The sequence below is a fragment of the Humulus lupulus genome, chromosome 7, assembly GCF_963169125.1.
Source record: "Humulus lupulus chromosome 7, drHumLupu1.1, whole genome shotgun sequence".
Classification (NCBI taxonomy): Eukaryota; Viridiplantae; Streptophyta; class Magnoliopsida; order Rosales; family Cannabaceae; genus Humulus; species Humulus lupulus.
In genome coordinates, this window is record NC_084799.1 from 31,493,694 (window position 1) to 31,565,782 (window position 72,089).

General features: G+C 40.3%; 2 protein-coding genes and 1 non-coding gene across 4 annotated transcripts in view; 1 reads left to right on the forward strand and 2 right to left on the reverse strand.

Moving 5' to 3' along the window:
* Nucleotides 1-8,433: 8,433 nt before the first annotated feature.
* Nucleotides 8,434-8,540, reverse strand: LOC133793357 (small nucleolar RNA R71). Its single transcript, XR_009874803.1, has one exon. It is a non-coding gene; the product is annotated as a small nucleolar RNA R71 (small nucleolar RNA).
* A 14,464-nt stretch (nt 8,541-23,004) lies between these two features.
* LOC133791093 (RHOMBOID-like protein 1) lies at nt 23,005-29,004 on the reverse strand. Of its 2 annotated transcripts, XM_062228986.1 has the most exons (7): nt 28,361-29,004; nt 27,381-27,544; nt 26,812-26,975; nt 26,463-26,719; nt 25,997-26,123; nt 25,445-25,618; nt 23,005-23,827 (listed from the first exon to the last, which is right to left on the reverse strand). In XM_062228986.1, the coding sequence occupies exons 1-6, from the start codon at nt 28,699-28,701 to the stop codon at nt 25,490-25,492; spliced, it is 1,182 nt and encodes a 393-aa protein (XP_062084970.1). In that variant the 5' UTR covers nt 28,702-29,004; the 3' UTR covers nt 23,005-23,827; nt 25,445-25,489. The 2 variants fall into 2 exon arrangements, with proteins under 2 accessions (XP_062084970.1, XP_062084969.1); XM_062228985.1 differs by lacking the exon at nt 23,005-23,827 and having other exon boundaries at nt 25,334-25,618; nt 28,361-29,003.
* Nucleotides 29,005-64,593: 35,589 nt separating this feature from the next.
* Nucleotides 64,594-72,089, forward strand: part of LOC133791559 (uncharacterized) — a 7,672-nt gene continuing 176 nt past the window's right edge. Inside the window, exons 1-3 of the mRNA XM_062229481.1 lie at nt 64,594-64,859; nt 70,640-70,811; nt 71,039-72,089. The exon at nt 71,039-72,089 is cut by the window's right edge and continues 176 nt beyond it. Of these exons, the coding sequence (XP_062085465.1) occupies nt 64,594-64,859; nt 70,640-70,811; nt 71,039-72,089 (1,489 nt within the window). The remainder of the gene's footprint in view (nt 64,860-70,639; nt 70,812-71,038) is intronic.

A 72,089-nucleotide genomic window follows, 5' to 3' on the forward strand; every position in this document is an offset into this window, starting at 1 on the left:
TTCAGGTATGCAGAGGACAGAGGCCAAGCCCGCCTCTGATCTGCAACTTCTGATTCTGGCTCCTCTACCCGGGCCTAAACGCTCTGTTTTACTTTACCCAAAATAGCAAAATGTTTTGGCCGAATATTTTGAGCCCAACAATATATAAAATTTCATCTTTTAATTATAAATGATATGCGAATGTATATAATAATATGTTATATGCTATATTTTAATTAGATAATAATTTATCAAATTAGGTATTTTATATTATTATATAAAATTTAGATATATAATAATTAATAAAATTATGTATATTATATAATCGGAATTTAAAATATACAGAAACACGTCCAAAAATAATTATAAACAAAAATTGTTTTCTCTGCAATTATTTTAAATGAACCGCGAGGAAAGATATTATTTCTTCGTGGTTTAATTTAATACAATTTCAGAAAAAATGATTTTTTCTGTGGTTTTTTTAACACTCTTCTCCGCGATTGAATATATTGCAGTTCTCAGTATTTCCAAAAACTGCAGAGAAAAACTCTTTTTTGTATTAGTGAGAAAAAAGAAGAGATACAAAAGATTCTCTATTCGTTTGTAATTCGGAGCTTTATGTATGCTCAAATATATGTATATGCGCTCATCTGGATTTAGCATTCATAGTATGAATCTGGGTAATGATTTGAATGGTTCTGGAATTGATAAATATTGAATGGGTTATGAGGTATTTATTCCAATAATAGAAATCTTTGAAATTGAAGCACATAGAAATTAATTTTCTTGCTATTAAAGAGAGATATTTAGAGTATGATTGTGTAATGTTTAAGATCGCATTACATGTAATGTAAGATGTTTTGTTCTTATATGTTTGTATACGAGATGGACTAGATTGCAACTAAAGAATGTTTTAAGATAGATAGTAATAATTTTACGCTCGTGACTTAGACTAAGTGGATGTCATATGTAGCCAAATATAAGTGGAAGTAATAATTAGAAAATAAAGATTTCTTATTATGGACTCTTACATCAACTTGAACAATTATAATACAACTTATCACTTTAGTAGAACAGATTAAAAATGATTTACTATTTGGACATGAGAAACATTAGCTAGGCATGAACTTTACAATGTGCGGTTATCCACAATAAACCAATTAAGTTAAGTAGACATTAGGTATAATAATCTCCAAAGCTAATCATTTACTCTCTTACTCATTGCCTCCAACTTATTACATTTTTTTTATATATAAAAAAAAACTATATTATGTTAATAACAGTAATAATAGAGAGAAGTGAGCACATATATATATATATATGGAGCATTACTTTTTTCCCTACTATATGGACTTTTTTTTTTCGTTATTTGGAAAAATTATACCGTAATCTTTTTATATGACAGTGTACATGATAGTTATAATAGATATCTCACCAATTTTCGAGAAATTATAAATAATTTACAGTGCCGAAATCAGAGTTCAAATAGTCTGTTATCCATAGGTATAAAAAAATCAGGCACGCGTGCAATTGACTGTTTGAACTCGGATTTCAGCACCGTAAATTATTGAGAATTTCTTCAAAATTAGCGAGATGCCTGTTATAACTATAATGTATGCCATCATGCAAAAATTAGGGAGGAGCAAAAGTGATACCTCTACCTAAGAAAAATCATATATATAGGGGAATTCTATAGTGGGGGCACTACTTTTGTCCCTACCGGTAAGGTCGTCTCTGTTTTTGGCATGTGGAGAAATTATAACTAATTTTTTTTATATGACGGTGTACATTGTAGTTATAACAGACATCCCACCAGTTTTCGAAAAGTTTACAATGTTGAAAACATAGTTCAAATAGTCAACTGCACGCGTGCTTGTTTTTTTATATCCGCATGTAACTCACTATTTTGATTTTTTTTTTCGACACTGTAAATTATTCAGAATTTTCTGAAAATTGGTGGAATGCCTACTATAACTACAAAATATAACATCATATAAAAAAATTGGGTTAGACACCCCCATTATAGAATTTCCCTATATATATTAAGAAAAATGCTAAAGATCATTTTAGAATGTCCAATACCTTATATTGCTATTAGTGTAATGTTAAGTCTCACATATTTGACAAGTGGTGGACACCCTAAAGTAGGGGTGCTCATGATCCAAATACAAAAAATTAGATATCCAACTACAATTGGATTTGAAAAGTTGGATGTTAATTGGATTTGATCAGTTATGGGATGACACTCTGAAATTCCAATTAGGAACCGATCTAATCCAACATTTATTAAAATATTTATATAATTATATATATCATATTAAATATAAATATATTTAATTATAAAAGTTTATATTGGTTGTAATATAGTATATCTTATTATGTAAATACATAATATTAATGACTTAATGTAATAATTTTAAAGTCTTAATATAATATTATTAGTAAATATCGCTTGTCTTTTGATTTTTTTATATACTTTTTTATTTGTTAATCTTTTTAATATTAAAATTAAAGTTAAGATATACAAAAAATTAATTAAAAAAACTGACTAAATCCAATTATAATTAATTTGGATTTTGAAGTCAAATTATTTTGGATTAGATATTCATTTTCAACATCCAACATTTAATTTGATTAAATTAGTTAGAAGTAAGAAAATTGGATTGGATCATAAGAAGACATCTACCTAAAGTATATTTTAGCAATATTCATATATGAGTAGCGCATGGGGAAGTGGGGTGAAAGGAAGATAACGTGGAACAATGAAATCGGTCCATGTAGTGCATACCATTTGAAATGTGGCGCGCGGGTAAAGTTTTGATGGATGAGGGACCAACCTCATGAGCGGTTTCATCATTCAGTCTGATTAGGGCGTGCGCCTTATTGGTAACCATGTGACATTCCGACCATTAATCATTCCCTCTTTTATAGCCTATACATACATACTTACATATATTATGTACCCTATACTTGACCATCTATATATTAGTCAAAATTCAATGAATGGCAAACCCATAATGGGGACCTTGTGTCTGGACTTTTCCTGTTGTCCTCATTTTTTTATTTTATCAGAAAAAATAAGAGAGATTACCAATTCAACCCACTCAATTAAATTTTTTTTTATAAAAGTAAAACATAATCTCCTTTAAAACACATTAATATATTTAATTTTAATTTATAATCAATTTAATCCAAAATTAGAATATATAAAAATTATATTTGTTTCTTGTTTTTTCCATTGATGTATTTATAATATTTTATAAATAGTTTATAAAATTGATTAATAAAATTTATGATTAATTAGATATAATTTATACTTAATGGGACAACTATAAGGTAATTTAGGACATGATATAATGTTATTGGTATAATTTAATAGTGAAAACCACTTTATTTTGTGGAACCTGATATATAATTATACTGTGATATAGAATGTTGGACATGCTAATTAAGTGCTCTTTAGCCTTACTCTTTTTTTAATCACAGATTTTGTTGTATTTAAAAATAAGATCTTTATGAAGTAGTGTGTGCTTAATATTTGTGCTTCACGAGTACTTTCGCTATTTATATATGTATATGTATATATATATAATTAATGTGGACTATTATGTATTTCTTTAATTCAGCGTTTATATTTTTTTAGACTTTGTATTTTGTCATATTATTTGTTTGGATCCTGTATTTTGACAAATTATTTTTTGGACTCTATATTTTGTAAAATAGTTAAAATAGAACCATAAACTCAATTTTGATGAAGAAAAAAGTGAATATAACAACACAGTTTTTAAGCATAATGATTTTATTTTTGTTATGAATTGTTAGTTTGGTAAATTATTTGTGATTTTAGTTGAGAAAACATTGACCAAAATCAAGTTTAGGGTTCTATTTTAACCATTTTACAAAACACAGAGTCCAAAAAATAATTTATCAAAACACAGGATCTAAACAGGTAATGAGACAAAACACTGAATCTATGATATACTTTCTTTATTATTGGACTCTATAATTATTGTAGAAATATGTTGATTAAAATAACCTACGTACTAGCTTATATTGATTATATAAATGTGTATTTATATATGTTATTTATAAAAGTAGAACTAGCCAAGTGTGAATTGATTGGTTGTATTTAATTTGAGTACTTCCTTTTGTACTTACTTCGTCCTTTGGATTCTCTTACTCTCTCTAATAAGCTCTAAAACTGGTTGAAGCCTCGCTAAACCCTAGAACACATAATATACTAACAAATTATTTTCTCTATATAGATTTGTCTTCCAATAATTACTGGGGTATCTATACATTATGATATTGCTACTACAAGTTCGCAACGAAACGACAACAATGTCACTTTTTATATATAGCCGCCCTGTGCTATCTTATTCAAAATTTTGTAAGATAATTTCTAATAATTTAAATTACCACATCATAATAATAATTATCAGTATTATTAAATTTAGTAATTTTTTTTAACAAAAGTCAATAAGTAGTCTAAAGAATGCACTTAAATCATTGAGTAATTCGTTTATATAACAAAAGTGAGTAAGTAATTTTAAATGTTGCACTTAAGCCACTAAATTATTTTTTTACAATAATAGTCACATTTTACACTAATTTAGTGTATCAAAAACCAATAACCAATCCGTAAGATTTAATAAAAAGTGACTAACAACCATACTAAATTAATGTAAAATGCAACCTTCATAATAACTAAAAGACACATTTTTAATTACTTTCTAACTTTGGTGATTAAAATATTATTTACTAAATTACTTACGTACAACCTTTAAATTATTTACTTACTTTTGCTGCAAATATTCATCAAACTTATAAATCCTTAATTTTTTTTGTGTATACTATATATACCAAGTAAATTAACATAATTAATGTATGTTTGTTGTAGGGTTATAAATTACCTCAATCTAAATTTAATATATTAAAATAAAACTTTTTGTACTCATGTTCAGTAGAAATATGGACATTGAATATATATAGTACTGTGCAACAAAAAGATGAAGAAATAATAACTATATATAATAATGAGTAACATAACTAACAATGTGTTAAAGACTGATCGGGACAGGTATACTCTAATCAATAAATGTTAATGAGGCTTGGTATTACATTCCTAACACAATAAATGTTGGAAGTCAACTTCAAATGGCTGATAGATAAACATGTATATGTACCAAAAGATTTTGAACTCCTCACCTAGAAAAAGTTAAATTATTCTATTATAATTAATAATCCACAGCACTTTTGTTTGCTAATCCTTTTTTGTTAAATGTTATATGCATATATATATATACCATGCACATGACCAACTAAGTTTTTTCTACCACGTACGAAATTATAAAAACTAACCAAAACATGACCAATTGATCGACTAAATTTTTTCTATAAGATAATTATGTGAACTATATTACTTTAGGTGATCTTGGTCTTATTATTAATGCATTATAAAACCAACGTGGCAACATGTGACGGTTTATTAGGTATAGGCATTATGTATGGTTGTTGCCATTTTTGCTGACTTCTATAATAATCATAATTATTCAATTGATTTTGTTGATTTCCTCTTTTAAATTTCAACAACTACATTATATGTATGTAGTACGTCCTTGAGATTTAATTTAGTGAAGGACGAAATGTGGCGGTGTGAAGAGGGAAATGACTAACCTATTAACTAAAGAGATAGAGACAATTCCCTTGCCAATTTGCCCACTAATTTAGGCTTGATTGGAGTAATAAACACATACCCTGAACGTAAAATTTAGCTCAAATCTCATCAATGACTTTGGATATGAGTCCCACCACTCAATTGATTATGATATATGCAATTGAGCCACCTTTGACCTTCACATTGTCTCTTAATGAATAACTAATGAAAAGGGCAGTCTTAGTTTCATATTGCCATGAATATATAGAATATATATACAATAAACTTATTCATTAATCCATTGTATTTGTATTGTTCTTATTCAAAGAATTTGCATGTGAGAGGACATGAATAGTGAAAATACTTATATCTGAAATGTATTTGTAGTAATAATTGGATGATGTATTTAATGTGTTGAAACGGATAAGAGAAAGAACACTATTGGTGGTATTGGGGATTGAAGTTTGAGGGTATCCAATCACATGCTGTGCATGTGCCACATATGCAAAGGCTGCATGTGGGTGAGAAGGAAGATAAGCATATATATATATATATATATATATATATCAATATATAGTCATGTGGGTTGGACGAAAGCTTGGCTGAAGGGACAAGTCAATATCACCAAAATAAATAATTCCTTGTGCATTCATTTCCAATCCTTATCTATCACTCTTCTCTTCCATGTGATGATCTCTATAAAATCAGACTCAATTTGTCAAGTTTTGAGGGCACTATCCAATTTGGATATTGCGACAATCTAAGATGAAGAAAGAAAAAGAATTTAGAAACAATATGTCTAGAAGGATAGATAGATAGTTCATTATCTTTCTTTTATATATGTAAGCTTTTAATATGAGAATTGAGATTTCATATAATTTAATTGGTCCACTCGAGTGGTATTGCACTAGACTCAATGATAAGCGTACAAAATGTACGTTTATTTATAACATTTTCAGATTGATTTGGTTGTTTTTCTCAAGAGAAAGTTTCTATTTAACCTGTTTGGTGAACTTGTGCAGTTTCTCGTTATAATTCTGATTTGTTCGAGAATTTGGTTAACTGTTTGATTTAGTAGCCGAAAATTGGCTAATCTTTGGAAATATGGTATAGGCGATATATCGCCTGTCTTGGGCGATATATCGGCATAAGAAGGAATTCCAAATTTTGGCTTTGCAGAAACGACATCAGAAACTCGCGTTTTTATCGAGAAAATTCACCAGGCGATATATCGCCTCATATATGCGATATATCGGCACGAGGGTATTTTTGGAAAGTATTATGGAAATTCGTAGGTTTTTGGGATTTTGGTAAGAAGAATAAAAAGAAGATAGGGAGGTACAGAGGAAGGAAGCATTCTGACGGCAAAGGAAAAGAAACAGAGAAGAATCCGCATTTATTTCGTTTGTGTTTATTTTTATGTTTTTGAATTTTAGATTGAATGATGAAGTTTAATATTATGAACTAAATTCTTATTTAGAGTATTTTAATGTAGTCACTGGATATTCTATTCGTCTTTAATGCAATTTCTATGAATCTTTGAATTTATGGTTATCTATTGTTCTTATGTTTAATGCTTGTAATTGATTGGTCATCTGTTGCATGATTATTGGTTTTAATTCAATATCTGAAAAGTGAGAATTGGAATAGCTTTAGACAATAGACATAGATTTCAATTTAGAACGAAAGTATCAAATTGGTTTGTGTAGCAATTAGGTTTTTGTTCTTAATGCGGTTTATGTGTAGAATTTATCACAGACATGTAGAAAATTCGCAGGTAAACTGAATATTTTATATCTTGAGAGAGAATAGAATTGTCATTAGTAAACTTGCTATAACCATAGATCACAGAAATATATTAGTTGTATTATTGATTGAATAGAATTGAAGGTTGATGAAATTAGAATACTCTAATCTTTCGCTCATATTAAATTTCGTTAATTAAATTGTGCTTTCTTAGTTTATTGATCATTGTTAATTGTCATTAAAATTTCATTAGTCAAATAGAAATAAAAGTTTGCTATTGGTAATTATTAGATCAATTCCCTGACGGAACGATAATCTATTTCCACTACTATTACTTGTTTATTCGATTGCGTATACTTGCGCAGTGGTAAAAATTCGCAACAAGTTTTTGGCGCCGTTGCCGGGGAGTTGATATTCTATTAATATCAAAATAGTTAATTTTTATTCTAATTTGGCTGTTTTTATTATTTGAACTAATCCAAATTTTCGCATTCTGTTTTAATAGGTGAATCTTTTGTATGCGACGTGAAGGATCTGCAAATCTTGTGCCTGTTAATCCTGAAATCGAAAGATCCTGCAGACAAAACAGAAGGAAAAAGAGGTTGGAAGCATCAATGGCTGCCAACCAAAGAGACGGGGTTAACAACAATGATGGTCAGAATCATATCGCTCAGGACCAAAATGTGCGAGCATTAAGAGATTATGTGCTCCCTGCTGTCACAGGAGTGCACTCGTGCATTAGGCCGCCGACTATTACTGCCAATAACTTTGAGATTAAGCCGGCGATGATACAAATGGTCCAGACTTCTGTTCAGTTTGGTGGTCTCCCCAATGAGGATCCTAACTTGCACATAGTGAATTTTCTTGAGCTATGTGCAACGTTTAAGTTTAATGGGGTGAGCGATGATGCAATAAGGCTGAGATTGTTCCCTTTTTCACTAAGGGACAGGGAAAAAAGTTGGCTTATTTCTCTACAGGCCAACTCAATCAACACATGGGAGGAACTAGCTCAGAAGTTTCTCTCAAAGTTCTTTCCTCCTGCAAAAGCTGCGAAGTTGAGGGGAGAAATCAATAACTTCTATCAGAATGAGGGAGAGTCATTGTACGATGCATGGGAAAGATTCAAAGACCTGCTCAGAAAATGCCCTCATCACGGTATAGAGAAGTGGATGTTAGTCCACAATTTTTACAATGGGCTTTGCGGTACTACTCGCACTATAATAGATGCAGCAGCAGGTGGTGCTTTCATGAGTAAAGGGGCTGATGAGGCATATGAATTGTTAGAGGAGATGGCTATGAACAACTATCAGTGGCCTGCCGAACGAGACACTTCACAGAGAAAAGTAGCCGGGGTACATGAATTAGATGCTATAACTGCTTTAACTGCTCAGGTTGCTTCATTGACAAAGCAGTTGCAACAAAACAAGATCTCAGCTCAAGCCCAGGCTATACAGATGCAATCAGGGTGTGAAATATGTGGAGGGCCTCATTTATATGAACAGTGTACAGCGGCCAACATGTGTGGTAATATGCCAGTTAATCAGGCTCAGGTACAGGCAGTTGGTAATTTTCAGAGGCCTTATCAGAATTCGTTCTCCAATACTTATAATCCTGGGTGGAGAAATCACCCAAATTTCTCATGGAGAAACAATCAGGGCCAACAGTCACAGTTTCAAGGGCCATACCAGCAGCACATGCCGCAACAGCCTATGAATCAAGCCTCATCGTCACACCAGCCTAGACCGCAAGATCCACCAGAAAAGCCTAATGAACTGCAAGCAGCCTTGCTGACCCTCACTAATACTCAGACTCAATTCATGACTGAGACCAGATCCTCTATTCGAAACCTTGAGACACAAGTGGGTCAGTTAGCCAACTTGCTTAATAACAGACCGCAAGGGAATTTGCCTAGTAATACCGTGGTAAATCCTAAAGAGAACTGTCAAGCAATTTCGTTGAGGAATGGTAAGCAAGTGGAGCAGCCCAGTGTACAAAAGTCAGTGGTTCGGAATGAAGAGTTGGGTGAGAAATCAGATAATAAAGCGAATGGGGTTACTGAAGACCACCAGGGTTCAAACAAGTGTCCTCCCGTTGTTGATAGTCAGCCAGTTCAAGTTCCATACCCTCAGAGGCTTAGGAAAACTACACTTGATAAACAGTTTTCTAAGTTTTTAGAGGTATTCAAAAAGCTGCACATCAATATTCCCTTTGCTGAGGCATTAGAGCAGATGCCTAGTTTTGTCAAATTTATGAAAGAGATTCTGTCAAAGAAAAGAAAGATGGAGGAGTATGAGACGGTGGCGCTCACTGAGGAGTGCAGTGCGATATTGCAGAGGAAGTTGCCCCAAAAGTTGAGAGATCCGGGGAGCTTTACTATACCGTGTACAATTGGGAAGTTTGAATGTAAGCATGCTTTGTGTGATTTGGGGGCGAGTATAAATCTGATGCCTTTGTCTGTATTCAGAAGACTTGGTTTGGGGGAGGCAAGACCGACAACCGTCACTCTACAGTTAGCAGATCGATCAGTGAAACACCCTAGAGGAATCATAGAGGATGTTCTTGTGAAGGTGGATAAGTTCATTTTTCCGGCAGATTTCATAGTTCTGGATATGGAGGAGGATATGGATGTACCAATCATTCTGGGCAGGCCATTTTTAGCTACAAGGCAGGCTTTGATTGATGTTCAAAAAGGTGAATTGACACTGCGAGTTCAGGGCGAAGAAGTGGTATTCAACGTGTTTAAAGCCTTAAAGTTTGCAAATGTCAATGACAACTGTTTCAGAGTTGACCTGGTAGAGAAAGCGGTGGCTGAAATTAATCTTACAGAGGATTCACTTCAGAAGAGCTTGACAATTGGGGATATAGATGCTGAGTCAGACAGTGAGGTCCAAGAGTGTGTACAGTGGTTGAATTCTAAAGGGCCAATTTATAATCGAAAATATGAAGATTTGGGCCAAGGACCTGAGAGACCATTACCATCAGTTCAGAGACCTCCAGAGTTGGAATTGAAATCATTGCCAGCACATCTTCGATATGCTTTCCTGGGTGAGAAGGAGACTTTACCAGTTATTGTGTCTTCTTCTCTTTCTAATGAGGAGATGGAAAAATTATTAAGGGTGTTGAGAACCCATAAGTTGGCAATTGGATGGACGTTGGCAGATATTCAGGGGATAAGTCCATCCACAGTTATGCACAAGATCCTGATGGAAGATGACAGTAAGCCCTCTATTGAAGCACAACGTCGATTGAATCCAGCAATGAAAGAGGTGGTAAGGAAGGAGATCTTGAAGTGGTTAGATGCTGGGGTGATCTATCCTATTTCAGACAGTAGTTGGGTGAGTCCAGTTCAGGTAGTCCCTAAGAAAGGAGGGATTACAGTGGTGAAAAACGACAATAACGAACTTATCCCGACACGTACCGTAACTGGTTGGAGGATTTGTATAGATTATCGTAAATTGAATAAAGCAACCAGAAAAGATCACTTTCCACTGCCGTTCCTTGATCAGATGTTAGATAGATTGGCTGGACATCAGTATTACTGCTTTCTGGATGGCTATTCAGGGTACCATCAAATAGCCATTGCGCCTGAGGATCAAGAAAAGACGACCTTCACCTGCCCATATGGTACTTTTGCATTCCGTCGTATGCCGTTTGGTCTGTGCAATGCCCCTGCCACTTTTCAACGGTGTATGATGGCTATTTTTTCTGATATGGTGGAACAGAGTATTGAGATCTTTATGGATGATTTCTCTGTGATGGGGTCTTCTTTTGACAATTGTTTGATGAATTTGGAGGCTGTGCTGAGAAGATGTGAAGAGGCGAATCTAGTCTTGAATTGGGAAAAATGCCATTTCATGGTAAATGAAGGCATAGTACTTGGGCATAAGGTGTCTAAGAATGGTATTGAGGTTGATAGGGCTAAGATTGCTACTATTGAGAATTTGCCGCCTCCAGTTTCAGTTAAGGGAGTGAGAAGTTTCCTTGGTCATGCTGGGTTTTACAGAAGATTTATAAAGGACTTCTCCAGGATTTCTAAGCCACTCTCGGCATTGTTGATGAATGGGGTGCCATTTGAGTTTGATGAGAAGTGTCTTGAAGCTTTCAGGATACTAAAGCAGAAGTTGGTGTCGGCACCTATAGTAATTTCACCGGATTGGGACCAGCCCTTTGAGTTAATGTGCGACGCAAGTGATTTTGCAGTGGGTGCGGTTCTGGGGCAGCGTGTTGACAAAGTATTTCGGACTATTTATTATGCCAGCAGAACACTAAATGGCGCTCAGTTGAATTATGCCACCACTGAGAAGGAGCTTCTTGCCATTGTCTATGCATTCGACAAATTCAGGCCGTATTTGATGGGGAACAAAGTTATTGTGTATACTGATCATTCCGCAATTAGGCATCTTATTGCTAAGAAAGATGCTAAACCCAGACTTATTCGTTGGGTGCTTCTTTTACAAGAGTTTGATATGGAGGTTCGGGATAAGAAGGGTACAGAGAATTTGGTGGCGGATCACTTATCAAGACTCGAGTTGGGGGATAAGTCGGAACTTGCTGCAGGAGAGATTAATGAGAGTTTCCCAGATGAGCAATTATTTGCAGTGGAGGATGAGTTGGTGCCATGGTTTGCGGATTATGTGAATTATTTGGCAGCCAACGTAGTGCCACCGGAATTTGTTGGGCAGAGACTGAAAAAGTTTTATCATGATGTGAAGAACTACTACTGGGATGATCCTTTCTTATTTAAACAAGGTCCGGATTTGATTATCAGAAGATGTGTACCGGAAGGAGAAATGAAGGACATCTTGTTTCATTGCCATGCATCGCCGACTGGTGGACACTTTGGGGGAGCAAGGACTGCTGCAAAGGTCCTTGAATGTGGATTCTATTGGCCTACTCTGTATAAAGACAGCTATGACTATGTGAAACGGTGTGATCGTTGTCAAAGGGTAGGTAATATCTCAAGACGTCATGAAATGCCTCTCACTAATATATTGGAGGTTGAATTATTCGATGTTTGGGGTATTGACTTTATGGGACCCTATCCACCGTCATTCGGTAATTTGTATATTTTATTGGCGGTGGATTATGTAAGTAAGTGGGTTGAAGCAGTTGCTACTTCAACTAATGATGCTCAGGTGGTAGTCAAGTTCTTGAAAAAGAATATCTTCTCTCGTTTTGGCACACCTCGAGCGATTATAAGTGATGAAGGGACTCATTTCGCCAATAAGATTTTTGATTCCTTAATGGAGAAATATGGAATTAAGCACAAGATGGCATTGGGATATCATCCGCAGTCAAATGGGCAAGCGGAAGTGTCAAATAGGGAGATTAAGCTGATTTTAGAGAAGACGGTGCAAGTTAATAGAAAGGATTGGTCGAATAAGCTTGATGATGCGTTATGGGCTTATCGGACAGCTTTTAAAACGCCAATTGGTACTTCTCCCTACCGTCTTGTATATGGTAAAGCTTGTCACTTGCCATTTGAATTGGAGCATAGGGCACAGTGGGCGTTAAAGAAGTTGAATTTCAATCCGGCCGCTTCGAAAGCATTAAGGCTAGCTCAACTGAATGAGTTAGATGAATTGCGTCATGATTCCTACGAGAATGCAAGAATCTACAAAGAGAAGACAAAGAAATGGCATGACAATAATATTGTCAATCAGACTTTTCAAGTGGGCGATAAGGTGCTACTATTCAATTCTCGTCTCAAATTATTTCTGGGAAAATTAAAGTCTCGATGGTCGGGGCCATTCAATGTTACAAAAGTTTTTCCATATGGGGCTTTGGAGATTCAACAAGGTGATTCCTCGCCGTTTAAAGTTAATGGACAGCGGGTGAAGCATTACTATGGAGGAGAAATTGAGACGAAGGTCAATATTACTCTGGTGGATTCTTGAAGGAAAGTAAGCAGCGTCCGGCTAAATGACGTTAACGACAGCGCTTTTGAGAGGCACCTCATTATTTTGTAATTTATTTTTATTTTCGTTTTCATTTGACATTATTTTTTTTTAATTTCTTTTAGTTTAGTAGAACCGTGAAAAACGTGAAAAAAAAAAAAAAGGAAAAAAATTGATGAATTTGAACAGTGTTTGGGCGATATATCGCCTACACCAGGAGATATATCGCCTGAACAACCGATTGGAGGGGATTTTGGGTTTAAAAGTTGGAATTTTTTCGGTCCCAGGAGATATATCGCCTCATGTCTGCGATATATCGGCTAAACTGGGATAAGGATGCGATATATCGGGGATTTGGTAGGCGAGGTATCGGCACGCAAGTCAGAGAGGGTGTGGGCATATAGCTTGTGGCGATATATCGCCACTTATAGGCGATATATCGCCTGGATGAATTTTTTGAAAAAAAAATGAGTCACGTGGGGAGCACATGACCCATTTAGTTCAGTTTATATCAGCATAAACCCCAATTCGAGCCTCTTCCAGAACCGAAACACTCCCATTATTCCTCTCTTCCAAATTTTCCTCTCTACAAACCCTCTTTCTCAAGCATCCTCATCAAGCATAAGGGGCCGATTAATGCAGTGATTCCCACCGATTCTGTCATCATCTTCCCGTATTCAAGGTACATTGATAAGTTTGGTGTATTTGATGTTTTATTGAGAAATTTGAGAACTTAGCTTTTCTTGTGGGCATTGGACGAATTCTTGATATCTATTGCAAGATTGGCTTCTGTTTACTGTTTTTATCATTGAGGGAGTATATTTTATACAGTTGGGGAAGATTGTGGTTTGTTTGAGTATTGTTGGCCAATCTTTCTTGATCGCACACTAGGTGTTCGACAAAATTCCTCAGTGAACGGTTTTGGACTATTTTGGATATTCTAGTGTGTTTTTGAGTTGATTTTGGGTTCTCAGTGTATTCAGAGACTATTCCCTGTATTTTTGTGCTTCAATTCCTCTATGGCTCCCAAGAAAGCAAAAACCATGTCTACCGTCCAAAGAGCCAATGTCAATATTGCCCATACTTTTGTCAATCCCACTGCGCAAAATAAATTTGAGGAATGGATAGTAAAGAATAAAACAGTGATAGTAGAGTCTCACTTTAGGCTCAGTGAGTTGGATGGAATACTCCCACAAATGATTATCAATCGGAATTGGAAGCAATTATGTGAGCCAAAGCTTTTGGCTAATATTAGTTTGGTAAGGGAGTTTTATGCCAATGCTTATGTCGAGCGGGATGACCACACAGTGTTGGTTCGGGGTAAGAAGGTCTGCTACTCTCCGCAAGAAATCAATAGGTTCTACGGCCTAAATGATCCTTGGGATGATGATTATCGTGCAGGGGCGGCAGAAAAGGACTACGATTTGCTTCTAAGAGAAATGACGAAGCCTGGTTCCACTTACAAGATGGGGAGTGACATGATTACTCCAAGATCAATTAGGGCTACATGTTTGAGTCCATATGGGCGGTTGTGGAACAGATTTGTCATCAGTACTCTCATACCTTCCACTCAACAGAAGGAGGTGACCACTGAACGTCTTTACTTGCTCTATTGTATCTGTTCGGGCAAGTCGATTAATGTTGGGCGGCTTATTGCTGAGAGTATCAATTACATAGCGCGAGGGGCCACATCTGGTGGTCATGGGCATGCTTCATTAATTACCAGTCTCTGTAAGGATCAAGGCGTCCCAATGAACATTAATGAAGTATGTGAACAGTCTCCAATCATTAGTCATCAATCGGTGTTACATCAGGATGAGAATTATGGGGGTGTTCCTCGACCCACTGGTTTGGGATACGAGCCTGGTGATCCGAGTCTGTTGTCCTTGCCACCGACAGATGAGCAGCCTGAGACCACAAGGCCGAAGAGAAAGGGGCGGAAACCATCTACTTCTAGAGCTACTGAAGGCTCTAGTTCGCGGCAGTACAGTACCATGCAACAAGACATTGAGGAGTTAAAGAGACAACAACAGCTGTTGTTGCATGGTCAGGCGGACATTCGAGATCGTCAATTCCACATGACGAATTACATGGCCGATTTTTGTGGGGCATTTGCGCGCTATACGGGCTTCAATGATTTTCCCCAATGCCCTCCAGAATTGCGCCAGCCATATCAGCCGCCTCCAGATTCAGATGATGAAGAGTAACTGTTCGGTAGTCAGTTTTTTTTCCTAGTTATTTTATTTTATTTTATTTTTTATTTTTTCTTTTAGTTCAGGTCCTTTGAATTTTATGAAACAGTGAGGGCACTGTTTATTTTAAGTTTGGGGGACTATTTACTTTTCTTTTGAATTTTTTTATTTATTTGGATGACTGTACGAAACTGTTATTGACTGAGACAGGTGGGCTTCAATGATGATATATGCTAATTCCTTGATGTTGTTAGACTGATGCTTTTGATATGTAGACTGTGTGCTTAACCTGTTGGTAATTGATCTGAGTATTGTCATTTTTGTATTATATGTGTTTTATTTACTTTATGCTCTACATTATATAAGTTTATAAGTATTGTGGGAATTGGTATGTATGGTGGATGTTGAAATAAGCTAGAACTTGCTCAGTTGATTTGTTGAGACGAAATGCTAAATGAAGTATTAAGTAGAGATGATTTAGGCAATTTTCTTTGTAAACGTTTGAGCCTTTCTAGCTAACCCATAAAAAAATTTATCCTTAGTTACCCTTTTTTGAGCCTAAAGCTTTGGTTTTTTTGTTCTTGATTATACTATTGAGCCTCAATTTCCTAACTTCATTATTTTACCTCTTCCTTTGTTATCATAAGCATATAAATTGTGGGAAAGTAGAATGGAAAATAGTGAGGTATTGATATGATTTGAATGTAGTATGGTTGTACAAAAAAAAGAAGAGAGAGAGAGAAGTTTTTGAGATTATGAAAAAAATAAACAAATCACTTTGTCACACTCCTTGATTATATATAGAAAATATTAAGTTTGGGGGAGTGTGACTTGAAAAAAAGAAAAGTGATAAGCATAGAAAAAATGATACAAAAAGAAAATAAGAAAATGATGAAAGTGTTGTAATCTCTATATCTCTCTAATTGTATAAAAGGGTGATTTTTGGTGTGGTGAAGAGAAAGTTGGCTAGTTTTGAGGTTTATATGCTTATGGTAATTCTGAGCCTAAATGACTATTTATCTACCTTTACCTAAGCCTAATGTATTGAGCCTATAAAAGTCCTTTTGATCTACTTGATACAGATTTTATATTAGTGGAGACAAGTTAATTGAGCAAGCTTATGGTGAATTTTGATGGGTTCGTGGTATGAATGGATGTTGATACTTGTAAAATTATGTTTTGTACGGCATTTGTTAAATGAAATATGTATGTGCATGAATGACAGTATTTGGAGAAATTATTGATATGTTGAAATTCTAGTCACATGATCTGAAGCATTGGTTGAGCGATTGAAGAGGAATTGGAATTCTTGAGAAAAATTATGCCCCTAGTCTTTGTTTAAATTTTTCTGTGAAGTTAAGTCATCCAATAGTTTTTTTTTTAGTTTGTTTTTAGTTTTGGATTGTTTCTTTGTTCTTTCTTTTGTTTGCTTGAGGACAAACAATCAGTCAAGTTTGGGGGTGTGATAAGCGTACAAAATGTACGTTTATTTATAACATTTTCAGATTGATTTGGTTGTTTTTCTCAAGAGAAAGTTTCTATTTAACCTGTTTGGTGAACTTGTGCAGTTTCTCATTATAATTCTGATTTGTTCGAGAATTTGGTTAACTGTTTGTTTTAGTAGCCGAAAATTGGCTAATCTTTGGAAATATGGTATAGGCGATATATCGCCTGTCTTGGGCGATATATCGGCATAAGAAGGAATTCCAAATTTTGGCTTTGCAGAAACGACATCAGAAACTCGCGTTTTTATCGAGAAAATTCACCAGGCGATATATCGCCTCATATATGCGATATATCGGCACGAGGGTATTTTTGGAAAGTATTATGGAAATTCGTAGGTTTTTGGGATTTTGGTAAGAAGAATAAAAAGAAGATAGGGAGGTACAGAGGAAGGAAGCATTCTGACGTCAAAGGAAAAGAAACAGAGAAGAATCCGCGTTTATTTCGTTTGTGTTTATTTTTATGTTTTTGAATTTTAGATTGAATGATGAAGTTTAATATTATGAACTAAATTCTTATTTAGAGTATTTTAATGTAGTCACTGGATATTCTATTCGTCTTTAATGCAATTTCTATGAATCTTTGAATTTATGGTTATCTATTGTTCTTATGTTTAATGCTTGTAATTGATTGGCCATCTGTTGCATGATTATTGGTTTTAATTCAATATCTGAAAAGTGAGAATTGGAATAGCTTTAGACAATAGACATAGATTTCAATTTAGAACGAAAGTATCAAATTGGTTTGTGTAGCAATTAGGTTTTTGTTCTTAATGCGGTTTATGTGTAGAATTTATCACAGACATGTAGAAAATTCGCAGGTAAACTGAATATTTTATATCTTGAGAGAGAATAGAATTGTCATTAGTAAACTTGCTATAACCATAGATCACAGAAATATATTAGTTGTATTATTGATTGAATAGAATTGAAGGTTGATGAAATTAGAATACTCTAATCTTTCGCTCATATTAAATTTCGTTAATTAAATTGTGCTTTCTTAGTTTATTGATCATTGTTAATTGTCATTAAAATTTCATTAGTCAAATAGAAATAAAAGTTTGCTATTGGTAATTATTAGATCAATTCCCTGACGGAACGATAATCTATTTCCACTACTATTACTTGTTTATTCGATTGCGTATACTTGCGCAGTAGTAAAAATTCGCAACACTCAACTTATGCAGTTGTTCCTCAATTGGGTTGCAAAAAGCCTTCTACAGTTGTAACTGATTTTTCTGTATAAAGTGTTGGACTTTGGTGTATAAGTGGATAGGGACTGACGAGGGAGATTGAACTTTAGCATAAATAAAGCCAATTTTGACTATTAGAAAAGGGCAATGGGGACAAGAAATTGTCAGCAACCAAAAACAGTGTCATGGCACACATAATAATAATGTACATTATAACATATCATATGTTTGTGTGAAAAAGAAAAAATAAACTTCATTACTCCTGGTTTTCAAATATGGACATATATGCTCAAAAATTTGTAGGCAACATGTATAAGAAATTAATGAAAGTGTATAACAATTTACATGGTATAGGACTTTTAGGTTTATTTGATGTGGAATGGAAACTTTTAGTTATGTTTTTATTATTATTTTTTTTGGGGGGGGGGGGGGGGGGGGGACAAGTGGGTGCACTACTTTGAATTGAAGCTACCCACATGCATTGCAATAGATGCTCAAAATTAGGCTTTTTTATTTTTATTTAAACAAAGTATTTTAGTAAAAGCAAAATTCTTCATAGCAGTTGGTAGAGGCTAAAAATTAAATGATTGAAGGAAGACATAAAAGCTGAGTGGTCTCATTCTCTTAGATTAGGTTCTTTTCTTATAATATGCAGTTGCAGCATTCACACGGTAGTATAAAGAAGTGACATTTTTTAATAAATTAAATGGCAATATTGTAAATAAAATAATTATGATTGTTTTTAAAATTGATTACTTGATGCCCTCAGTTGCAGGGTGGTGCAGTTTTTGCCTTTTGGTCCAAATAAATTCCTGGTTCTCACCTTGTCGGGTTGAAATGGTCCATTATTGGAATAAAAATGATAATTGAGTTGAATGGGAAGAAGGTGGTGGTGTGAGCAAACAAAGAATAATTAAAAGAGATGTAGTGTTTATTAATTTAAAAGATCAGCCGTTGACAGTTGAACATACCATGATTAATTAGCATCAAGTTTAATTAACACAATCATTAAACGTGTAAATGAGAGAGAGATTATATCCCACACATAATTTATTTGAATTTAATGTTTATTTTTTATAAGGTTATTACTTATTAGTGCTGTCGCTACTGTTTTTAACTTTGTAGGTCTTCACACACTTTAAGGTTATTGTAAACTAGTAAATTATGTGGTTTTTTTTATTAACGTAGTAGTCGATATTATTTAGATTTATCTCCTATTTTTAAATTTTAAAAAGATAAAAATATGTTGATCTTATAACTTTGGCTACTTGATTATATAATTGTGAGTTGTTCTTTTTTTTTTTTAGAAATTAAAAAAATAACTTGGAAGTTAGTTGTCTAGAAAGAGGGAGGGAAGTTAGCAAATATTCTTAATTTATACTAATTTTTGTATTTGGTATTAAATCTTTAAATTTTAAACTTTAAATTCATATCTTTCTAGGGGGTAGTTATGTGGTAGAGTAGTCACTCTTACCATACCGGTGCTATATGCTACTTATGTAGGCACATGGAAGCATTTTTACCTTAATTTTTTGTTACGTTCATTGTAATTACGATGAACTTCCAGTAATTCTTTAGAATTTTTGAATAATTTATCGTGCAAAAAAAACAGAGTTCAAACAACTGTTTTTACACATATAAAAAAATACGTGTACACAAAATTGTTTGAACTTTACTTTTAGCATGTTAAAGTATTTGAAATTTTATAAGAAAGTTCACTATAAAACACTAAAGTGAAAATGCTCCCACGTACCCATATAGAGAACGTGTCATACTAGTAGGGTAAAAATGACTACCCTACCACATAGAACTTCTTCTATAAAGATATGAATTTAAAGTCTAAAGTTTTAAGATTTAATGCCTAAGTACAAAATTAGTATAAATTAAGAATATTTGTGACAAAATAAGCTAGTTCCACATATTTTTTTTAATGAAGAGGCTAATAAATATAAGATGTTTGCGGAATCACACTTTTTTTTTTTTGACAAATTGCATAACCAAACTTTTATTTAACTTAAAAATTAAAAGCATGTTTGGAAAGATAAATTGTAATTGTAATTGAAATTGAGTATAATTTGAGGTAATTACTAGATTTAGTATACTTGTTTAAGTAATGATACAGTAACCATGTAATTGGAGTTAATTAAAGTGTCTTAGTTATATTTTTCAATTCTCATAGCCCAAATGAGAATTGGTTGTAATCACTAAATAATATCAATTTTAAATAATAATTATTACATAATTTTATTTGATTATGTAAATACTATCTTACCAAACATGGCAATAATAATTCATATGTAATTAACACTTGACATTCAAACACACTTTGTATTTTAAAATAAATTGTAATTATTAGATTGTGTAATTACTATTCTTATAATTACATAGTAACTTCCAAACTCGCCTTAATAAAAAAAAATTAGGGCAAAGATTTTTACTTCAAAGTAAATACCCTTACCATTCCTTGTATTCTTCTATATATATATATTCTTATTTTTATTCAATCTTAGTCACCCTATTTATAATTCTTAATTAAACCTTATCAAAGTCAATCTTATTTTAAAAAATCATTATATCTACTCTGTCATTCCTAAATTTTTTAGTCTCATTTTTATATAGGGGTTGTACTATTTTGGATCATGGTGATTTTGTCACATTACATATTTGGACAATGTATTTAACAAATTATTTTTTGGACTCTATATTTTGTAAAATTGTTTAAATAAACCCATAAACTTAATTTTGATGAACAAAAAATAGAATATAACAACACAGTTGTCAGACAGAATGATTGCGTTTTTATTATGAGTTATTAGTTTTGTGATTTATTTATGCTTTTAGTTCAATTTTTTTATTAAAATCGGGTACGAGATCTATTTAAACAATTTTACAAAAACAGGGTCTAAAATAGTATAATCCCTTTTTATATATCACCATATCCTTGACCAATGAAGATAAGAAAAATCAATTAAATTGCCACCTTATACATTTAATAAATTAAATATAGTATATGATACTTCTTAAGTAATTCCTGAAGGGGAATACCAGAGTCTCTCTTATGTTTTTGGTACATTGATAGTTTAAAATCTTTTTTTTTTTTTTATATATAAACGTGTACATTCTAGAAATCAGAGTTTAAATATTATGTTGCAAATACGTATAAAAAAAACAGACAAGTGTGCAACAACATGCTTTAAACTCTATTTTCAGCATCTTAAATTATTCGAAATTTCTCGAAAACTGGTGGGATGTCTCATATAACTATAATGTATATAATCATATCAAAAAATAATTTGATTATAACTATGCACTACGGAAAACACAAACGTACACCAATAGTCATATTTTAAGAAAGATTACTAAAGAATTACCCTATGATATATTAATTGAGTTGTTTTTTTAATGGAGACACAGAGATACATAAAAATGGGTACAAAAGAATTTCAATCCCATTCTAATGTAGGATTCAAAACATTGTGGACTCTTTATAATACACAGGGACCGTAGAATCGTATGTACGCCAAAATAATAAGCAAACTTTTTTTTTTATCATGCTCAAAGAAGCAAACTTAATGATATAGATGAGCACCTCTGGCCCAGGCTTGCTTCGGCTTAGTTAACTCCCACAAAATTTTATGCATGTCATTTCACATACTTTTAGAGCAAGCTTCAACATATAATTCTTATAAATCCAGCAAAATTGGGCATTATCAATAAAGGAATTTGTGTCCAACTTAAACAATAGTCTATTATGTTCCAAAAAACTGTGCATTTCATCATCACCACATCATTATTCCAGTCCATAGTCAAAAACGACACTTTTTCAATGCATCACTTTGATTAAAAAAAAGTGAGATAAAGGGTGTTGTTCCGCCCAGATTTCCTTTCTCTTATTTGCAATATAGTCCTTCTTACAGTTAGAGTTGACTTAAAGAGCAACGACCATAACAACCGACTTAACTACCTCTTACATGAGTTATGATACTCATTACTCACCACCAGTGGGAGAAGCTTCTAGCTAGGGCATAAACTAAAAGCTAAACTTGGGAGCAAAGTTAAGTTAGTACCACCATGTTAGGGCAAAATGTTGTGAAAATCATCAACAGTGGTAATAATGAGGGATAAGGATAGTAGCAGCAAGCAATCCCACCTAGAAGACGCACGCATGGAAATATAGCACCATAATTCATAATTTGTTTTTTTAACCACCTGGTCTGCCCAAGTGGGTGGCAAATAATATTGTCCTTTATTTCATTTCCTTTTATGCAAAAATATCTAAAAGCCAAGCATTTTAAGTCCTAGTTTAGTTATGTACCCAAAAAGGCTTGTAACTAGATTGGGTTGTGTTGGGTTGCTTTTAAGAATCTTCTTTTTCTTTTGAATCCAATCCATATTCATGCATCACCTTAAATGGAGAAAAAAAAGAGACAACTTAAGTTGCTAGAGAAACACAATAAGTCATACTTTGTCGTAAAACGATGATAAGAGACTAATATGTTGGCAGTACTTGAGAGTGTTTATCCAAATCGATAGTCCCAACCCAAGTGATTTGGAGTTGAGTATTTATTATAGAACTCTCGGCTTGTTGTTCTTGTTGCCCAACCCCCACCGTAGCAACTGGAGAATGGTCTTTCATCTTTATTTTGGGGAAAGACTGTTTCTCCAGCGCTGTGGTGGGCAGGAGTCCTTAGTGACACGCTCCGAACCCACCAAGGTTAGGGAGTGCGGCACTTCACCAATCCGTCGGCAAAGTCAGCCTAAAAGAGTGGGTATGGACAACCACTCCGAAAGAGTGTAAGCAACTAAATGAAAGGAACAAGGCAACAAGGTACAAAGAATCCGTGCTTTGTATCGATAAAAATATGGTGTACAAGTATAGAGAAATGTAATGGCAGCCCTTAAACAAATGAGGGTCTTGCCCTTTATATAGGAAACTAGAGAACACCCTAGGTCGACAAGTGGCAAGCTCCCCACCATCCATTTCCCTTAAAATATCTACCTAAAGCATATGGACAATCCCATAAACTAAATGGCCGGCCCATTTAGGGAGTAAACCCACTATGCTAAGTTACTTAAGAAGGAGGAGTACATTCATGCTAAGTAATCCCCAAACCGCCCAAGCCACATGGACCCTTCGTGGGCCGCGTCACTGGTCGTGACATTTACTCGGCCCATTCGTCCGTACGAGTCCGTGCGTAGGATGTGTGCCCACTGGTCGAGGGTCACTAGTCGGGACCTAACAGTCCTTCAAGCCATATATGGACGGTTAGTGTAATGATGTAGTGGGCCAATCTTGGAGCAGGTCTATCATATCCGGCCCGTTGATGATCATATTGGGCTTGGCTCGGGGATAGCGTATTTGGACTTGTGTTACTAATGGGCCAGTTGCTCAGTTGATCCTTTAGAATATGTTTGTCATGGGCTTGATCATTGAAACCCAGCCCAATTTTAGCCACTACAACTTACATGTAAAAGTTGATTTTATAGTTAAATGATCAAAGTATATTGTTTTTTCTTCATAAATTGATAATTATGGCCATTTTAATTATATACCAAGTATATCATTTTTGTACCACATAGAAATTCTAAGGTAAGGCACCCTAGGGTAAGATATTGGTAAGGCACGATCTTGTTTTAGGCTCGTATAGTAATAGCTGCCCTCCTGTAAAATTTCAAAAAAATTCAAATGATTTATGGTATCAAAAACAGAATTCAAACAATCTATTTTCTCATATGTATAAAAAAAAAACATGTGTGCAATAGACTATTTAAACTCTAATTTCTATATTGTAAATTATCTGAATTTTCTCAAATTTTTTTAAATATACTATTTAAACCATGATTTCGACACTACAAATTATCCGAATTTTCCTAATAGAAAAATCTAGAGTCAAAAATTATTTACGTGTCTAAAAATAGGACCTTGCCTTACTGGTGCCTTACTGGCTTTTTTAAGAACTACCCATAAATATATTATATGTATCTATATATCAACATTTTTGCTGAAAACAAAGGTAGCATCTCAATAGCTAGTCTGCCCAAATTAATGAATAAATACATGGTGTTGGGTTTGGCTACAGCCTACAGTGACACAAATGATGCCCTTGAACTTGACAACCATAATGCAGGATCCAACTGGTCTATTTCGGCTAATTTTGGTTTTGTTTACAAGAAATTGAGAAAATTAAGGAATCTTTTTTAAAATATGGAGTTTTTAAATTTTAATATCTAAAAATATGATATTATCATAGATCTAAGAAAATTAACTTTCAAAAATCAATAATTAATATAGGTTTTTTAAAATGCCACTAAAGAATAATACAACTTAAATGTGAAAAAAACTATGATTTAATTATAAACTTAACTATTTATATGAAGAAAAAAAAAAGCCAAATATTTGAAAAGTAAAAAAAAAACCATAAGAACATTAACAATTTAAAATTCCCATAAAAAAATAATAAATGCAAAAAAAGCCCTATAGCATGTGTTTCCACTAAAAATTAAAGATTTTACTCTTAGGATTCTTTTTTTTAAAAAAAATCATTTTTTTAATATGATTTTATAATTTTCATGAAACATGATATACTGAATATATACCAACTTCCGTAAAAATAAATAAAAGTATAAAAGATAATTTTCAACCAAAAACATGATAGAGGCAAATTCCTCATCATTTCTGGTATATTGTTTCAAAAATTTAATACAGCTCAAAATCTGTCAATTTTATAATTTTTTATTTTATTTTTGCGATTTTATCATGATAAATCATCATGCACAATATTTCAAATTTATTTTGAGAACTTTTCAAGGATACATGGGATTACCCCTAATATCCATGTCAAGACAATGTCAATTGATGTTGATAATTTGGATCATGTTTTTAATTCCACAAATATTAACATGTCTATGAATACAATTCACCTACTACGAATTAAAAGTAACTTACGTTACCATTAAGAAAATCGCATACACATAATGATATAGCAGTGTTTTTTATCACACATGAAAATAGTGTGGTGTGCATTTTTTAGTGTACAAAATGAGTGTGCCTAGCACTACTCATATTTTATATTATATATAAATATAAATATATTTATATTTATATATATAAATAAAGAGACTTGTAATTTAGATGGAAGAAACTTTGAACACATTGCAAGAATAACAGTGAAAAATAACAAACTATTGCTTATTGAAACAGAAAACAAATAAGAATATAATGGTGTCTACAGATATTTAAGCACGAATCATTTACAAGAATGAGATGAGGTTGAGTAACCTTGCATTATCTGGGGTATGTCCAATAACATGCCTTATGGTATGCCTAACTGCAAAGCTGACGGCAGAGCTGCTGAACCTGAGCCTGTGAAGGGTTATTATCTGATAGCTGAAAAATGTTGTTTCTACCATTCCTTTGGCATGTCATGTTCAACTGATTTCCGAATTGGATCATCTGAAATTACATGGTTCATAATGTGGAGCCACAATGAGAAAATCAACACATTTTAAATATAATCCTACTTGTTTCTTTCTCTTTCTCATAATGTCAGGTGATCTCTAATGGAACATAGCACAGAAAAATTTAAAGGAAATATATACCATATAGGTATAACATTAACAATTTGTCTAGATAAAGGAGAACAAACCAGACTGAGGGCTTCAAATTGTTTATTATTTCCTGCAGCATGACTTAATGATCTAGTGTAAGTTATTCCCAAAATCACACTCAGCACGATTTTAACCCCTTAACCAGGGAACTAAACGAATGAACATTACCCCACATAAATAGCAATATCACACAAAACTAGAGGTTAAGAAAAACAGCAGTTACCTCGCAAAATTCTTTTTGGGAGTTGCAACTCCATCGTGCAGTAGGGACACAACTAAGATAATGACACCAAGAACAGCGCTCATTTAGATTAACCCCTTGAAAGAGCATAATTAACCCAACAATGAATCTGGAAAATTACAAACTTTTGGTTATAAGATATCCATTTCTGACACGCAAGATGAATTTGACTTATAATTACCGTACCAACCAAGTAAGAGACAAATGAATTTATGATCAAATATGTACTGACTAATCTCTCAAGCATGGAAAATATGTCATGCCTTGTCTAGTCCCAAAATAATGAAGCAACAACTTCTGTTTTCATCTCACTAGACTCATATTATGGATAAGGGACACATGTTATGGTATTTCAATTGCGGGAGTGTCCTTTAGAAATGTGCTTTGATAATTTTAATATATTCCTCTATAAGTTAATTTGCAGGTGAGAAAAGGAGTAGGAGATTACCCGACAATCAACAGAATCAGAGAAAAAATCAACAGCGCATACTGATATGCCCTGTGTTTATTAATTGGTGGAGCAGTGTGGCCTTGGGAAGTAAATCTCTGGCTAACCCATCTGAACTGGGGCCGTACCAAAAATATAAATCCAAGAAGGAATCCAGAAAAAAATCCTCCAATATGAGCAAAGTTGTCAACATGTGGGAGTATTCCCACAGCTAAATTTACTACAATGATGAAAATGAGCGTAAGCAATGCGGCCAACTGCACAGAAAATGTAATAATGTAAGGTAATGTGGTTGTAAATATTGTCAAATACAATGAGGTAATATTCGTTAGGGGACAATTTTATTTACCTTATTTGCGTATAAAGTCCAATTTGTAATAAGCTCTGAAAGCATACCTCCTAGTAAACCAAAAAGTGCACCCGAGGCACCGACTGATATGCCACTTTGAATAAAAAGAGCTGACAGCAAACTACCTCCAAAACCAGATATGATATAAAGCAATCCAATCCTAGCTGCCGAAGAATAAAATAGAAATGAAAAGGTAGTTTAAACCTCAGAGTTAGAAAAGCTATTTGCTAAATCAATGAAGAAAAAGTCATGTACACTGGAGGAGTCTTTCTTTCCTAATTCACAGCTATATTTCAAGCAAATATTTCTTCTTTATTTTGGACATTTCAATTGAATTTTGAGTATACTTCTATGGTGAGAAAAATGTATCCAATGTTAGCACATAGCAGGGAAAGTGGAAAGAAAAACAAACTAGTCTAGATTTGTACATGGAATACCAAACCCAACTAAAACATTAACAGATAATATAATAAAGAATCACCACCACCACCAAAATTTCAAAAGATTGCAAGGTGGCAATACATAATATATGCATGATTACACGTAGATCTGAGAAACTAGATGCATACCAAACCCAAATTCTTGCTCAAGTCGAATACCAATGAAAAAAAGACTTAACATATTGGCAAGTATATGGAAAACTCCAGCATGTAACCAAGCACAAGTAATCAGGCGCCATGCCTGGTGTTTATGGACCACTTTATCCACTTCTAGGGCACCCATCTTCTCTAATCTGAAGTAAGTAAAAAAAACCATACAAACAAGAGGAAAGAAATACATTACAAAAGATTGATAAAATACAAATTGCTACATTTAGCATTTACAGATCTTAAGATGCGTGTCCTGATTCATGTTAGACCTTAGTTTAGTGGTGTGAGATACTTCAAAACCACGAGAGTATTGAAGTTCAAGATTGAAACTGATGTATGACAAAAATCAAGATCAATCCAAATGGACAGTAACAGGAACCAATCAAAGTATTGCAAGAGGTTTTAATTGGACGTATGGAAATAATATTCTGAGCACAAAACAACAGTTCAAAGTTTAAAGCGCCTTGCCTAAATTCCCAAATATCAAAATTTTCAAATGAATTAATTTCTAGCTTTGAACTAAACGAAATCTACAATGTTTTCATATTATATTTTGGATCCACATAACTTCATCTGACCTACATTTGAATAAAAACTAAACTAGTTTAGCTTTACAGTTTGAGTATTGTTTATCCAACAAAAGATTAACATGACAAGCTCTACTACTTCAAAACTCATTGATCACTCAAAGAATCTAAAACCCAATCTCCAACTCACTAATCAAATAATGAAACAAAGCACTTGCCATATTCAACATTCAACTAAGAACACATTGAAATCAGCTCTGACCACAACACCGTTTTCTCTAATCTCCATCAACACATTCATTAGTTCTACCACAACTTCCCAACAAAAATAAAAAACAGGGCTGATCCCAAAAACCCATTTCCACAACAACCATATAAGCATTCCAGACTGTAGAAATAAGATTATACACATGCAGATAGAGAAGGGCTTACGCGGAAGCAGAAGGACCCAGAAGTGGGTTTTCTTTCATGGGCTGAAAGGAAAACGGCCCCAAGAACCGCCCCAAACAAGAAGTCGAATTCTTGGGGCAGTCGTTAACGAACATGGTGACAGCAAACAAGACAATGTTGACCATCACAAACGACGGAACCAGCCACGAGGTCCATCTCTTGAATGGCTTGTAATCGTCGGGCGGGGACGGGGAACGAAATGGAGCCGCCGAAGGCCGGGAGGAGGCGCCAACCGGGTCCGGATGGCTCACGTTGTCCTCGCGGCGTGGTTGGACCTTAATCTGTACGTGGGTCGCCGCAGGTGATGGGGTACGCCTCTCCATCCGGACCGTTGATTTCAAAAAATAAAAAAACTTCAATGATTTCGATTTTATCTATTTTACTATTTATTGCCAATATCCAAGAATCCCATATTGAAATAATAACAATGATAATAATGTTAATTGACATACATTTAATAGAAGCAAAAATATTTGAAACTTATCTACATTATATATATATATATGTATATATTGTATATAATTTGGATCAGATTTGTTGTGTTTTGGTTTTGGAGGGTAACGTTTCACCTGCTAATGCTGTTTCAAATGCTTTTTTGATTGCTTAGTTGTGCAAAATAATCATCTTTTTATGTTTTGAGAAGCAATTTTTTTTTTTGGGGGGGGCCTTTTAGTTTCGTAAAAAAACGTGTATTAAGTTGCTCTTCTTATACTTCATACTATTTGGTGGTATTTGTTTTTTCTCAATAAATACATCTAGTAGATTACTAACAAGTATAAACCTCCATACAATAATAGTTTTCTGACATATTTATTATAGGTCACCAAATTCTTGTAGTTGGAGTGACTAGACTAGATGTGGTATACAATTCCTTTCGTTGAACTATGGTTTACAGTGTACTATCATATTCTTTATTTTCATATTTTTCTAATCACGCTAGGAGGAGTATCTCTTTATGTAGGCCAATTCAATCTCTGAAATCTTAAGTTACACGTAACATGAAAACATTCAAACATTTCGTAGTAGTAGTAGTATTAGTATGGAAAAGTTCATATTCATTCATAACTTTTATTGTTGGTATTGTAATGATTCAATTACAGTATCACTGTAATTTGTCTCGTTAGTTGGCGATCGGTTACTTTACTCACCATAAATATATGTGTGTGAGTTACTTTATCGGTTTATGATAATGGGTTAGGAAGTTATGGTTAACCATTTTTGTGAATCACAAATGAACTACAATATACTTATAATTTCTTTCTTCATTTACACGCAAAGTACTTCTCCTAAAACGGAACAAACAATCCCAAATAATGTCACTTTTATTTTTTTTAGTAAGAAATAAAGTTGCAATACTATTTGACAATTGTGAATAGTTTGGACGTAATGAAAAGCCAAATTGCTAAGACAACGAAAACCCTTGAACCCTCCGATGAACTAAAATAAAGCCTTTTCTTCTTTTTGTTTGTTTGTTTTTTGTTTTTTCTAATGCTGTTGCTTATGTGAATTTGAAGACAACTTTGGTAACGGTAGAATATCTGCTGGCCCTGGTCAAACCTAAGAAGAAAATTTCATCTAAGTTTTTCAATTTTTATTCCCATTTATTGCATGAATTTTCAATTGGGTATGTTGTATTCATTAATTGATATGTGGACAATGAGTCTCTTTCACGTTTAAGAAAATTCATTTTGGGCCATATCTTGCTAATATATAGTACTACTGCTCTTTTGGAACAAGATTATATGGTTGGTTCTTATTGTAAATTTTTAATGTGAAATCGCCATGCAATGCTTATGTTATGCTTAGCGTTAGTAGCGGCAAAAGTTCATGTTCTTTTGAGATAGTAGTATTTATCTTTTTTTTTAAGGTAAAAGTCTTTAATTTTTTAATATAGTAATATTTAAGTTCTTAATTTTTTTCAAGGAAAAAATCACTTATGTTATCGAATTTGTACACTTATTTCCTAAAGACTCGTTAATTATTTTAATTGATTTTAAAATTGTAGAAGTAAAATAAAATTGTATTTAATTAATAAAAAATATAAATTAATTTAAATAATGAATTAAAAAATATATATTACTTTTTAAAAAAAGAAAGAATATATATTACTTAATATTATTAAAATAAATTTTTATTCATTAACACATATTTATTAAAATATTGTTTTTAATTATTAATTAAATTAAAATTGTATTGTCTGTTGCTTTCCAGCATGTGACCATGTTTTGCATATGCTCTGCTTCACGGAATGAGCCAAGATGTGTCCCAAGTGTCGCAGAGCTTCTCAAGCTTGAGGATCCGTAGTGAAGGCAACTTAGGTCTTTGTTTATTTGTTTGTAAATAATGTTGCCTCGTTTCTCTACTTTGGTTTGATTTGAGTTCTATCGCTTTCAGTCTTTGATTTCATATAAATATCACAACCTGATTTCACTACTCTCGTCTGATTAGTTTCACATGAATATCACAATTTTATTTCACTACTCTGGTTTGATTTGAGTTCTATCACTTTCAGTCTTTGATTTCATATGAATATCACAATATGAGTTGAAAAGTTAAATGAATTAATGCACCATTTATATTATTTCAGAACAATTTTAAGCCCTCAAATAGTTAGATAAACAAGCTTGTCTACAATCGTTTCATTTGTTTGACTTGTTCTGTAATATTATTCAATTAAGACCCTTATAACAAAACAGTATATTATATTAGATACCATATAATGGGTTAGGAAGTTATGGTTTATGATAATGAGTATACAATGAAATGAGAGTGCTTCTACGAACTTTTTTTGAAACGTACCATAAATGAACTTTTTTTTTGACATATACCATAAATGAACTTTGATTACACATGGTTAGCCTATTATTCTTGACTTGTTTGTGTTATTCTCACATACATAACAAAACAAGGCACTCTAATAAAGAAAAACACAACTGGTTTTTTTTTTACATGACTGAAATATTAATCCACATAATTAATTTTTTTTTTATATAATTTCTAAAAATTAGAATACAAGTTAAAATTAGAAGAATATATTTCAATGTGAGAATGCAAAGTTTAGCATTTAACAAGTGAAAATTATGCAAAGAATACATGAAAATGCTTGAAAAATCATTTACTGACATATTTGATAAAATTGACAGAATTAATTATGGATATATTTTTGAAATATATTGTGTGGTATTTTCGAAATGGTTTATTTCTTGTTTTATATGGATATATTTTCGAAATATATTGTGTGGTATTTTAGAAATGGTTTGTTTCTTGTTTTACTGTGAAATGTTTTCTAATCAGATTATTCTATATATGTTAATAAAATAAATATATAATTTCCTATAAAAGAATATATTTTCTTGACTTTTGTATATATGGAAATTATTGTTATTTATTTTAATTTCTTGATCTGATTTGTTTGTCTAGAAACCGTGTACAACTTGTAGAGGTAATGTATATATTGTTTCCTTATTTAATTAAGGAAACTAGGTTTAAAAACTGTCAAAGTTCAATGAATCTGTTTGAACGTATTGCCAGTCTATTTGAACAGATTTTGACTTTCCTTTTTGGGAAGATTTTCTATTTATTGGCTTATTGGTTTCTAATTTGTTTTCCACGACCTAAAGAGATTCTAAAGGGTATATAGACATCCTTAGGACGCTGTTTTTTCTTCATCTCTCTTGGTGTATTATTTTCCAAATATTTTTCAAGTTTTAGAAAGAGCTTTTATTGTGTGAAGAACTTGAGTCCAACAAGTTCTTAGTGATTTATTACAGTGTACTTATGTATTGTTTTCTTTGTGTTAATTGTCCAGGTTGAACACACTTGGACATTGTTCATCAAGCTTCGGGAGAAGTCTTGTTCGTGAGTCACTTTTCAGGAGGAAAAGTGCAAGTGTTATGATTTGAAGGGAGTTCAAGATCTTAGCACTTCAGAAATTTGATTAGGAGTTTAGATTACAACAGTTGCGATAAATTCAAGAGGAAGTCTTTATTTGTATAAGTCAATTTGGTTTTGTAATCGTTTAGATATTCTTCTAATAAATTTTATTCTCTGGGCGTGACCCCATGGACTAGTAGCAATCTGAAAAGATTGCTGATACCACGTAAAATTTTGTGTGTTCTTTACTTTATGTTCGTTTTTATCTTCTGTTGATAAACTGTTTAAACATATCTGGTTTCTATTCAAACAGTTTCTGTGTCCGTTTAAATATTTTTATAACAGTACAACAATTAATTATTTAATTTAAATAATTAAGTTGGTAGTCATAAAAAACAGAATTTCAATTGGTATCAGAGCAGTTCACTAAACTCTTAGTGAGATCTTGTGGTTATTTTCCGTTTGATTTGTTTTGTGTGAAATGTCTTTCTTTGCAGAAGGTAGTTCGGTGTCTCGACCTCCATTGCTTAATGACTCAAACTATCCATATTGGAAAGTTAGGATGAGAGCTTTCATAAATGCTCAAGATGAGAAAGCATGGAAAGCAATTTTGTCTGGATGGTCACCTCCTACCGAAAAAGGTGAAGATGAAAACACAACGGTAAAATCTGAACTTGTTTGAGATACAGAAGAAGAAAAATTATCCAGTTATAATAATAAAGCTCTTCACGCCATTTTCAATGGAGTTGGAGAAAGCTTTATTAAACTTGTTTCCACATGTGTCTCGGCTAAAGATGCTTGGACAATTCTTCAAACTCAGTTTGAAGGAACTGCAGATGTCAAAAGATCTAGATTTATTATGTTACAAACTAGGTTTGATGATCTTAGGATGTCTGATTCTGAAACACTATCCGAATTTTATGAGGCATTATCTGATATTTCTAATGAGTATTTTGCACTTTGTCATAAACTTGATGATTCTGTTCTTGTTAGAAAAATTGTTCGAGTTCTTCCTGACAGGTTCAATGTTAAGCTCAATGCTATGGAAGAGGCAAAAAATTTCAGTACTATGAAAGTAGAGGAATTGATGGGGTCACTTTGTACCTTTGAGTTAAATCAAAAGATTCGTAAAAAATGTAAGCCGAGTACTTCCAAAGAAAAAGAGAAGACCATAGCTTTCAAAAGTACTGGAAAAAAAAAAGCATCAGATGATGAAGATAGTGATAATGAAATGGCAATGCTTGTGTTGACGCGGTTCTTCGCCAACAGGTAATTAAGAGAAGAAGAGAATGGGATTAATGCTGAAAGTAGAACCGTCACAGATGGAATCTTAGAGAATGAACTAGGTGACTCAAGACACGTTTTTAAGTGTTTCAAAGGTTAAAATCCTTCTACTCCACTAGTCAATATTATTGATATATTCTGATTTTTTTGGTTACAAAGTGTATATCTCTTCTGAGACTATTTTTTCCAACCCTTATCAACTCCCAGGGTCTCCATATTTATAGGAGAAGGCACCTGGAAGTTGGTAAGGAGGTCATCCCGTGACCTTCTTATTTGTCATATCAACTCTGTGACATTCATGATTAATTCCTAAACCTGACACATGAGTATGGTCAAATCGATAGATAAGGAGATATTGGGCCGCACGACCCAACCCAGCCGTGGGTGTCTGAATGCGCACGTTCCTGCTGCGTGTCCGAGAAGTCAGGGAGATATCGGACACGTGATGTCAGATATAGGCACGTTTATCCTGCGTGTGTTGACTTTTCAAAGGGTCAGAGATCTATGAGAATCAGCTCGTACCACGAGCTGCTTCCCTGACCCGACCTTCGGCTTCAAGGATTCCTTCCCCCAGTCTTGGGAAGCCTTGGAGAGTTCTTGAGGATACCTCGAGCTAAGGGGGTACGGCCTGGAAAATAGGATCTCCGACCTGGGGAAGTTTACGGACTAACCTTGATTAGTCCGAGGCTCGACCTACTAATCAGCCTGTGGGAAAACCAGGGCGTACATCTGCCCCCCAAGCTCCTGCTCGTGGTATATGACGTCATATATAGAAGACCACAGTAGGGGCTTTTAGACTTCCCCACAACCCTTCACATTCCACTTTTTGTGCAGGCGTCTGATACGTGGAACGCCGTGGGTGGTGACAGTACGTTTTACGAGAACCGCATTTAATAGCCTAGTCTAAGCCCAGCCGTCGTTTCGTATTTCGAGTGGAAGGCCTCGGATCCCTCACTAGGGTCATCCAAGAGCCTTCTACACGTGATCCTTCACGTATATAAAAAGGGGGTGGCCACCCTACGCACGGGCCACCCCTTCATTCAAAATTTCCCAAATTTCTTTCCTTCTTCCCTCTCTAACTTTCAGAAAAACGAAAGCCTCGCCTTCGTTGCTGCCATTTTGATCAGTCAAGAAGCTTAGGCGCACGAGTTTCTCCGAAGTTTCGGAAGCTATCTCACCGACGAAGCTCCTACCAACGCAGCATTCTCTTCGACCTTCCAGCAATATACTGTAAGTTTCTTGACCCTGCTCATTTTGAAAACATGCTACTGTAGCTTAGGTAAAAAATTTACTGTAGCCGCATGCAAGGGTTTTCTGGGTTGTGCGGATAAGGAGGGTGACAACCCTCTTTAGGCTAGGACATACTGGTTGTAGGAAATCGCCTTAGAGCCTGGGTTTCAGGATGCTTTTTCTGGGACATTTTCTGGGTAGGAGTTTTGGGAATTTTGGGTGCAAAACCGGGTAGCTTAGGGAACACGCCTCATGGGCGGTTTTGCAATTCCTGCCTACTGAAACTTTCCTCCCAAGGCAAATTTCACTCTGAACCTCCTGACACGCGAATTCCGAGTAATCTGGGATCTGTTGGGAGTATACGCGCGTGTTCACTGAACCGCGTGGTTCCACCTCCCGCGAGCTGGGCTTTCCTCAGCTCGTGCTAATAATAATTATCCTTCCTCCCGCTTGGGTCGCCTTTTCTAAAATGTTTTCTTGTGTTCACTAGGCGACCAGATGGCTCCAAAAAAGAACCTTCCTCAGAAGAAACGTTGGAAGCTCGGCCTCCTGGCAGGAGAAGGGAAAGGCGGTGATGCCCAGCTCGCCGATCCCCCACTTTGGGCCGGCTGTGGAGAAATAAGTCGAGGTGGCCCCCGACGCATTATTTGAGGAGGAGAGAATCGTCTCAAAGGTGACCGATCAGGTGAGGATCAACAAACTCTTCCTCACCCACAAGATCCCACTGGGGAAAGCCTCAGTCATAGCCCGACCTGCTGCGGAGGGCGAGCGGAGCTGCACGCCGCTAGACGAATCGTTTGCGGCCTGGAGTGGTGAACACTTCAAGGCAGGGGCCTTCCTCCCCCTGGATCAGTACTTCGCTGATTTCCTGAACTACGTGGGGTTGGCCCCTTTTCAGCTCCCCCCCAACTCCTACCGTCTGCTGGCAGGGTTGAGGTACTTGTTCAAGAAGCAGGAGTGGGAGGTCCCTACTCCTGCTGATATTTTATATTTCTTTTGCCTCAAAGCCAGCCCGGATCACCGGGGGCGAGGTGACGGGTTTTACTATTTAACCCGTTTCCCTAATACGGCGGTGGTCATCGAGCTGCCAAGCCATCCAAATGACTTCAAAGACCAGTTCTTCATGTCAACTGGGTTCCGGAACTGTGAGCACCACTACTTCAACCATCCTCGTAAGTGAACCCTGACCTTAGCCCGCCTTTTAAGTGTTGTTTAATTTGAGCTCCTCCCATATTCCATTCTGATTCTAGCCCCATCTTGCAGCCATCTACGCGAGGACCGAGAAGTCTGCGACCCTCGGGGGTCAATATGAAACACTGGCGGGCTTGCCCCCCAGTGAAAAGGATTATCGCGTGCTCGTGACGGACGAGACGATGGTGTTCTGCAAACTGATTTTTCCAAATCAGACTCTGAATCTGAAGAGGCCTCAGGGGCCGCCCCCAGCTCGCGCAAATAGACCTATTACCGTGGAGGAGGTCGCGGAAGAGGAGGACGAAACGGCTGAAGTTCCGCTCGTGAGGAATAGGAAGAGGAACTTGGAGGAGGAGAGGATCCAATCCGGAGCAGCCGTGGGTCCTTCCAGCCAAGGTAACCCTTTCTTGCTTAGGAATGTAGATAGGGCCACTGCGGACCCCCGGCTGGTTAGGTTCAATCCTAGGCAGATCGTCCATCGCCACCGGAGGAACCCGGACCTGAACACACTCCTGCTCCATTGTGTTGACCGACTCGTGCTGGATCACCAGGATAGTCGGCCTAGGGGTACCATAGTAGTAGATAACACCCTAGCTTTTAGGTCGATCATTTTTTAGGAGTATGGGACCAATTTACGCACATGGCCATCACTCCAAAGAGGTATCTATGCTCCGGGGCTTAGGCAGTATGTAGAAGAGTCTAGTCCCGAGTCAGAACCGGACCCAGAACTCGCGCCTGTTCGGGAAATAATCGTCTTAGGTTCTTCCAGCTCGGGGGGTAGGGCTCCTCTAGTATTCGTATACTTTTTGCCTTTAACCTTTTGCTTTTATTTCTGTCTGATTGCTAACTTGTAATAACCATGTTTTTTGTTTTCGTAGAAGAGATGTCTCAGCCCGAGGATAGTTTGCGGGACATAGATTTCTGGGGGAGTCCCCCGGCAGGGCCAAGATTGAAAAAGCTCCGAGGGTCCAAGAGCACGGCTGGGTGCTCCACCAAATCTCCGGCAAAGGAGAAGGAAAAAACCCCACCATCCCAGGTCGGGGGGGCAATTCTTCTTGCTGGCGGAGTAGGAAACATGCCCCCGCCGACCCAGCGATCTCCATCAGCCGCCCAGGACGTGGGAACAGAGGTCGTGAACCCGGCTGCAGTGGCCCCCGGCGTACGCATCACGGTCGACGCCCAGGATCTGGAGAAGATCCTAGAAGCCTTCCAGGGGACGGTGTATGAATCGGCGAGCTATGCCGTCAAACATTTCTACAAGTTCAAAGAGAAGGAGCTCCGGGCTATTGAGACACTGAGCCCGGTCCACGTAATAGAGTCATCGATGGACATGACCCTAACGGTAAGCTGCCCCACTCTTTTAAGGCTTTTACCCCTTACACACCGCCTTATTTTTCCACTTAGCCGATTTATCTCCCATTTCTCACAGGGCATCGCTGCCGTACACCGAGGCATCGCCAGGACTAGAGTTCAGCTCGAGGAGATGAAGGCTGGTCGCCAGGCCGCCCTTCAGGAGGCTCAGGTGGTGAAAGATACGCTGGCGACCTCGAAGGCCGAGTTAGAGAGGACCCGCTCGAAGGTCAAAGAGCTTGAGACATCCCTTGCCACCTTGCGAACTGACCTTGAGGCAGCGAAGACCGAGGCCCAGGCCGCCCTTGAAGCTGAACGGGCCACCTCGGAATAGTCCATGCAGGAACTGTTCTATTGTTGCTGGGCCCACAACCCGGAGGCTAACTTCTCCTTCATGCCGTCGGGTCTCTGGGCGCGCTTGTTGGTGAAGTTCCAAGCCCGCTTTGACAAAGAGGTGCCGCCTTCGGAGACTGGGGAAGCCTCTGGTGCGGCGGAGCAGGATGAGACCGCGACCTCCAAGGGGCCGACCGACGGGGCTTAGGGCGTTTTTTCTTCTCTTTATTTTGAAGTATTTTATGTAATCTTTAGCACGAGGTATTTTTTCCTCAAGACATTTTGCCTTGCAATTTTAACTTCGGCTATGATACACATATTTTTCTGTTTGATAAACTTAGTTCGTGTTAACCGTTGTTTATATCCCGAGCCCTTTAAGAAGAACCACGATCAATAAATTTAAGTTAACTTCTAAGTTTTGTGACCCGGTTAAAACCAGGAACTTATTTTGAAAACTTAGTTCGCGTTAACTTTTTATCCATATCTCGTGCTCTTTAAGGAGAACCACGATCAATAAATTTACGTTAACTTCTAAGTTTTGTGACCCGGTTAAAACCAGGAGCTTATTTTGAAAACTTAGTTCGCGTTAACTTTTTATCCATATCTCGTGTTCTTTAAGAAGAACCACGATCAATAAATTTAAGTTAACTTCTAAGTTTTGTGACCCGGTTAAAACCAGGAGCTTATTTTGAAAACTTAGTTTGCGTTAACTTTTTATCCATATCTCGTGCTCTTTAAGAAGAACCACGATCAATAAATTTAAGTTAACTTCTAAGTTTTGTGACCCGGTTAAAACCAGGAGCTTATTTTGAAAACTTAGTTCGCGTTAACTTTTTATCCATATCTCATGCTCTTTAAGAAGAACCACGATCAATAAATTTAAGTTAACTTCTAAGTTTTATGACTCGATTAAAACCAGGATAGGACTTAGTTCGCGTTAACCCTTATACATTGATAAGAATCAACACCTAAGCCGTTAAGGAGACCTGGTTATATCCAGGTACCATATTCCCCCCAAGTAACTGGGAAAGGGTCTTTCGTGGTTACTTTAAGATTACACTTGCAAAGAAAAAAGAAAAACTTGATTTTTATTTATACATAAAAAGTGGCCTCCCAGGCCTTACAAGTGGATCATTGATAATATTTCTTCAAGTGGATGGCGTTCCAAGTCCGTGGGACTGCCCCTCCATCAAGTCGAGCTAACTTACAAGTTCCTTCCTTGATGACTTCAATGACCTGGTATGGTCCTTCCCAGTTCGGTCCTAAGACTCCATCCTTGGGATCTTTTCCGGCCAGGAAAACTCTTCTTAGGACCAAGTCGCCAACGCTAAAGGTATGTTTTTTGACTTTAGCGTTGAAGTAGCGAGCGATCTTTTGCTGGTAATGGGCGAGCTGGAGTTGCGAATCCTCTCGCCTTTCATCGATAAGGTCTAGGGAATGGCATAGGAGCTCGTGGTTTCTATCTTGGTCGTAGGACTGGACCCTATGCGACAGAACTTTAATTTCCACGGGGAGGACTGCTTCATTCCCAAAGGTTAGGGAGAAAGGAGTGTGACCCGTAGGAGTTCGATGCGAGGTCCGGTACGCCCAAAGGACCTGGGGGAGCTGTTCTGGCCAGACCCCCTTTGCCTCATCTAGCCTCTTCTTGAGGCTCGCCTTTAGAGTTTTGTTGACAGCCTCGACCTGGCCGTTTGCTTGAGGATAGGCCATAAAGGAGAAGCTTTTCACAATCCCGTGCCTTTCACAAAACTCAGTGAACAGGTCACTGTCGAACTGAGTGCCATTGTCGGAGACAATTTTCTTCGGCAGGGCGAATCGACAGATGATGCTTTTAACCACAAAGTCGAGTACCTTCTTCGATGTTATTGTTGCCAACGGCTCTGCCTCGACCCACTTAGTAAAGTAGTCGACGACTACCACGGCGTAGCGGACCCCGCCCTTTCCGGTAGGCAGGGCGCCTACTAAATCTATCCCCCAAACGGCGAATGGCCAAGGGGCTGAGATCATTTTCAGCTCGACTGGAGGAGCTCGGGCAACCGCAGCGAAGCGCTGGCACTTGTCGCACTTTTTCACATATGAAATCGAGTCTTTGGACAGAGTTGGCCAGTAATAACCTTGTCTGAGAACCTTCAAGGCCAGGCTTTGCCCCCCAACATGGTCTCCGCAGAATCCTTCGTGAATGTCCTTCAAGATGGCCTGTGCCTCATCTGGATGAACGCACCGGAGGAGAGGTAGGGAGTGCCCACGTCAATACAACACACCATCAACCAGCGTGTACCTCGGAGCCTGATACAAGACTCGCCGTGCATCGTTACGGTCTTCAGGCAGCTTGCCCTCGACGAGATACTCAAGGATAGGGGTCATCCAGGTCGGCCTGGCATCAATCATCTCGACCTCTACCCGATCTCCCTCTATACTTGGTTCTTTTAAGAATTCTATTGGCACCAACCCCAGGGTTTCTGTCCCTCCCGAGGTGGCGAGTTTGGCGAGAGCATCTGCGTTGGCGTTCTATTCCCGAGGTATCTGTTCGATCGATCCTCGCTCAAACGCGGACAGCTCAGTTCTTACCTTGACCAAATAGGCGGCCATCTTGGGTCCCCGCGCCTGATATTCGCCCAGAACCTGGTTTACCACGAGCTGGGAGTCACTGAAGCATTGGACGGAGCTCGCCTTTAACTCCTAAGCTACCCTTAGCCCGGCTAACAAAGCTTCGTACTCTGCCTCATTGTTGGACGCCTTGAACCCGAACCTTAGCGCCGAGTGGAACCTATGTCCCTCAGGAGATATTAGAATGATTCCAGCCCCGGAGCCGCTCTCGTTAGATGAACCATCAACGAAGATCTCCCACGACGAATGCGGCGAGGCGACTTGAAGTAGGCCTTCTGATGGATCCTCCTGGAATCCGGCGCACTCCGCCACGAAGTCAGCCAACGCCTGAATTTTTATTGCAGTTCGTGGAGTATAGAAGATCTCGAACTGACTGAGCTCGATCGCCCATTTTAACAAACGTCCCGATGCTTCAGGTTTTTGCAAAACCTGCCTTAGAGGCTGATCGGTCATGACGTGTATCGAGTGGGACCGGAAATATGGTCTGAGCTTTCGCGAGGCTGTGATTAGGCAAAACGCCAATTTTTCCATCAGTGGGTACCGTGACTCTGCTCCGAGGAGTCTCTTGCTGATGTAGTAGACTGGCTTTTGAACTTGGTCCTCTTCTCGTACTAGCACGGCGCTAGTTGCATCCTTCATGACGGCCATGTAGAGGAAAAGAGGCTCTCCTGCCCTGGGCTTGGACAGCACGGGCGGTTCAGCCAGATGCTCCTTCAGATCGAGGAATGCGCTTTCGCACTCTATTGTCCACTCAAACTTCTTGTTTCCCCGGAGCAGGTTGTAGAAGGGCAAACACTTGTCGGTCGATTTGGAAATGAACCGGTTGAGTGCTGCCACTCTTCCTGTGAGGCCTTGGAAGTCTTTCCGCGACCTGGGGGAAGGAAGCTCGAGCAGTGACCTGATTTTGTCGGGGTTTGCCTCGATTCCTCGGGTATTGACTATGAACCCCAGGAATTTCCCTGATGCGACACCGAACGTGCATTTCTGAGGATTGAGCCTCATGCCGTATTCCCGTAGTATTTTAAAACATTCTTCCAGGTCGGAAACATGGTTGTCGGCAGTCTTTGACTTGACGAGCATGTCATCAACATACACCTTCATGTTCTTTCTGATCTGGTCCGCGAACATTCTGTTCACTAGCCTCTAGTAGGTAGCTCCGACATTCTTCAGACCAAACGGCATGACCTTATAGCAATAGACATTCGTTGGGGTCATGAAGCTGGTATGCTCCTGGTCCGCCGGGTTCATCGCGATCTGATTGTAGCCTGAGTATGCGTCCATGAAGGACATGAGCTCGCGCCCCGCCGTAGCATCCACTAGCTGATCGATCCTAGGCAATGGAAAGCAATCCTTGGGGCAGGCTTTATTTAGGTTGGAGAAATCAATGCAAGTCCGCCATTTCCCTTTGGGCTTTGGAACTATCACGGGGTTGGCGACCCAAATTGGAAATTTGGCTTCGCGGATAAAGCCACACTTTTTGAGCCGGGCCACTTCTTCTTCTAGGGCTTCAGCTCGGGTTGTTCCTAAACGCCTTTGCTTTTGAGACTTGGCATGAACGCTTTTATCCAGATGGAGCGTGTTCATGATGACACTCGGACTAATCCTCACCATGTCCTCGTGGGACCATGCGAATACGTCCAAGTTATTTCTCAGAAACGTAATCAGCTCCGCCTTTCTCTTGTCGCAGAGGTTCTTCCCAAGCTTAACCGTACGTGACGGATTTTGTTCATCAATGTTCACCTCCTCGAGCTCCTCAATAGCCTGGAGCTCGGATTTGCCCTCGCCTACTCGGGGGTCAATGTCCTCACTCAAGGCGATCTTTTCCTCTTCGGGATTCTGAGGTTTTTCAATCTCAGGAGCTGCCAAGGGTCCTTGAGATTCCTCCTCGCCCTGAATGGCCATTGCCAGCTGCCCGGGTTTAGACTTTCCCTTCATGGAAATGCTGTAGCATTCCCTGGCAGCGAGCTGATCGCCCTTGATGGTGCAGATTCCTGTTGAAGTAGGGAACTTCATGGCGAGGTGTCGAATGGAAGTGATGGCCTCGAAAGCTATGAGTGTAGGTCGGCCCAAAATGGCGTTGTAGGCAGCGGAGCAGTCAATGACCACGAACTCAAGTAGCTTGGAGACTGTCCGAGACTCTTCTCCTAGGTGATCACCAGCTCGATCGTCCCTATCGCTGCCGATCCTTCTCCCGAAAAACCATATAGCATCATGGAGGTCGCCTTTAGCTCGGCGACGGTTAGACCCATCTTTTCTAATGTGGATCGGAATAGGAGGTACACCGAGCTTCCGTTGTCCACCAACACTCTCCTCACTTTCCGGTTGGCGAGATGAACTGCTACGACCAAGGGATCATTATGGGGGAACTGGACATGGCCTGCATCTTCCTCTGTAAAGGTAACCGGTTGCTTCTCTAACCGCTGCTGTTTTGAATGACGCTGCTCCGGGATGAACTCCGCTCTGTTGTGGGCCTTTAACTCATTCACATACCTCTTCTGGGCGCCTCTGCTCGTGCCGGCCATGTGCGGTCCTCCAGAGATGGTGGATATCTCTCCTTCGACCACGAGAGGAGGGACGTCCTGATCTACCCGAGGCCCGGGCTGACTGGCTGGGACTTCTGGAGCGGGTCGACCCGTTGGGACCCTGTTTCGTGAATATTGCTCCAAGGGGCCTGCTCGGATGAGAGTCTCGATTTCATCTTTTAGATGCCTGCAATCGTCGGTATTGTGGCTGACGTCGTTATGGAAACGGCAGAATTTTGAAGTATCTCTCTTTCCCTTGTGGTGTTTCAATGGCTCCGGCCTCTTCCAGGGGACCCGAGTAGAGTTGGCTAGGAAGATGCTTTCCCTGGACTGGGTGAGCTCGGTATATGCTGTGAACACGGGCTTGAATTTATCCACAGACTTATTCTTCTTTTGACCGTGCTGGCTGTTTTCACCATTTCCCTTTCTTTTGCCACCGCCGGGCTGGTTGTTCTGCGCGTCACCGGGGATCGCCACCACGATCTCCGTCCCCGCTCCAGCAGGATTCTCGGGAACCTGGCTGGTCCCCGCGGCTGAAGCTTCAACTTCTTCTAAGTTTATCCACTCTTGGGCTCTGTTAAGGAATTCGTTAACCGATCTGACTCCCTTCCTCTGAATATCTTTCCACAGGTCTCCCCCGACCAAGATTCCGGTTCTCATGCCCATGAGCTTAGAGCTATCATCAGCGTCTCGGGCTCGAGCAGCGACATTTGCGAATCTGCTCAAGTAGGCCTTCAGCGTTTCACCGGGCTGCTGTCTCACGTTAGCTAGGGAATCGGCTTGGACTCGGGCGGCCTGGGAGGCACGGAATGCCCTTTTGAAGTCAGCTGAGAAAATCTTCCAGGAGCTGATTGACTGTCTTTTAATTTGCTTGAACCATTGCTTGACAGGTCCGATTAGCGTGGAAGGGAAGATCAAGCAACGCAGCTCCGGGCCAATGTTATGAGCCATCATTAGGGTGTTGAACATCCCCAAATGGTCCGACGGGTCCCCGTCCCCGTTGAACTTTGACAAGTGGGGCATACGGAAACCAGACGGGTATGCCGTCGCTGCTATATTGGGGGCGAAGAGTTCCATTTCGTCACCCGAATCATATTCGTCTTTTTCTTTTTCTGTTAGGAGCTTCCTCATCAGTTCCTCCATTTGAGTTAGGCGCTCGAGGGTTTGGTCCTGAGATCCTGGGTTATTCCGGGGCTGTTCCACAGCTCCGGACCCATTGTACATATTAGGTGGGTTGTTGCCCCTCCTATCTTGAGATAGGTTATTTGGGACATTCCCTCCGTTACGTACTTCAGATCGGACTCCCGCCGAGCGGGCCCGACTACCATCCCTAGCCCTATCCTCTCTGTGAGAGTTGCGGCGATCTCGAAGGTCGCCTCCCTGGGTGGTCTGGTGGTTCTGTGCCGAACTCAGTCGCTGACACAGGTCCCCTCTGGAGAGATCACTCCGGCGGCTACCGGTCCAATGACTCCTGCCGGATAGGCTTGGAGTCCGCCTTTGGTGGTGAGGACCTGAGCTTTCTTCAGGCGCCCTACTATGCCAAGAAGGTCCCGCTGATGGTGGGTCTCTCCTACTACTTCCGTAAGCCGGGATGTCTCGGAAAGGCCGAGGAGACGAATATCTGATTGGAGAAGGAGGATGCCTGACTGGGGAGGCAATCCTAGTTCCGTCTGGACGGATCAAATTTGGTGGGGGCCTTTTGGCCCTGCCAGCTTGCTGGTCCCGCTCCGGGCGAGCTGGACGAGGCGCGGGACGGTCTTCTGGGACGGGCTGACATCGCTGGCCCTCCCCGGATCTCCTTCGGGAATTTCCTCGAGCTCTCCTGGGCGTTCTCGAGGAAGGTTGAGAACTAGGAGTTGACGTCCTGACCGAACGGCTGTATTGCTGTTGTCCGACCCCAGGCATTTCCTTGAAGTTTTCCTCTTGACGGTGTGATGAAGGGGTGGAGTTGGCTGCATGAGGCCTACCCGACCGGCTATGCCTGGGCCAATTACCCCGGTGAGACTTAGGAGCCTCACCTTGCCTCTCTCCAACGTCAACGTTGGTTATGAGAGGGGGTAGCCGGGCCAGAATATCCTGGATTTGCCGACGGGCTGTTGCTAACTGGCTCCTCAGTTGAGCATTCTCCATCTCCACCGCAGTATAATAACACAGGTTCGGATTAGGTGGCCGGGGTGCCGAGCTACCAGTATCGTCTTGGCCCGCCGGATGCTTTCCTGGCCTCTGTTGGACTTCAGGAATTTGTTCATCAGGTATGGCAATATGGTGGGCCTCCTACCCATCCTGCTGCTCTGTTTCGTTGCCATGCCTGGATCTAGTGGTCACCATAGTTGGATGTTTGTGGCAGCACTAATTGAACTTGCTCTCAATGAAAGCACCAAACTGTTGACGCGGTTCTTCGCCAACAGGTAATTAAGAGAAGAAGAGAAAGGGATTAATGCTGAAAGTAGAACCGTCACAGATGAAATCTTAGAGAATGAACTAGGTGACTCAAGACACGTTTTTAAGTGGTTCAAAGGTTAAAATCCTTCTACTCCACTAGTCAATATTATTGATATATTATGGATTTTTTGGTTACAAAGTGTATATCTCTTCTGAGACTATTTTTTCCAACCCTTATCAACTCCCAGGGTCTCCATATTTATAGGAGAAGGCACCTGGAAGTTGGTAAGGAGGTCATCCCGTGACCTTCTTATTTGTCATATCAACTCTGTGACATTCATGATTAATTCCTAAACCTGACACATGAGTATGGTCAAATCGATAGATAAGGAGATATTGGGCCGCACGGCCCAACCCAGCCGTGGGTGTCTGAATACGCACGTTCCTGCTGCGTGTCCGAGAAGTCAGGGAGATATTGGACACGTGATGTCAGATATAGGCACGTTTATCTTGCGTGTGTTGACTTTTCAAAGGGTCAGAGATCTATGAGAATCAGCTCGTACCACGAGCTGCTTCCCTGACCCGACCTTCGGCTTCAAGGATTCCTTCCCCCAGTCTTGGGCAGCCTTGGAGAGTTCTTGAGGATACCTCGAGCTAAGGGGGTACGGCCTGGAAAACAGGATCTCCGACCTGGGGAAGTTTACGGACTAACCTTGATTAGTCCGAGGCTCGACCTACTAATCAGCCTGTGGGAAAACCAGGGCGTACAGCTTGCAAAGAACTTTCAAAAATATATAAAGAAGATAGGAAATAAGAAGTTCAATGGCAAGCCGTCAAAAGGTAATCATTCTTCTCTTAAACCTTTTCAAACTTATAAAAATAGTATTCAGTGTAAGGAATGTGAGGGATTTGGCCACATCCAGTCTGAATGTGCAAACACCTTGGAAAAGAACAAAAAATGTATGATTGCTACTTAGAGTGATAATGACTCTAAAAGTAGTGAAAATAAGGAAGGTAATGTCGCTTTCACTTCTATTTTACCTGTTTCTAAATCTGAAAATGAAAAAAATTGTTTGCTTGAATAATGTTTCAAAAGATGAAGAAAATTTTGATAGTGATGAATCTGAATTGAATGATGAGTCTTTGAGTGAATCTTACAAAAAATGTATGGTTCATGGGTGAAAGCGTGTTCTGAAAATCGGTCATTGGTAAGCAAAAATAAAGAATTATCCTTTGAAATTAAACAACTTACTGATTTAAATGAAAAATTTGAAGAAGAAATAATTTCAAAAAATGTTGAAATTAATAAGTTGTCTAAAGATTTGGATACTCTTGATAAAAATGTTAGAAGGATTAACCCCGATTCAACTGTTTTTGAGAATATACAGAATTCAGGTCAAAGAAGTCATGTGGGACTTGGTGGTTCAAGTTCTCAAAAAACAAAGAAAATTATCTTTATCTCAGCTGGAATACTATCATCTGATGTTCCTGTGTCATCTTCACTGAAATCTGTTGCATCCAGTACTCGGATTGTTCCAACAAATAGGAAACAGTCAGCAGGTAAATCCAATGGTAAGTTCGAAAAATTCATTCCAATCTGTCATTTTTTTGGTAGGAAGGGTCATATTCGACCTAAGTGTTTTACTCTTATGAATTTTGACAAAACTGAATATTTTGAGAAATTCAATTATTTTGATAATTCCAAAAGAGTAAAAAAGAAAAATGTTCAATCAAAGAAAATATGGGTCAAAAAGAATAATTGTTTTGCTGGTTTTACTAGTAAATATGATAGATCTGCTTCTTCATTTTTTGGTATTTTGACAGTGGTTGTTCAAGACATATGACAGGTGACATGTCTATTCTTACAGACATAAAACCTATGCACTATGGATCTGTTACTTTTGGGAATAGAATTGAAGGTAATGTTATTGGAATGGGTACTCTTAACTTTGAAGGGTTACCTAAAATCAAAAGAGTGTTACTTGTGGAAGGACTTAAAGCTAACTTGCTTAGCATGAGTCAAATTTGTGATCAAGGTTATACTGTTAACTTTGATAAAGAGAATTGTTTTGTTTTAAACAAAAATGGTGAGAATGTTCTTGAAGGTTTTATATCTAATGGCAATTGCTATACTCTTTTGCCTTCTATTATGTGTCAATCTGTTGTGGGTAACAATACTGATGTGTGGCATGCTAAACTTGGTCACATAAATTTCAAAACTTTGAAAAAATTGTCACATGCAGGGATTGTTCGTGGTTTACCTAAGCTAGGTAAAGAATCTGATGATAAGTGCAAGATTTGCCAACTTGGTAAGCAATTAAAAATTACACATAAAAGTGTTTCTGACATAAACACTTCAAAAGTGTTAGAATTGCTTCACATGGATCTTATGGGTCCAATTCAAATTGAGAGTTTAAATGGGAAAATTTATATTTTTGTTTGTGTGGATGATTTTTCTAGATATACTTGGGTGGATTTCTTGAAAGAAAAATCTGATACTTTTGATGCATTTAAAACTCTTTCCTTGAAATTAGAAGTTGAAAAAGATTGCAACATTGGAAAAATTGTTCGAATAAGAAGTGATCATGGTAAAGAGTTTGCGAATTCTGTCTATGATGATTTTTGTAAGTCTGCAAGTATTTCTCATGAGTTTTCAGCTCCCAAAACTCCTCAACAGAATGGAGTTGTAAAAAGAAAAAACCGCACTCTTCAAAAAATGGCTAGAGTGATGCTATATAGCAAAAAATTGACCAAACGGTTATGGGCAGAAGCAATTAACACTGCTTGCTATATCATAAACCATGTTTTTCTCCGTCCAGGTACATCTAAACACATCTTATGAAATTTGGAAAGGTAAGAAACCCAGTGTGGCTTACTTTCATGTTTTTGGATGTGTTTGTTACATTTTGAGTGATAGAGAAAATCTTGGTAAGTTTGATGCTAAGAGTGATGAAGGTGTTTTTATTGGATACTCCACTAACAGTAGGGCTTATCTGTTGGAAAAAGTTTATACAGGATCTTTATTTATTTTCATGTATATCTAATATTAAACAAATTAATACGAGATAGCCTAAAACATGTTTCTAAAATTGAATTCAAAGATAAACAAATAATATAATACTTACAGTATACGCAGGGGAATTAAGAGTCCTTCCTTCAGTTTCTCTAACTCTTGTATCCTTTATGTCGCAGAGTATTATCAAGAAACTGAACCGATCTTCTATTTTCTTCACGATCTTCCAATGTATCCTTAGAACAACCTAGACTAGTGTGGGCAATTCTCAACACATGTGTTTACCGAGTTTTTCGGAAACGAATACAAACAAAATAATAAAAAGATAAGAACTGTAGAAGTGCAGAAATCTAAATAAACAAGCATGTTTTTTACGTGGTTCAGGCGTTAACGAGCCCTAGTCCACGAGTCGATGTTATTATACTTGTAGTGAATTACAGTGAAATGGCTGGTGTATAAGACCCTCACAAACTCACAATGTTTCTCTCGAGTTCTCTTGAAGAAGATGAAGCTAGAGAGATTTTTGGCAGAGTTCCTGCTCTCTAATTTCTTGACCCCCTCCTATCGTAAAATGAGGAGGTCTTTATAGCTAGGGTTTTGGATTAGGGTTTCACTCTGCCCCCCTGAGCCTTAATTACACCAGCCATAAATAGGGGATACAATTACCGTAGTCGCCTGGCTACCAGGCTCTATGTGGGTATATTTACATGAAAGTATGGGGAATGCACAAAGGCAGCTGTCTTTTCCAGGCTGTCAGCGGAACAGTAGGCGAAATGGTACTTTTAGGCGTGCTGGGATGTGTGCGGCCTCGACCTGTCAAGCGTGTCAGGCGGGATCCTGTGTCAGGTGGATATCATTCCAACTATGCCTCCTCCATGACTCGGCTGCTTGTCTTCTTTCGTGCGAGGCACTGGACTGTATCCGCGAAGGTAACCTGAAGAGCTTCTCCTGGAAGAACCTTCCCCGAAGGATATCCCTTCGGGAGTCCGGGAGAATTGACGAGCTTCCGTGTCGCGGTTGCTTGAAAGAGTAAGCTTGACACTAAATGGGAGAGGCGAAGCCTTTCTGTCCATCCGCGAGCTCTGGTCACCTTTCGTGAAAGACTTTGATAATTCTGCTTCCCCGAGGCTATCCATCTAAACGCTATCCGGAAATCTGGATAACATTTACCCCCCAAGGTCACGGAGCTTTGAGAGGTCCGGGAGCTTGTACAGCCCTCCGGGTATTCTGGTTTCTAGATTAGGCGAGGGGTCACCTCCTGTGTTCCTGGAAGGGTTCCTTTTTCCCGCCTGAGTGTTAGTATGAAAAAGAAAGGAAATTTCTTCTGTTTGAACTCAAGTACTCAAGTGTGGCAAGGGCCACGCGTCATGCCGGGAATGGCTCTGTGACCAAGACGTGTGCGTGAGGCGACTGGCTGAGTATGCGTGCGTCAGGCATCTGAGTAGTGATTTGATGGTATTTAATGGTACACCGGGCCCGAGATGGTATAATGATGGGAAATAAATACTTTATTCCCATCCGAGGAGTCATAAATAGGACCTGCGCTTCATCTCCAGCCGTCGGATCTGATGCATGCGGTATGGGAAGATCAGGACCGTCCATTTGTAGAATTCGAAAGGACTTCGTTCCTACTATAAAAACGAGGGAACGGACCTTTCTTCCTCTTTACGCTCTCAAATTCTCGATCTTTCAAATTTTCAGATTCCCAAATCTTCGAACTCTCAAGCTTCCAAGCTTCCTTTCCTTCGAATTTGCCACTTCTTTTGGTAAGGAATCTAGAAACTTTTCTTTTGATTTGGCAGTGGGTTTGTTCGCCGAAGTTCTGGGTTTGAATCGTCGTTTGTCTTTGCAGCATTTACTTCACGTGATCGTGCGGTGCAGTGACCCGGTTACTCCTTCAATCTTCAACTACCCGAACACCAGTAAGTATTTCTACTTTGCTCTTTCCTTCCAAACCTTAGATTGTTGGTAGTTGTTAGGGTTGAGTTTTCTGCCGGTGTCGTCTATATGCATGCGTGAATAGGGCTTTGATAGGCATGCGATTGATGTGAGTCGATAAGTCATTTCTTTGCATGCTTTGCCGATTTGCTCTTGGAAAGGTGTTTTTCGTCTGCTTGTGCTGTCCTGGTTTATTATTTTAGGGCATAAGCGTGAACGCCTTTAGGGTGTCTTTCCCTGGGAAAACATTTCTCTCGGCGGGCTTAGGCTCGAAGTTTGAATCTGGTTCCTTGCTGTCATCCGGGTGGCATGATGCCAACCCCTCGGCAAGCTCGGTGGGAGCCTCTCCAAGCAGTTTTCGGGGAGGGTCTCCCCGACGCCTGTAATGCCGTTAGGGTATGACAAGGGTGCTGACTGCTTGGAGTGTTTTCTTCTTTGTTTCTTTTGCTTAGTGACGAACACCTCAAAGGAACAAGTCATTGCTGCGGTAGAGGCTGAATCTGCCCAGGAGCAGGGTTCCCCTGTTGCCGGCGCAAAGGAGAAAACAAAAGCTAAGGTGGCCACGGCTAGCCCACCGATTATCAACAGTTCCATCTGGGAGATGGACCAGAAGCCGAACTTGTTCAGGAACTACGGCATGCTGGAGCTGTATTCCTCAGAAGCGGGCCTGAAGAACATCCTGGGCCTGATGTGGCACCGTCTGTCGGTGCTGGGTGAATCTGCCAGCCAGAGTCACGAGGGTTTTGGTGCCTGGAGCTGGGCACACATAGTGTGTGGGACACATTTGCCCCTAAGAAGTTATTTTGCCAACTTCTGTGTGAAGGCGGGGATTGCCCCCTTCCAGTTGATTCCCCCCAGCTACAAGCTTCTAGCGGGGTGGTATATCTTCTGCAAGTCCCGGGACCTGGAGGCCCCTACCCCGGAGGAGATGTTATACTTCTATGGGCTGAAGTCTCAACCCATGAGAGGTCATGCAGACAAGGTGGGGTTTTATAGGCTGGAGAGGTATCCGGACGTGATGTGTCCCACCTGTCATACCGCGAGGGTTCCAGATCTCCGGGAGTACTGGTTCCTGACGACTGGCTTCCCATTGAAGAGGGTGCCAGCTCTGTCTTTGGACTTCAAAGTTCCTGGTAAGTGCTCCTTCCTTTCTTTTCTAGCTTTGTTTCTTCACGCTTGGTTTGCCTTCCGGGAGGATCTCTAACACCCGTGTTTGGATTCTGCAGAAGCCGTCCCGCGGACACCTCGCTGTGCGGAAATGATAAGGAGGTCAAACTTCTACGAGGGGCTCTCGGAGGAAGAGCTGAAGGTGGAAGGACTTGTGACCTCTGAATCTTTGAGGGAGTATGGGCTACTCGCCTCGTTCCAAAATATTGAGCCAGTGAGTGGCAGGGGGCAAAGTCAGGTGTCAGCTGACGTCCGGGAGCAGATTGCCCTGAAGCTGTCCAAGGTGATCTGTCAGGCGGCCCAGGACGAGAATAATTTATCCCCCAGTTGGGCGGAGAGGTTCCCCGACCCTCAGTCAGAGGGAGAAGAAATTGAGGCTCGCTACGCCGCAGCTTACCCCAATGAAGGGACTCCGGGAGCTGGTACTTCCGGGAAAGGTAAGACTAGCTTTCGATTAATCCACACCCCCAGCCTGCCTAAGGTTTCCCGGACTTCTCAGATAGGGTTCAATCCCCGCTTCCTTATGCTAGATCCGCGTAGGATACCCTTTGACAGATATTGCGATAGGGTAGATGAGCTCCTCGGGTGTTTGAGTGACGATAGTTTGTCAGAAGGTGTCACCATGGTTGACCCTTCTTCCCTCAGCATGTTATTCCCGGACTTCGAGGAGCACGGAAGCTTCCTGGAGCAGGAAGCGATGTCTTGTTTTGCTCGGGGAAGGCCATCCACGTTTCTCGTGCATGATCGTCCCTTTCAAACTTTTCTCTTGCTTGTTTCTTGTTCCCCGCTAGTGGACTTGTTTGCGCTTTTATGTTGTTGCATGTTTTGTTTTCTGCTTATCTTTCTTCACATCGCTTGCTGGTTGGTTAACTTTGCTTCGTGCATTGCTTGCAGAACATCCCGAAGCAAAGATGTTGGGGAGAGTCACCTCACTTATCAAGAAGGCCGCCACCAGCCAAGACCCGTCCTAGGGGAAAGGACGAAAAGCCAGAGCTGGTAGGGGAGGTAAAGCTGCCACATCCAAGAAGACAGGTGGCGAGGCGCAAGTGTCTCCGGTGGTGGAGAGGTCTCCTGCCAAGGGGCCTTCCGAGACCATGGCGGCCTCGAGTAGTAGCAGCGACGGGTAAGGGCTTGTGTTCCCCGCGAAGACGACCGGGACGAGCAAGCGCCCCGGAGGAGAGGCTGAGGGCGACAAGAAGAAACGCCTCAGACATTCTTCTTCCGGAGGTGATGGAGACCTCCGGGTTGCGCGCAGTCCTCGCCAGACTACTGTCACCCAGCAGCAACCACAACAACAACAACAACAGCAACAGCAAAGACAACCACCACCGTCGCAGCAGCAGCAAAAACAATAGCAAAATCAGCAGCAACAACAAAGGCAATTACTTCCGCCACCGCAGCAGCAAAAGCAACAGCAACAACAGCAGCAACAACAAAGGCAATCACCTCCGCCACCGCAGCAGCAAAAACAACAGCAACACCAGCAGCAACAACAAACCGGGGCGGTAGTGTCTTCCCTACCGTCCTTAATACCCCGTTTACCTCCTCCTCCAGTCCAAAGGGAGTCCACCCTTCCGGGGTCTCCTTCTTCTCCTTCTCTTCCACTTTCTCAACAAACAAGCCTTCCTCAGCCTGGCCTGAAGTTCCAATTCCCTCAGAAACCAACCCGTTTCTCCGCTGCTCTCCTGGAGGGTGTAAGACGGGCTGATAATTTTTTGAAGAGGCGGTTGGAGGCCGAGAAGGCTGTTACTCAGGGAAGGGCAGACAACCTGTCTGCCATGAAGAGAGTTGAGCTGGCAGAAGGGGTGAGATCCCTTCACCCGGCTGGAGCGGTTCTAGATGGCCCAGCCTTGGAGAAGAGGCTGGTGCCTAGACTCGGGCGTGCTTTGGCGCCGTTCGGGGCGGAGATGATGGAATACATGGCCTTGAGCTTGTGCGAGCTCAATTCTGAGAAATGGGCCATTAGTAGCAGTAAGGACCCGCTGTTGCTGACACATGCCGTAAAGTAGCAACTTACTGGGGTGAGCTATCAGTTACTGTGTTCTGGGGTCGTTGGTCTTAGTACATTTGGTTCTGCTTAACTTATTCTGCTGTTTTTCCTTGCAGACCTCTCTTATCGCGGAACGCTCGTTCCGGGAGGTGGGTGCAGTTCTGGTTCAGCTGGAGGAGAGCCAGGCGGGTCGCCAGGCCTTGGAGGCGGAGAAGCAGAAACTGACCCAACAGGTCGAGGGCATGAAGGGGGAGGCTATGGAGAAGATTAGCCAGGCCCGGCGCACGGCCGAGGAAGAGGCGGATAAGAAATATCTTGCCAAATATCGAGAGTACCGGGCCAGCGCGGAGAATGAGTTCAAGCAGCGGTCGGATGACTTGAAGGCCCAGAACTCCAAGCTCCAAGAAGATCTATCCCAGGCCAGGGGGGAGAAGGACACCCTGGATGCCCGCTTGCAATCGAAAAACGATCTCCTCCTTAAGCAGAACGAGGAATACGCCATTCTTCAGAATAAGCTGCACGAGGAGGAGCAAGATCACAAGAGGAGCAAGGATCTCGCATCTATGCTGGAGTTGGGGCTTGCTGAGAAGGATAAACAGATTGGAGCCTTGCAATTTACTGTCAGGGGGCATTTGACCGAGAAGCAATCATTGCTGGATCAAAATAGGGTGCAGCGCAAGGAGATTGATTCCCTTAAGGGAGAGCGGGATGCATCCAAGGCCGAGCTGGAAAAACTGAGGGCTCAATTGGCTGTCGCGGAAGCAAAGCTGGCGACCTCTGAGGCGGAGCACTTGAAGGAGAAGGAAAATGCCGAGGTGGTGCTGAATAGAACGATTAATCTATCCCACGTGGTCCTCATGCACTAACTTTGGAAAATAAACCCGGAGTTAGTAGGCTACCTGGGAGAGGACGCCGCCGCCATGAGGGAAAAGATACACGCGTGGGATCAAAGCCCAGAGGTGTACGTCCAGACTTATAACATCGACGAGCCTGCTGGAGTCCCTGAGGCAGAAGATCCCGAAGAGGCGGGGACCTCTGAACTTGCCATTGATGACGTTCCATCTTCCAATGAACTGACTCCGCCAGCCCCAGTCGAAACCGCTGTCTCCGAGACCCCGGTCGTGGATGCCGCTGCCACCCCCAGTGCTTGAAGGGGTCTTATCTTTTGTAAAAAATATTCTTTACTGATTATTATTTTTCATTTGTATTTTTCTTTGGGGCGAAGCTCCCTGTACTCTTTTCTCATTGCAGACATATTTGCCATAATTATAGCATTCTTCTTTCCTTTTCTGCCGAGCTCTTTGTTTAACTTTGCATTTAGGGTAGACTTTTATACGGTAGAAACTGCTGTAGGGGGGTATGAGGTTTTGGTTCCAACGGCCAGAACCTATGCATTTCCAACTTGAAGCTCCAACGGCTAATGTCTTTTCCCACGTAGTTTCTAGGTTACGAAGGTTTCTTGGTTCCAACGGCCAGACTCCTTTCGCCGTATTTCAGCTTTCCTAAGGAAAATATCCAATCCCGGGACTTGTAGTTATAATGTTTGTTGGGATTGCTAAGGTGAGCCGTTCCATGGTGCCGGAACGGGAGTTCTTTTGGTGAGCGTTGTTAGACTTAGGGTTAGATCTTTCCGAAGCAAAACTAACTGTCGTTGCGAACCTCATGGTGGTCGACTTCAGGGACCTGGCATGAAGCCTTGCGAGGCAAGGTTCGTTGCGGTCGGGGAAATTGCCACGCCTACCATGTGCGATCCCGGAGCAGGGGCTTTGCGAAGCAAGGCCTGCTGTAATTAGGGGATCGATCATATCTGCTCCTGGAGCTGAAGCTTGCGAAGCGAAGCTTGCAGTGGTCGAGGAGCTCACCATGCATTATTTTGTGAGATCCGGAGCTGAAGCCTGCGAAGCAAAGCTTACAACAGTCGCGGATCTTGCCATCTTTCGCCTTGCGGGACCCAGAGCTGGAGCTTGCGAAGCAAAGCTTACAGCGGTCGCGGATCTCGCTATTCATTACTTTATGAGACCTGGAGCTGAAACTTGTGAAGCAAAGCTTTACAGCGGTCGCGGAGTATTCTGCGAAGGACTTGTCAGGGAGTTGGGGGTGTTTCGGCGTAGCTCTCTGAATGTGCCTCAACCCCCAGTCCTGTTCATCGCTGGGCTACACAGGAGATAATTTTCATGATGCATAATGGCAGACATTTGCATGGCAATTTTCACATAACCACATAAGGCACATATGACACGTAATGCATTTATGTTCATGGCAACAAATCAACTTAAGCTTAACAATTTAAAAATTTCAAACACAATCCTAACACATAAGTGGTGTTCTCTGTATGTTTTGTTCAAGGGGCGTATGGCTATGCCTTAGCCATGTATACCCCCCCAAGTGAGCGTGGGGTCCGGACGTCTCCGGACCGCGTGGTCACTTGTTAAAACGCAGCTTGGAACAAAGGGATAAAAAATGCAGTAAAAGCAGAGTGAATTTCTTCGTGTTTTATTAAATTAGCCTGTTAGGCATGCGTTTTACAGCTGGGAGGATTATCTCCATATTTTACATTTTGGCTACGTCTACCAAGGACTTCCGACTAGATAGTCCGGGGCCTACTGATAGTAACGGCGGAGGTGCTCCGCGTTCCAGGCGTGAGGGACTTTAGATCCGTCGAGTCTCTTTAAATGATACGTCCCATGGCCCACTTTTTCTTGGACTTCATAGGGGCCTTCCCAGTTGGGTCCGAGGACTCCCACTCCCGGATCCTGCGTAACAGGAAATACTCTCCGTAGGACAAGGTCCCCAACTTCGAATGTACGGCTCTTGACTCTTGTGTTGAAGTGTCGGGCTATCTTGCCTTGGTACATTTTTAGTTGGACCTGCGACTGCTCCCGGAGCTCTTCGATCATGTCCAGGGATTCCTGGAGAAGGGCGTGGTTCCGGGTAAGGTCGTAGGTGTCCTGCCTGTGAGAGGGGATCATAGTTTCTACTGGGATGACGGCCTCGCAACCGAAGGTCATGGAATAAGGTGTGTGCCCCGTCGAAGTTCTCTCTGTTGTGCGATAGGCCCAAAGTACTCGCGGAAACTCTTCCGGCCAGTGAGCCTTGCATGCTTGGAGTTTTTTCTTCAACGTGGTCTTTAAGATTTTGTTCACTGCTTCCACTTGCCCATTGGCTTGAGGTCTGGCGACTGCAGAAAAGCTTTTGATGATTCCATGCGAAGCACAGAAGTCCGTGAAATGCTCACTGTCAAATTGCTTTCCGTTGTCGGACACAATTTTTCGCGGAAGCCCGAAACGACACACTATATTCTTGATGACAAAGTCCAGTGCTTTCTTAGAGGTGACCGTGTTCATAGGTTCAGCTTCAGCCCATTTGGTGAAGTAGTCTACCGCGACTATGGCATACTTCACTCCACCCTTTCCAGTTGGGAGGGAACCTACTAGGTCAATGCCCCAAACGGCGAACGGCCAGGGGCTGGTCATTAAGGTAATTTCTGTAGGCGGCGCACGCGGAACCTTGGCGTACCTCTGGCACTGCTCACATTTTCTGACATAATCCACACAATCCTTCTTCATGGTGGGCCAGAAGTATCCTTGACGAAGGATCTTTTTGGAGAGGCTCAGCCCGGAGGTATGGTCGCCACAGAAGCCCCCGTGAATCTCATGGATGATGGTGCTGATTTCGGTTCCGGCAACACACCTAAGGAAGGGTATGGACAACCCCCTGCGGTAAAGCTTTCCATCCATAACCACGTATCGGGGAGCTTGATATTGGAGCTTTCTTGCGTCAACTTTATCAGTGGGGAGCTCTCCGGTGGTGAGAAATCTGAGGATGGGTCCTATCCAGGAATGGGAATGGTTGACGATGGCATTTACCCTCCGTGTCTTGGTACTAGGCGCTTCTAAGTGCCCGATGGGCACTAGGCCATATTGTTCAATTTCCGGGTCTGTTGCAAGCTTGGCCAGTGTGTCCGCGAGTGAATTCTGGTCCCGGGGGACCTGGCGGATTTGGTGGCCTTTGAAATGCTGCAGGAGGCCGAGGGAGAGAGACATGTAGGCAGCCATTTTTTCGCCTTTCGTCTGGTATTCTCTGGATATTTGGTTTACCACAAGTTGGGAGTCGCTGTATACTTCGATTTTTTGGGCTCCGACTTCCCTGGCCAGTTGTAATCCAGCTAGCATGGCTTCGTGTTCTACCTCGTTGTTGGATGCTGGGAACGCGAAACGGATGGCGCTCTGGAGCTGATGTCCTTGGGGAGAAATTAGGATAACCCCTGCTCCAGCTCCTTTTTCATTTGAGGCTCCGTCTACATAGACCTTCCAGGTGGGAAGTTCCGGGACAGGATCTTCCGGGAGGTCATTCATTCCTGAGCATTCCACCATAAAGTCCACGAGAGCTTGACCTTTTATGGAAACATGTGGCTGGTAGTGGATGTCAAACTGGCTCAGCTCCATGGCCCATTTAAGTAATCTGCCAGAAGACTCGGGCTTCTGCAAGACTTGTCGGAGAGGGTGGTTGGTGAGTACTCTGATGGTGTGTGCCTGGAAATAGGGCCTTAGCTTCCGCGAAGCGATTAGTAAGCAGAGGGAGAGTTTCTCGATCATTGAATATCTGGACTCGGCGTCCAGTAACCTCTTGCTCACGTAATACACAGGGAGCTGGAGACGGCCGTCTTCCCGGACGAGAGCGGCACTTACGGCATGCTTGGTCACAGCTAAGTACAAGAACAACGCCTCTCCTTCGACAGGTTTGGACAGTATGGGAGCTTGAGTTAGATGTTCCTTGAGGTGTTGGAAGGCTGCTTCGCATTCGGGGGTCCACTCGAACCTCTTGTTTTCTCGCAAAACATTGAAGAAGGGGACACATTTGTCAGTGGCCTTAAATATGAAGCGGCTGAGAGCAGCTATCCTTCCCGTAACGCTTTGGACATCCTTATGCTTTCGGGGAGAAGGCATATCTATGAACGCCTGAATTTTCTCAGGTTTGGCCTCCACTCCGCGGGAGCTGACAATGAAACCGAGGAACTTCCCCGACGAGACCCCGAAAGTACATTTCTTCGGATTCAGTTTCATTCCGTACTTTCGGATCACGGTGAAAGCTTCCTCAAGGTCGTCACTGTGGTCCCCGGAGGTCTTGGATTTTACCAACATGTCGTCTACATACACCTCCATATTCCTCCCCCAGCTGGTCCTTGAACATCCTGTTTACTAGGCGCTGGTATGTCGCCCCAGCATTCTTCAAACTGAAAGGCATGACCACGTAACAGTAGACACCCTTGTCCGTGAGGAAGCTGGTGTGTTCCTGGTCCACGACATGCATCTTGATCTGGTTGTACCCGGAGTATGCATCCATGAAGGATAAGAGTTCATACCCGGAAGTAGCGTCTACCATTTGATCGATTCGCGGAAGAGGGAAACAGTCTTTTGGGCAGGCTTTGTTTAGGTCCGTGAAGTCAATACACATTCTCCAGGACCCATTGGGTTTCGAGACCAGAACCGGGTTGGCCAACCACACGGGATAGTGTGACTCCTGGAGAAAGCCTATGGACATCAGCTTGTCCACTTCAGCTTTGACTGCTTCGGCCCTCACTGGGTCTAACGGCCTCCTCTTTTGGCGAACGGGAGTTGCAGATGGGTCGATGTTGAGTGCGTGGCACGCAACATTAGGATTAATCCCCGTCATATCAGCGTGGCACCATGCCAGGATATCCTGATTATTCTTCACAGTGGCCACGATCTTTTCTCGAATGGCCGATGGAAGGTTTTTCCCCACCTGAATGACTTTGGTGGGATCTTCCGAGTTGAGGATCACTTCCTCGACTTCCTCCATCGGCTCTATCGCCCTCTCGACCCCCAATCTAGGGTCGAGTTCATCAACATATGCCCCTTGGGCACCCCCATTTTCTGGCAGATTCTCCGCCAAAGGAGCGGTAACAGTCGCCTCCTGGACCGTGTAGACGGATCGGACGGAGACGTTATAACAACTTCGTGCACTTCGTTGGTCCCCTCTGAGGGTGCCGATACGCCCGTTGTCACATGGAAACTTCAAACATAAGTGGCGTATCGAGGTTACTGCCCCAAAATCGATTAGGACCGGTCGGCCTAGGATGGCATTATACGCCGTGGGGCAGTCGACCACCACGAATGTGCAGTGCCTGAAGGCACAAGCGTCGCTGTCTCCTCTGAGGGTGACTGGAAGTTGAATTTTGCCTAAGGGCATGAGTGCATCCCCATTGAACCCTTGAAGCTGGATGGGGCATGGGGTCAGATCAGTCTCGGTTAATCTGATCGCGTGGAAGGCAGCTTTGAAGAGGATGTTTACGGAGCTTCCATTATCGACGAGGATCCGTGACACCTTCTTATTGGCAATCTGGGCTTCCACGACGAGGGGATCGTTGTGGGGGAAGTGCACATGTCGGGCGTCATCTTCCGTGAAGGTGATGGGAAGATCCATCATTCGGGGACGCTGAGCAGGTGACTGAACCAAGGCGCACATCTCCCCGGTGTGTTCTAACTCCCTCAAGTACCTTTTCTGGGAGTTGCGGGTGCTTCCGGCAAGGTGTGGTCCTTCGGAAATGGTGGCTACGTGTCCGTCAACAGATGGCGGAGCAAGGTCAGGCGGATATGGATTTCCGGGTCCGGGAGCCAACATGGCAATGGGTGCCGGAGAGGTCGGAGCAGGAAGCGCTGGGAACTGGGATCCAGGAGCTTGGGGGTGACTGGCTCCAGGAGCGCTAGCGGTCCCCCTCTGTCCCGGAGAGAACGCAGCTCCGTGAACTACTCCTTGTCTGGGATAGATTATGGGTATCCTCACCCATTGACCGAGGTGTCCCGCTCTTGCCAGGGACTCGATCTCATCCTTTAGTTGAAGGCACTCGTTTGTGGTGTGCCCCACGTCTCTGTGGAACTCACACCTTTTATTGGAGTCTCGCGGACGCCTTCCTCTGTGAGACACTTTCGGGGGCTTCCTGTAGTTGACCATATTACAGGTCGCTCGATAGACATTCTCTCGTGAGTCTATCAAACTGGTGTACTCCGTGAACTTGGGCTCATAGTCCTTCCGGGGTTTCTTTGAATGGTCCCCCCGGTTAGAGTTTCTTCCTCCGCGATTGGCTCAGATTTTGTTCTGGGCCTTCCGCTTGCGGTTGCGACCGGCCGGGAGCGATACTACATCCGGTTTGTACAGCTCCGTACCCAGAAAAATGGGTTTGACTCGGCGTCTGAGCAGACGCGGAAGGCCCATACACGCTTGGAGTGAACTGGGCTCCTGGAAACGTGAGGGCTGGTGCGGGAGCTTGCGAAGCAAAGCTCGGCGCAGTCACGGAGGGCGTCGGAGCTGGGGGAACTCCAAAGGCCTGTTGGTAGGCATCTTCAAGGTTGATGATTCTCTGAGCTTTCGACATGAATTCGGACAGAGTTTCTGCCCGTCTCCTTTGCATTTCCCCCCATAGCAGGGAACCGACGGTAAACCCCGATTGAAGGGCGATCAGCTTCATATCATCGCTAACCTTGGTCTTAGCAGCAGCTTCCATCATTCTTTGAATGAAAGCTTTGAGGCTCTCATTGGGTAGTTGCTTGATGTTGGTTAAGGAACCAACCTCCATGCCGTGGTCCCGGGCAGCAATGAACTGCCTCCTGAACGCGGACTGTAGCTCCTTCCAACTGTGGATGGATCCGGGAGCTAATCTTTTCCACCAGTCCTCTGCGGACTTGGTAAGGGTGAGTGAGAAGCACATGCATTTGGCATCCTCACTGACACGCGCCACTTGCATCATCTTGTTGTATTTAGCTAGATGGGTGCGCGGGTCTGTCCTCCCCTCATATAATTCTATATGAGGCATTTTGAAGTTCTCCGGGAGGGGAGTTTCCGCGATTCTCCGAATACATGGTTCCGGGTCTTCCTCCTCAGAGTCTGACAGGGCCCCACTTTGCTTCCGGACCAGCTTGGTCAAGGCAGCTATCTGTTCCTCGAGCCTCTTTGTATCACTCTCCGGGAGGTCACGTCCCCGGATCTTGTCGTTGAGATGATTTCGCAGGTCATCTCCGCGAGGCCGGGCCTTTTCTCCTTTGGCCTTTTCATACTTGGCCTCCAACCTTCTTCTTAGGTCCACCGTGGACCAGCTATCCTCGGAGTGCATGTCCGCAGCTCGACCGTCCTAGTTGATGGAATCACTGGGGCGGTGGTTCCTTCCCCTAGGCCTGGGTGCCTTAGCACCGGGCCCTTCAGGCACAGAGTGCCCCCTTGGGGCTGAAGGACGTCTGGGCTTAGGAGCGCCAGAGACCTTCTGCGCGCGGGGGGGGGGGGGGTAGTTGGCCTGGTGGTTCGCGCCTTTAGGAGGTGCAGGGGCGTTAGTGCGCACAGGCTCCCCAACTTTTTCTTTGCCCTTGTTAGGGGCGGCTTTGGATGGTCCAGCAACGGCTGGATCCGGCATGGTGGCATCAGCACCACCTAAAACAGAGGCGTCCTCGTCTGAGTCGCCTAGATCTCCAAGCTTGCCTCGGAGGCGCTCCATCATGCGCTGCATTTTTTTGGAGACGCGCTCCTACTCAGCAAGCTTGGCCTTAGTGGCCACCAGTTCCTCGGCTACTTGGACTAGTTCTGGATCCTTCTCGTAGTAGTAGCCGTCTTTGTAGTAACCGTCTCGGACATACTCTTCTTCGTTTTCTAAGTATGTCGTATCTTCAGTGCTGACCCGATCCTGGCGGGATGTCGGGTCTTCACCCTGGTAGTCCGAGTCTTGGGTACTTTCTCCTTCGGTCTGGGCTACCGGGGGTTCGTTCTGTACCGCGGATTTTCTCGTAGTCACCATCTTTTCAGTACGGAGTGAATACAAAAAACGTACACAGAAAAAGAGCTGACTAACAACTCTCTACAGCTCTCAATGAAAGCACCAAAATGTTTACCGAGTTTTTCGGAAACGAATACAAACAAAATAATAAAAAGATAAGAACTGTAGAAGTGCAGAAATCTAAATAAACAAGCAGGTTTTTTACGTGGTTCAGGCGTTAACGAGACCTAGTCCACGAGTCGATGTTATTATACTTGTAGTGAATTACAGTGAAATGGCTGGTGTATAAGACCCTTACAAACTCACAATGTTTCTCTCGGGTTCTCTTGAAGAAGATGAAGCTAGAGAGATTTTTGGCAGAGTTCCTGCTCTCTAATTTCTTGACCCCCTCCTATCGTAAAATGAGGAGGTCTTTATAGCTAGGGTTTTGGATTAGGGTTTCACTCTGCCCCCCTGAGCCTTAATTACACCAGCCATAAATAGGGGATACAATTACCGTAGTCGCCTGGCTACCAGGCTCTATGTGGGTATATTTACATGAAAGTATGGGGAATGCACAAAGGCAGCTGTCTTTTCCAGGCTGTCAGCGGAACAGTAGGCGAAATGGTACTTTTAGGCATGCTGGGATGTGTGCGGCCTCGACCTGTCAGGCGTGTCAGGCGGGATCCTGTGTCAGGTGGATATCATTCCAACTATGCCTCCTCCATGACTCGGCCGCTTGGTCTTCTTTCGTGCGAGGCACGGGACTGTATCCGCGAAGGTAACCTGAAGAGCTTCTCCTGGAAGAACCTTCCCCGAAGGATATCCCTTCGGGATTCCGGGAGAATTGACGAGCTTCCGTGTCGCGGTTGCTTGAAAGAGTAAGCTTGACACTAAATGGGAGAGGTGAAGCCTTTCTGTCCATCCACGAGCTCTGGTCACCTTTCGTGAAAGACTTTGATAATTCTGCTTCCCCGAGGCTATCCATCTAAACGCTATCCGGAAATCTGGATAACAACATGAGATAGATATAGAGAGAAGAAGAGAAAATAACAAAGTGGCTTAGAAAATGACTTATGTTTAGAGAGAATATAAAACTATCAGAAAATCTGACTTGTGACTTATCTGCCGTCTCTGAAATCTTCTCTCTAAGCACTCCTTTTATAGACTCAATTAGGCCATTTAATTTTAATTAAAAAATCAATAAAATAACAGCCATTTTGAAGCCCTAGGTCGAAATTATCATGGGCTATAGGCCCGTGAAATTTCCCATTTGATTATAAGCCCATTGGACTTAAAATCAAGGCCTGTATTATTTTCTATTGATTTAATTAATTAAATAATTATTTAAATCCTTTATCAAATTAATTATTTATAATTTGAACCTTGATTTAAATTTATTTATTAATTTAGATACCAATTTATCTTAATTAATAAATCTGTCATAATTTCTCTTTTCTTCTCAAAATTACACAATTCTATGAAACTATCCAAAATTGACCTGGTCAACTTTGATAATTCTAATTTATAATTAAATAAATTAATTGAGATTATCTAGATGATTTTATCCAAGGTACAATGGGGACCATGGGCCTATGAAATCAAGCTCCAATAAATTTACTAACTTATTAATTCCTCGTGACTCCACTATAGACTCGGAATTGCACTCTTGAATTCATAGAACGCTCTATAACAAATATAGATACGCTATTAATTATCCATTGTTACAACCATAATTGTCACTCAATCCTCTATAGACGGTCTACAATGAGATAAGACTTAAATACCGTTTTACCCTTCATTGTATTTTATCCTTAAAACACTTAGTTCCTTGTAAATGATATTTCAGTAAACTAATTTAATTACTGAAATGAGATCTCTATCATTTAACACCTTGAACCAAACTAAAAGGAAACCATCGTTTCACTTCTTCATCGGAAGCTATAGATGTTCATATCTATGATTAACACTCCCACTCAATTATACTACCGAGTTCCCAAGATGTAAGTATGGGCTAGTTCGTAGGGTAAGCTGGTAACGAACAAGTCAAAGAACTCAAATAATACAATCAGTTAGAATACTAACCACTCAGAATTGAGATTGAATTGACCTATGGTCAACTATATGATATGACTAGAATAGATAATAACGACATGTTTACTTATCTTATCAACTGTCAATATCGGTCCTGTCCGATGTAACAAATACATCCGATCTTATCTACTTTGCTAATGTTCTGGAAAGAACATAACACTGTAATGTGTAAGTAGATCATATCGTAGATTGGCAAGTCAGTGTAAAACCGGTGCACTGACTAATCTTAGGACTAACTTATTTTGAACATATAATCATATTTATATTCCACTGTGATTACGTCACTATAAATAAGATTAGCTATATGCTCGGGATTTAATAGAAATTTATATTAAACAAATAATCATGAAAATAAAACATGTGAGCAAAGTGATTGACCAAGTCAAAAAATGATTTCTATTCTTTTATTGATAATAAAATGAGATTACAAAGAATTTGTGTTTTAATTAGGGCATAAAACCCCAACATTATCGTGTGTAAAACATGAGAACCCAAACTGTATTGGAGTCAGCTAACGTTGTTATTGATGATGCTAAGGATTTTTTTGAGTTTTCTACTGAGGAAGAAATAGATAGGTATATTGATGAACCTTCTGAAAATCATGAAGAAGCTTATGTCAGTGATACTATTGTTGCAACGTCTGGTCCATCTGTTCCAACAGATCACGAATCTAATGAAACAGATTCTGGACGGAAAAGAAATTTCCAGATATTATTTCAGATGAAATCCAAAAGGAGCCATCAACCAGAGTTAAATTAAATCATCTAGCCGATTTTAATACTTGGAAATCCAAAAGACAGTATGGTCACAAGAAGAAGGTTTAGTAATGTTGTTCAATTTGTTTGTTTCTTATCTTTACTTGAGCCTAAAAATGTGAATGAAGCTTTAACTGATGAAAATTGGAACAATTTTTTAGAAAAAAAGTGTGGACTCTTGTGCCAAGACCGTTGTATACCAATATTATTGGTACAAAATGGATTTTCAAGAATAAATTTGATGAATTTGGTACAATTGTGCGAAATAAAGCAAGATTAGTGGCACAAGGGTACACACAAGTGGAAGGAATAGACTTTGATGAAACATTTGCACCTGTTGCAAGACTTGAATCAATTAGATTATTATTGTCTATTGCTTGTTTGATTGGTTTCAGGTTGTTTCAAATGGATGTCAAATCCTCATTTCTCAATGGGATCTTGAATGAAGAGGTATATGTTGAACAACCCAAAGGGTTTGAAGATCCCCATGCATTTGATCATGTTTACAAATTGGAGAAAACTCTTTATGGTTTGAAGCAAGCCCCTAGGGCTTGGTATGAGAGACTCACTCAATTTCTTGTTTCTCTTGGATACAAAAGGGGTGGAGTAGATAAAACTTTATTTATCAAAAATATTAAATCTAACATAATTATTGCTCAGATTTATGTTGATGATATTGTGTTTGGTTCTACTTTTGACAATGAGGTGCAGGTATTTGTGAAACAAATGAAAGAGGAATTTGAAATGAGCATGGTGGGAGAATTGACATATTTCTTAGGTTTGCAAGTCATTCAGTTAGATGAAGGCACTTTTGTTTCTCAAAGCAAATATGCTAAGAACTTGGTGAAAAAGTTTGGACTTGAAAGTTCAAAGATTGCCAAAACACCGATGGAAACGACTGTGAAGCTATCCAAAGATGAAAATGGTGTAAAAGTTGATCCTACACTGTATAGGAGCATGATTGGTAGTCTTATTTATCTCATTGCTACTAGACCTGATTTGAGTTATAGTGTTGGTGTGTGTGCCAGGTACCAAGGAAATCCCATGGAGTCTCATGTTGCAGCTGTCAAAAGATTCATTTGATATGTTCATGGGACTGTTGATTATGGTATTTGGTATTCAAAAGAAACTAACTCTAATCTAGTGTGTTTTAGTGATGCTGATTGGGCAGGTAACACTGATGACAGAAAAAACACTAGTGGAGGATGTTTCTACTTGGGAAATAATCTAGTTTCTTGGCACAACAAGAAACAAAACTCTATTTTTCTCTCAACAGCTGAGGCCGAATACATTGTAGTTGTGGATGAAGCAAATGATGATGGATTATGGGTTTGATCTTGACATTTTAACTATCTTTTGTGATAATACAAATGCAATTAATATTTCAAAAAATCTTGTGCAACATTCACGTACTAAAATTATTGATATTCGTCATCATTTCATAAGAGAATTAGTTGAAAATAAAGTTCTTGTCTTGGTATATATTGAAACACATAAACATATTGCTGATATTTTCACTAAAGCTCTTGATTTGGTTCGCTTTGATTTCCTCCGAAAATCTTTGGAGGTTTGTTCTCTTTAAATTTCCTGTTATTGTGTAGTTTCTCTTGATCTAATGTGTGTTGTTTAAGTTTAAGAAAATTATCAATTAATTTGAAAATTTTGTTGTGTGTCAAGCTAGATAATCTGACTTGTGTTTATGAGCTTTTAGTTGTATATTCTTAAGAGAAAAATAATCAATTCCTCCTAGGCATATTCTAGTCAATCAATCAATGTTTAATGTTTGAGCTTCCTTTTGTGTAGCATTGTTTCAAGCTCCTGTGCAAGAATAGAGTTACCTACATCAGTGTGTGAAAGCCGTCTTTTGAGTAAGTTGGAAATTTGTAATTTGGAGTTATGAAGAGGATACGCTACCATAGAAAAGGGCTACCACTGGTGTAGTGTGACAGCGTCTTCATGGGTTACAATTATTTACAATTTTGAAAAAGACTTATTTGTCATTGGGCAATGTTCCCTTGCATACACTGTCACACACTTATGCTTGAAACTATGCAAGAAAAATTGTACACAGTTTATAAAAAAAAAATGTGTGTAAAACTCATACATGTTGATTGATTCACTTAAGAATATGTGTTTGCGACTAAATTGTGCATTATTTCTCTCGAATATTCTGTCTAATTTTTCATTTTCACAAGTGTTCTTATCTATGTTATACACTAACACTTATTTTTCAGTTGCTTGATTCTATTTTTTTTCAGGATGACACTCATTGTAATGCCCCGAATTTCCTAATAAGGATTAGGACCTTGGTTAGGAGGCCGGGAGGGCCATAATTGAATTATGATGCTATTTAATGATCATATGCATGTTCATGTGAATTATATTATTATATGATGGTAAATGCAAGCATATGGGAGTATTTTTAGTTATAAGGGTAATTTGGTAATTTGGCCGCTGTGGGCATAATTATGTATGTTGGGTGCATGGTTGTGATTAATTAATATAGCCATATTATAAGGTGGATTGGTTCGAGCTATTCGGCATGAGACGATCATGAGATGTAAGTGTTCGGTTTAGTCATAACGGGTTTAAGTTCGGGGCTCGGGGTGAGTCTCGGGGTCATTTTGATGACTAGAACATTACCGGGAATAAAAGGGTAATGCGATATGATTTATTGGTATTTGAGAATATTGAGAATAGCGGGAATTGGAGAGCGTTAATTATAATTAACGAGATAGGCGGGAAATGACGGTTTTGCCCTTGGGGTGGCTTTAGGAACCTTAAATGACCTAGGGGAATTTAGGTCATTTAGCTTGGATTTATATGAGGGTTAGTAGGCTGTGGAAAACAGAACCAAAAATAGAGCCCCATCCTCATCTTCTTCTTCTCTCCCGTACATGTTTTCCCCTTTGCTTTTCTTTGAATTTTGAGAGCCCAAATTGAGGAGTTAGGCTAGGAGATCAAAGGTGGGAGCTTAGGGATTTGATTCAGCTATTAAAGGGGATTCAAAATCAAGTTTGAGGTAAGTTCCAGCCATTAGTTTCATGGTATACTCTATTTTGTCTTTAAACTTTCAGCTTGTGATTTCTTGGTAAATAGTTTAAATTAATGGAAGTTTAGTTGATGTTTAACTTGGGTTTTGATGTGGGTGAGTTTTTGATAATGTTTAGTGGTTGAATTGGGTGTTAGGTTGAGGTTTGGGACTGGTTTGAAGGTTTGGTCTCGAGGAGAAACGCAGGGGAAGCAAGCTGGTGGCTTGTTGGTTTGCGTAATGTGCCGCGGCCTGAGTGTGTTTCTGGAAAGATTATGCTTCTGTCTGAGGGTGAGCCGCGGCATGGCTATGGTGAGCCGCAGCCCATCAGGGCAGTTTTGGCCAGAAATAGGTTTTTGACTTAGGGATGTTGGCCTTAGGCCTTGGGGTCGATCCTACTACCCTGTTAAGTGTGGATTGATGTCCCGGAGGCTAGATATTGGTTTGGGAACCTATGTTGATCATTTTTATTGATGGCATCCTATATTTGGTTATGACTAGGTGACCGCTAAAGGACTAAAAGTTGATCATTCTCAAGGGTCGTTCTTTTAATCATTCTAGCTCGACTCTGAGGTAAGAAAACTGCACCCTGTGTATATGTGACATGCATGGCTATTCTTGATGCATGTTGGTTTATTATTAAGTATGACATGCATGGCTATTCTTGATGCATGTTGGTTGGTTATTAAACATGACATGCATGGCTATGATTGGTGCATGTTGGATTGTTAAGTATAATGCATGTGATGCATGAGGAACATGTGATTAGGACATGCTTTGAGTACTGAGTATGACATTGTTCAGAGCCTGTGCCTCTGGGTTTGTGCATGGTACTAATTGTATTAATACTTGTTGAGTAAGCATGTTGAATACCTTGTTTATGGATATTGGACATGTGACACATGTTTGGTGGCATGACTTACTTGTGTATGGCACTGACTTATTAGTCAGAATCGGCAATGGTGTTGGATTCATTTGTGAAGCTGTGATTTATTAGTCAAGTTCACAATGAGCTGAACACTGGTCGTGTTTCATTGACGTGAGGGTCAGAAACGGCATAAGCGTCGAGGACGCAGGGCCGAGTGAAGATTAGATCTAATCGATATCAGCGTTGAATGGCTCCATGGCATTAATGCTGGACCGACCCTAAAGTCGATGAACTTATAAGCGCTTGCCTGGTCTAAGACCAGATGTTCAGAGCCAAGGCATATGGCCCCGGTGACTGTTTGTCACATGGCTAGGGAACGCTGTTCCACAGTTACGACTCTAGATTCGGGAGGAAGGTTATGTTGGTGACCAATCACCATGCACCTATCCTGTTGAAGCTAGTGAGATGCTCACTCACTTGTTAAGCCCTGGTGACCCTACCATCACATGGCTAAAGGGTGTTGTCCCCAGGTTATGACTCTATGGTCATGAGGAAGGTTATGTTGGTGACCATTCACCATACACCTATCCTGATTGAACTTATGAAAGGATAACTTATCAGTTAAGCCCTAGTGACCCTATCGTCACATGGCTAAAGGGAGCTGTACCCATTTTTGTGACTTTGGCTACTGTCACCTACCTGTTTTGGACTGATAGTCCTGAGTGATTATTATGATCATTGTTGATATTATATCATGCTTTATTGTGTTTTCTTGCTGGGCTTCGACTCACGGGTGTTATGTGGTGCAGGTAAAGGCAAAAGGAAGCTGGACCATCCTTGAGTTGGAGAGCTTAGGTGATGACGTTTACATATGCAGCTGCTCGTCCGCCACGGCCGTGGTTTAAAGAGGAACTAGGGTCGAACCCTGTTTTGCCGCTTAGAACGGCCTGTTGTAAATATTTTTCTGTAATAGACTCTGAAATTATATTTTTTGGATCCCAATGTATATATTAAACGTTCTAGTGAAACGTTACATCTTAACCAAAATTTTTAATCCCTAAACCGCTAATCATACTTAGTTACACGATTTTGGCCAAATGACTCGATTAGCGAGTTTAGCACTGTTTACAAGGCACACCGTAATGGTCCCAGGAGTTGGGGCGTTACACTCATTGATCAAAGCAGATTTTTTTTTTGGTTGGGTTTTATTTTTTTGCATTTTTATATAAAAAAATATTTTTGATTGACAAAGAAATTAATGGTGGACTGAATCTTTGTGGCAATTTTTGTGAAATTATGCATTTATTTTATGTGATTTAATATATTCTTTGTCTCCAAGGAATTTATTTTGTCATCTTACTCTTTTTTGGAATACCATAATGTGTCTCTTTATTGTTTTTTTTTTTTTGCTTTGTTGCCTTTTTTAGCATTATAAAATAAATAAATAAATAAAATGGGAAAGATCTCATATGTTCGTGTAAGAGTAGTTTTTGTATTCTTGTTCTCCTCAATTGTCTCTTTTCATTTAATAAAAAATAAAAAAAGGGGAAAAGTTCAATAGGAAGATCGTGTGGGGGTTTTTTGGTTACCTTTTTAGTATTGACATTCTCTATTTATTTTATTTCCTTTTATAAAATAAAATAAAAAGGGGTAAGTTTGTTATTTTGATCGTGTGTAATAAGGTTTGTTTCCTTTTATTTTTTAAAAAAACAAAAAAAAGGAAACCTCTTTTTTCTGTGGGTGTCTTAAATGGGAAAGTTCTTGTCCTTTAAAAGCTTGTCACCTTCCCACTTTCTCCCTCACCCATGATCCCTCTAAGTCTCTTCTTCTTCTTATTTTTTCTCATTGTTTTTGTAAGTGTTTGCTGCTTTTCAGAGAAGGAACAATGGTGAAAACTCGTGGAGATTCCTCTAAGAAGACCCCTACTACTCAATCCAGAAAGCTGCCCTCTCCATCGCCTCCTCCATCTGTGTCAACGGCGCCTCCACCTGCTCCAGCACCAGCAGCATTTGTTGGAAAAACTCCCAAATCCAAGGCGCGCAAGAAGGTGATCTCTCTCTCTCTACTGAAGACCCCATGGTGTTTCCAAATATCATGGCTAGTATTTTCGACGACGTACCACCATTTGAAGTGGAGGTGCCCTCTCGAGCCAAGAACCAATCTCCTTTTCTGATTGAACTGTCTCTGGCAGCTAAGGCAAAATCCAAATCTGTTTCATCCTCTTCTAAAGCTGCTGCTGTTGGGTTATTCAAGCTGCCCATGAAGCTGAGCTAGTCCAAGAAAAACTCTGTGGCTCCAAAAAGAAAATTGGGGTTGGACTCGTCTTCTTCCCCCTTGACTACTACCAAGAAAAGATTGAAGGCTCATCCCCTTTCTCCTTCTTCCTCTGAATCTGAACTTGAGGAAGCAAAATCCGAGTCTGAAGAAACCCATGATACCACCTTATCTGATGAATTTGTTCATGACAATGCTGAATTAGAGGCTGAGTCTAACGAGCCAGAACAAGAAGATGTTGTCCCTACTGAACAAGAAGCCGAGTCTGACACAGAGACAGTAACAACCCCATTGTCATCCAAGGCTAAAGGCAAGAGACCTATTTTTGATTCTACACCATCTCCAAGACTCTCAGGTGTTATTTTCAAACCTCATTCTTCTATTTTGTGTTATAATGACAATGCTCGTGATATGGTTCTCTATGATCAAAGGAAATTTCTCATTAAGAAAAATTATGTCTGGAGTGATCATCGTCCTTATGGTGTGCTAACTATGTTTCAAGATCGAAAATGGATAGGTTCTTTGGTTAAATTTACTGGTTTTGTGGATAGAATAGTCAAGGAATTCTATGCCAATCTTACTAATGAAATTATTGACCCTAAATCTCCTTTGTATTGTAAAGTGTATGTTAGGGGCCATTGGTGCTCTTTTTCTCCACAAGATATTGCACAAGCTTTGTATCTTCCTCTTGATGTTAAGGATGATGATGATCTTGCCTCTCTTAACAAGGATGAGGTCATCACTGAATTAGTAGGGCAAAAAATGGTATGGCCACCTAATACAGTCATCTCGGTCACCAATCTCACCTACACTTATGCTGTTCTCCATAAGTTTGCCACAATGAATTGGAAACCAACTTCTCACACTGTAACTATCTCATTTGACATGACTTCCTTTTTGTACAAAGTGGGGACTGAAATTGGTATAGACTTGGCTATGTTTATCTATGATCAAATCATTGGATTTCAAAAAGGCCATAGGAGAAACTTGAATCTTCCTTTTCCTCAAGTTATTTATAAAGTGTTGAGTATGCAGAAAAAAGATCTCAAGC

What these genes read in the sequence shown, in the direction of transcription:
- LOC133791093 (XM_062228986.1), bottom strand. Translation starts at nt 28,701, where the DNA reads ATGGAGAGGCGTACCCCATCACCTGCGGCGACCCACGTACAGATTAAG. An exon ending in CTGATTCTGTTGATTGTCGG is followed by an intron (nt 26,124 to 26,462) that starts GTAATCTCCTAC and finishes GTAATTTTCCAG; the next exon opens with ATTCATTGTTGGGTTAATTA. An exon ending in CCCAAAAAGAATTTTGCGAG is followed by an intron (nt 25,619 to 25,996) that starts GTAACTGCTGTT and finishes ATGTAATTTCAG; the next exon opens with ATGATCCAATTCGGAAATCA.